Raw genomic sequence first — 72089 nt, 5'->3', positions numbered from 1 at the left:
CCAGGCTACTGGCGCTATCAAGGTTCTGACTGAAGATTCTGAAGTCTCTGAATCCAGCTGTATATTTCTTCTTTTCATGTTTCATCAACTTTCATCAAAAGCCAATGAATTTGAAGATAAGATCAAAATGGATGCATGATCAAATGGTACATGATACAAATCAAACATTCCTTCCACTACCTAATATCGTGGGCAAATGATAGTATTATACATCACACATGTCACTGAAATTGTGGGCGAAGGATTGTACTATGCATCATTCATTTCACTAATCCAACAGTGGACAACCGTTCTACTTGGTATCCTCATTTTCCCCTCCAATGGTCTCTTTCTTATGCTATATAAATAAGACTTAGAGACTTGAAGAAAAATGTAAGCTCTACAATAATTTGACAAGTTTTTTTCTTAGTGAAAAGATATCAACTTTGTGCATATTTTTCTTTAAGTGTTTGTATTTCATTTGTTTAAAATCCGCTTGTGTATAAGAAACTTGTAACACACAAAATATTATTCAAACTATTTGTTTGTATTTCCTTGAGGAGACTAGGATTTAGTCGGATCCTTGAGAAGACAAAGAAAGTTATTCTTTATGATTTTTCTTAAGGAGACTTGGGTATAGTCGGATCCTTAAGAGGACAAAGAAGGTTATTCTTTGTGACTTTTGTAATCAGTTGATTATAGTGGATTAAGTCCTTGTGTATATGGCAAAATCACCTTGGCGGGTGGACTGGTGTAGCTTTGAGTTTCAAGCGAACCAGGATAAAAACACTTGTGTTTTATCTCTTTGTCCTTAGTATTGTGTGGTATTTTTGAGTTGGTAAAAAGATTTTGTTTTTTAAAACCCAATTCACACCTTCAATTAGTTCCCTCATGGTAACTTATAATGCATCCCACATAGCCTTAATGGTTTCACAATGGGAAACACGATGATACTCATCAACCCCGAGTGCAGATATGAGAATATTTTGTGTCTTCCAATCATTTGGCCATAATTTCTTATCATTATCATTCCATTTATCTTCTGGTTTTGGTACGACGTTGCCTTCACCATTGGTCATTGTAATTTGATTAGGACGATTGATGATGACGTCCCATACACCTTTATTAACCGAGTTGATATGGATACACATACAAGCTTTCTAATAACCATAATTTTCACAAGTGAAAATTGGTGCTCTATTGTATGTCCCTTTAGGTTCGATAGCTATTTTATAATAAGAAAATATTAAGCACGTAATTAACTAGAGCTTGTGATACCACTTGTTAGACTATAAGCTTCAATCTAGAGGGGGGGGGGGGGGTGAATAGATCACTAGTTTAAAAAATGTAACACAACAACATTTTGAAAGGTTTATGGCAAGCGGAAGCAACCTAGATCGAATCGTCTAACCGAACTCGCTATCAAAAAGCTCAGAGCAGTATGATAATGAAACACAAATTGACCAAAAATAATTAATCACAACCAATTGGATTCAAAGCAACAAGGATATACTATTTCAATGATCAAACACACACAAAAAAACTATTGAGACAAATTGTCGAACACCTAGCGTGCAATCAATATTGTTTGGAAATTCATGTGGTATTTTTAATCTTAAAAATAAATCATAATCTAAAGGATTGTGATCAATTTAAAAACACCTCTTTCAAAATATAGTAAAAAATATTATCCAAATAAATTGATTGAACGATCGATGAATTTAACAATTTGAAAATCTAAAATAAAAGAGATAGAGATGAAGAGAGAGTACACAAGGATTTGTTTAGGTAGTTCGCCAATCGACCTTTCTATGGGTACGTCTTCCCTCAACTCAAACTATATTTGAGATAATGAAATTAACCTTATGTTGCAAAAGTATGTACAAAAGAGAGATGTAGCAATCCAACCCTGCAAACCCTAAGTTTGATGTTGTTTCTGACACCTATTCTTCCCTTGATTAAAGCTTGATCAAGTAACCCAAAAATACCGATTTAATTCACCGTCTCGTGCTACTTATTTGTAATAAACCCATTGTTCTTCAAATCTTTCACTCGATCGAATCCAAAACACGCAATTGTTGTAACCCAATATTTACCAATACGATCCATCATCCCACGCTACTCCTTTGCAAGAACCTCTTGTTCTTCAAAGCCTTCACTCGATCGGATCTAAATTGTGTAATCTCATCCAAAGCCTTCAAATCCCTAAGCGATCTTGAAGGAAAACCCCTTATCGGTTTTCTTATTTGAAACATTCAAAGATCTCAACCCAATTTATAGTATAATCAACCTAAATTGGACTTTATCAACCCCAATTCTAGATGGCACCCAAACAAAGAATGATTATGCATAGTTAGTTTGTGTGTGTGCACAAAATGAGGTTGAAGATGATGAGAATGCTTTGAAATCCCGATTTCGTATAAGTTTTCTCTAGAAATTTACTCTAGAACCTTGGTTGAAATTGATGATTGTATCAGTATATATATATATATATATATATATATATATATATATATATATATATATATATATATATATATATATATATATATATATATATACACACACACACACACATGTAAGCAAGTATGAAGCATAAGGAATAGAAAATAATGGAAATTCTCAAGATTTTTAATGTATGTGTCGACCTATGTAAGTCACGTGCCGACACATACGATTCATGTGCCGACCTATATACCTGTAGAGATGGCACATCTAACAGAGCCTACATGATTTAAAAATGTAGTACATGAGCCTATCTATAAAAAGTATGTGTCGACCTGTAATGCGCATGTGTTGACACAAAGCTGTTTTTCACATAAAAATGAGTTTTTGGTGCATAAAACCTTTTCTCGATGCATGAATCTTTTCTAAACCCGTTAGGTCTTATATGTAGTGGTTGGCTGGATTTTGGAAAAACAAGTATTATTGTCAGATGTTGAACAAGATGTCCTGACATGTTGGTTCAACATTGGAGTGTGACCTATTTTAGTATCTTGTGAGATTTGTTTCCTATTATGGTTTATCTGAAGATACTCTGAAGATTTAGTTCACGAATCATGTTAAGCCTTTTCTAAAATGAAAAAGACTATTTTGCCTTGACTTGTTTACAAAGTAAAGATGTCAAAAAATATTAGGAAACATCTGATCTGATTGAAATCAAATTTGTAGAAGATTGTGTAGAGTCCTTGGATCTGATATGAATCAAGCCCAAATCCCATGTCTTTCCACTGCTATTTATAGATCATTTCTAAACCCAAGAAGATATCAAAGCAACACTGAATATTGTTTGAGTTAGGGTTTAGTGTTTTTGTTATTTGTGAGCCACTCTTATATCTCATTGATATTAGAGTTGGACTGTGTTTTGAGTTGTAATTGTTAATCACTCATAAGCTTTTAAGCAAGAGTGGATTATATGTTTCGGAAGAGTGTCTTCTATTATTTGATTAAAGTCATTATGACTGTGTGTGATTGAAGGAAAGTGAGAGGGGTATCATATCTAGAAGAGTCTTAGATACAAACATCCACAGGTAGAGGTTAGGTGAGAAGTTTGTAAAACCTGAGGTTGTTTAGAACTTCGAATGAATTATGTGATAGTGGATTTTCTTCCTAGCTTGGTAGCCCTCATATGTAGGTGACGTTGCACCAAACTGGGTTAACAACTACTTATGTTATTTTCTTTCGTGCTTTTATTTAAATCCTAACATTATTTGTGGTGTAACAATGTGTTGACCCTGGTGTCGTGACATTGTGTACGACATCTAGGATCTGCTTATCAGAATTTCAATTGGTATCAGAGCAGGCATCCTGCTCTGTTTCTGGGTGAGATCTGAGGAAGATACTTTCTGGTACCATGGACAAGGAATGAGGAATTATTAACAGACCCCCCATCTTAGATGGATCAAACTATGACTATTGGAAGGCAAGAATGGTGGTACTCCTAAAATCTATGGATAGCAAGACCTAGAAAGCTGTCATCAAGGAATAAGAACATCTTGTCGTGAATGACAAAGATGGGAAGGCTATTGCTGATCTGAAGCTTGAAGAGGATTGGTCTAAGGAAGAACATGAACTGGCTATTGGAAACTCCAAAGCTTTGAATGCTCTATTCAATGGTGTTGACAAAAACGTATTCAGGTTGATAAACACATGTAATGTAGCTAAAGATGCATGAGAGATTTTCAAAACTACTCATGAAGGCACATCTAAAGTGAAGATGTCTTGACTTCAGCTCCTCACTACCAGATTTGAGAATCTAAAGATGAAAGATTATGAGAATATTCATGAGTTTCACATTAGTATTCTTGAAATAACTAATTCATCCAGTTCCTTGGGAGAAAAGATGTTAGAAGAAAAACTGGTTAGAAAAATTCTCAGGTTCCTACCTAAGAAATTTGATATGAAGGTCACAATCATTGAAGAAGCTCAAGACATCAGCACCACGAGAGTAGATGAACTTATTGGGTCTCTCCAAACTTTTGAATTGGGTATTAGTGACAGGTATGAAAATAAAAACAAGAGCATAACTTTTGTATCCAACAATGAGGATGAAGAAAACCAATGTGACTTGGATATTGATGAAGGAATTGTTGGTGTAAGCCCTAGAGGCCAATACTTTTTGGTACTTGTATCGAATTATTTATTAATAATAAAAGGCATTTTCTTTATTATGGTTGATTAATAAAGTCCCTGGAATAAATAGTCCGTTTAATGTATTAAGTGTGACTTAATCATGAGAACACATTAAACATAAGGACACTATTCTTAAAGTATCCGTAGTCGAGCTTTATTGTGAAGTGGGATAACATTAAAGCATTAAGACTATTATGTTTGTAGACTGATGATCACATCTCATGGATCATGGATAAAGAGTTATCAAGTCTTAAACATAGGTATGAATATTAGGAGTAATATTTATACCGGATTGACCCGCTATAAGAATACTATATAGAAAGTTATGCAAAGTATCATAAGTTATTCTCATGGTGATAATGTTGTATACCACTCTTCGACCTGAAGCCACTATGGACCCTAGATGTAGAGTCGAGTGCTTTATTGCTGATCCAACGTTGTCCGTAACTGGATAACCATAAAGACAGTTGATGGGTACTCCACGAAGCATGCTGAGGGACATGAGTGACCTAGATGGAATTTGCCCATCCTGCATAACAGGATAAATGTCTATGGGCCCAATATTGAACTCGACAAGGATGACACGGTCTATGCCTTGTGTTCAATATAGACATAAGGGAAAAAGGGTAATTATACACATAAGTATTATCACAGAAGGTTTTGTCAGATCACATGACATTTTCGTGTCTTGGGTAGCAGTGATGTGTTGCTAGATACCGCTCACTGTTTATTATGTTAAATGCGTGATTTAATATAATTGCCAACGTCACGAAAACCTACAGGGTCACACACAAAGGACGGATTGATGAGAGATAGAGTAACTAAGGAATACCATAAGGTACGGTGCCCTTAAGTGAATTATAGAACATCGTAAGGTACGGTGTACTTGAGTAGAATACGAAATATGGTAAGGTACCATGGGCTTAAGTGATTTTGGGCATATTATAAGATATGGGCCAAAATACACTTAAGTGGGCTTTTAGCTTGAAGCCCACACAAGTGGTTCTATAAATAGAACCCTTGTGCAGAAGCATTCGTCGCGTTTGCATTATTTCGTTTTCTCTCTCTATCTCTCTCACTCAAAGCCTTCATTCGTACCAGCTAGCACTGAGATTGAAGGAATCCGTTCGTGTGGACTGAGTAGAGACGTTGTCATCGTTCAACGTTCGTGATCGCTCCGTGGATTTGCATCAAAGGTTTTGATTGTCACAAGAGATCTGCACCAAAAGGTTTCAATCGTCACAAGAGGTAAATATTCTATCACTGATCATGATCATTCGTAAGGATCTCTAAAGGAGAAAATTTTATTTCCGCTGCATTTTGGACTGCAAATTCTCCTTCAGGAATGACTAATGCTATTGTACTACTTGGAAGACAATTCAATAAGGTGCTAAAGAAATTTGATAGGAAGTCAAGACCAAATGTTAAGAACATTCCATCTGATATCAAGAGTAGCAATGACTTTTAGAAAAGAACAAGAACTAAAGAGAGATTCAATTAAGGTAAAGGCATTTAGTGTCATGGGTGTGAAGGATTTGGACAAAGGGTTGTCTGTCTCTTGGTTTGATGATGATAACTTTAAAAGTGAACATGAGGATGAAGCTGCTAAACATGTAACCGCTTTAACTAGAAGATATGAATATGATGAAGATTCATGTGGTGAAGAAGTATCCTATAAGGAACTGGCTGCCTCCTACAAAGAACTGTGCATCTGAAGTGAAGAAGTGTGTCAGCTGGGAGAAAGACATAAGAAAATTATATCTCAGTTGCAGAATGAAAAAGAAAGATATCAATCTACCATCTCTGATATTCAAGATGAGGTGATACTATTGAGTTCCAAACTTGATAACATGGCAAAGACTGTAAGAATGTTGAGCAAGGGATCTAATAAGTTAGATGAAGTTTTGAAAGTTGGAAAAGTAGCTGGAGATATGGGGGGATTGGCTTTAATTATGAATATCTGGAAAAACAAGGAAAAAGCTCTATGACCAACTTTGTTCTTCCTAAAAGGGAGCCTGGGCCTGTAATGTCTAAACATTTGACTCAACATCGTGCCAGACATCAGAATACTCATACTGGAGGCAATTTATTACGCTGGAGATGTCATTTTGTGGAAAAATATGGTCATATAAAGCCTCTCTGCTTCAAACTTTATGGCTATCCCAGATATCCATCACAACCCATGGGCTAATCAAATGGTAACTAACACGAGAAAGGAATGGATACCCGAGCCTGTCAACATTACTCTCATAGTTCACACCTCTCTTAGAGCTTCAGCTCGAGAAGATTGGTATTTTGATAGTCTATGTTTTAGACACATGACATGTGTCAAGAAGTTCTTGGAGAACATCAAGTCCTACTCAACCGGTTATGTCACTTTTGGAGATGGGGCTAAAGGTGAAATTAAAGGAGTTAGAAGACTAGCATGTTCAAGACTTCTGAGTCTTGATAATGTCCTGTTGGTAAAAGGTCTGACTTCAAATTTGATTAGTATCAGTCAGGTATGTGATGAGGGTCTTAATGTTAATTTCACAAAATCCGAGTGTTTGGTCACTGATGAGAAAAATGAAGTTCTGATGAGGGGATTCAGGTCTAAGGACAACTGTTACTTGTGGGAATCTCAAGAAATAAACTTCTCTTCCACGTGCTTGATATCCAAAGAAAATGAAGTCAACCTATGGCACCAAAAACTTGGACATCTACATCTGAAAGGCATGAAAAAGATTATTTCAAAAGAAGCCATCAGAGGTATTCCTAAGCTCAATATTAGAGAGGGTAAAGTTTGTGGTGAGTGTTAAATTGGAAAGCAAACCAAGATGTCACATCGTAAGTTACAACATCATACCACTTCAAAAGTTTCAGAACTTCTTCATATGGACCTAATGGGGCCTATGTAGGTCAAGAGCCTCAGTGGGAAAAGGTATGCCTATGTAGTTATTAATGATTTTTCAAGACAGAATGAATCAATTAATTAAACGAGTAATTAAATTTGGCATCATGAGTGTACGAGTTGGATGATTGATGTTGACTATGCTTCGGAACCGACATTAGTATGGTGAAGCAGCGATACATCGATCGTCCATAGGTTACGCAATTGAGACCGATCAACTTATATATGATATAAGTAATCCTAATGCAAAGTACGATATATGTGATATACTATTTCTGTTTCGTTCATTCAAACACTAAATGGTTGTTTTCCTTTGAGCGATCAATGGTCATTTGCTTCGGAATCCGACATTAGTATGGTGAAGCAATGACCTGTTGATCAATCATACTGAATCAACAATCGAGGTGTGTTTGACGGTCTGAATTTGGTGCATTAGGGTTGATGACGGCGCAAGGGTTGTGTAACACCCCGATAAAATATGATAATTATTTAATTTAAGTTAATAATATATTTATTAATTTAATTAAATAATTGGATTATTATTGGAATATTATTTGGAATTATTATTATTGGAATAATAAGTTGTAATATATATAAAGAGTTCCATTTGGTAAAAAGGGTTTTTCACGTGAAAACCCGAGAAGCGACAGAAGTGAGAAAAAGGCAAAGAGGAAGAGCAAGAGAACAAGGGTTGAAGAAGGGAAAAGCTTGAAGCTAAAGGATTTGCCGGATTAACTCAGGTAAGGGGGGTTTATCGTCGTTTAATGGGTATTATGGGTTAACATGTAATGGGTAGTAATAAGCCGTTGAATTGACCCTAATTGGGATGATGAGTGCTGAAAAATTGTGATGAATAAGTTATGTTAAAGCTGTAATTGAATCTATATTTGGATGAGTTGTGATTTTCTGGACGTGTAGCCATTTACGGAATCGAAATCGGAGGTCCGGAAGTCCTCCGACGGCGGAAAATGCGGGTAATTCTGCATTCTGTTCGTGTTAGCGCAGGAACAGCTTTCTGTCTTGCGTTAACCGGTTAACCCAGGGTGTTAACCGGTTAACACTGTTATGATAATTAAGAGAATTAATTTCTGTTCTGCGTTAACCGGTTAACCCAGGGTGTTAACCGGTTAACACTGTTATGAATTATGAGAAATTGGTGTCTGTCTTGCGTTAACCGGTTAACCCAGGGTGTTAACCGGTTAACACTGTTGAAATGTGCCAGGAAGCGTGTTCTGTGTTGCGTTAACCGGTTAACCCAGGGCGTTAACCGGTTAACACTGTTTGAAAAGTGGAAAAACTGATATTTTAAATATTGTAAACAATTGAAGATTGACCTATATTGGTGTATGATATAGGAGGGATCAATTTCCCGTTTTTTTAAGCAGTGTAGGTATTAGTAGAGTGTGCTAATACTGTGATTGATTATGTGGCATGACATGATATGATTATGTGATAAATATGTTGATGATGTATGTTGGTATGCATAATGCTGTGAATATATCTATTATGTATGCAATTGTGAATGGACTGTTTATGGCTTAGAGTGTGAGCATATGTCCATTTTGGATTGTTGATGGTTGCATGCTAGGTGATTCAGCATGCATAATATGGCCTTTATGGTGGTAGCTAATTCCCATGGTGAGGAATTAGTGATGAGTTATTGTGGATTGTTGTTGATGTTTGCATGCTAGGTGATTTAGCGTGCATAGCATAGCCCTTGGGGTGGTAGCTAATTCCCATGGTGAGGAATTAGTGATGTGAGTCACTAGGTCTCAAATGAGTGGGACTAGTGAGCTTGGTAGCCGTATCTGGATTTGATCGGTGAGGTTGAACTATATGTTCACGGATAGTCGGTACCGCATGCATGGAGTCTCATTGCATAATGTGTGTATGGCGTATAATATGAATGGATGTATTCCAATATTATACGTGTGTTTTGTGGTTGTGTTGAGTATGAGTATGAGTATGTATATGAGTTGATGTTGCCGTTGCTGAATGTGTGTTATGATTAGGGTGATGAAATGTGTTGATTTACTTAACATTACATGATATTTTATAATGCTTATTATATCGATTGAGAAACTCACCCTTACAACTATGTTTTCAGGTAACGAGCAGTGATTGAGTAGAAGCTAGTGCTTGGAGTCTAGTGTAGTTCCTTAGTGGGTCATGCTCTGGTAGATGTAACATCGGGACAGGATGTTTTACCTTGTTTTATTGTGGTTGTTGAACAGTTTTACCTGTAATGTGATTACATGGTTTGCATGATTGATTTGACCTCTATCCGCTGCGTATTGTGCAATGTTTTATTTTGATAAATAAATGAGTATGACCAGTTATTTGGAAAATGGTGTGAAGTGTCAAGTGTGACACCCTTAAATTGCATATCTACTCTGATTTATGTTTTGATGTTTTAATTTAAATTTGGGGTATTTTACAAGGGTGTTACAGGTTGTGCCGTCAAGGAGTTGTGAATTTAGGGCTTTTTGGAAGAGGTCTGTAGACTGTTTCAAAGTTGTTATTTTGGCCGCGTGAAGCTCGTGACGAGCGTAACAAGCTGAATGCGTGACGGTCGTAACAAGCCCGTGACGATCGTAACAAGCCTGTGACGGTCGTCACATGCTTTGTGACGGTCGTCACACTCACAGATCCAAAATTGCCTATGACAGTCGTCACACGCCTGTGACGGTCGTCACACTCACAGAGTCAAAATTTTGGGGTTTATGTTTTGTGACTACGCAAGGGTTGTGTTGATGCAAAACAATGTCCATTTCAAATGAATTGTTCATTAAAATTTTGGACAGGGGCGCTGCCCCTCCAACCCCGCAAGGGGCAGCGCCCCCTTGACCCCCGTCCGCTGATCGGTCAGCGGAACCACCGTCCGTTGACCGGGCAGCGGAACCCCCGGCTAACTCTGCGTAGTGTGATCGGTCGCCGAAATTTAATTTGGTTTTAATTAATTAAAGGAATTAAAATTAATAATAATAATAATGTGTTTGTTATTATTGCCTTGTGGTGATCAGTTATGGCCTTAGTTGTCCTTTATTTTGTTTTGGGTTTTAAATACGACCTGCGTGTCGTGCCTCTCCTTTTAATCTCTTAATGTAACTTCTTTTCTCATCTCAATCCCTCGTATGTAAAACGAGTTTCTTCTGTAATGTAATGAAGAAAGAAAAGAAGACAATGTTATGAAGAAAGAGAGGAATTCAATATCAAAGGAGGACAACCTTGAAGATCTTGCTTGGAGAAGCTTAGAGAAGAATTCAATATCAAAGGAGGACAACCTTGAAGATCTTGCTTGGAGAAGCTTAGATTATTATTAGGTTAGCTTAGGTTCTCTCATTGGCTTGGGAGAACAATTGCGCTAGGGGCCATAACTGTTTCATTATGTATGTTGATGCATGTGTATGTATGTTGATGCATGTGAATATATGTTGATGCATGTGAGAGACGATTTATATGATAAATAAGCCGGTGAGATCAGAACAATTGCAATTCCCTCAAACTAAATATTAAGTTTATGCTTTCCAAGTTTTAGCACTCATCAAGACTAGTATCAGATAATGTAGGTTTCGCCTACGCGAGGTGCATGATCTATATATTAGTAAGGTGCGATGGGATAATTGTAATATCCAACTGTTAAAACAATGGGTCAAACTTAACTAAACAAATTATGAGAATATTATAAATGTTTGCTTTCCAAGTTTTAGCACTCATCAAGACTGGTATCGAATAATGTAGGTTTCGCCTACGCGAGGTGCATGTTTTGTATTAGTTAAGATGCGATGGGATAATTGTAATATCCAACTGCTAAAACGATGAGTCAAACTTAATTATAATTTTCTTATATATGTTTAGAAGCAAGAGTTTGGAATGATCCATATGATGGATTGGAATAAGGAGTTATTCACCCAACTGAAATTTTCGAGAGTTGTATGAGATACAATTGGAAGGAGTTCCTACCTAAATAACCTAGTTTTGTGTAATCCGCCTACGCGGACTTAGAACGAAGTGAAATATGGATCTCGACCCACTAGAAAATCTTCCAACGGGATTTTCCAAATCAAATGATGAGGGTCATTTGTTTTGAGTAAAATAGTGGGAGCATATTTGATTAAAGGCCTAATTAAATATGTCAATGATACTTATATTTTCTTAATCCTTATGTAGATAACCATGACAACAAACACCTCTAACAACATCTTGCGATAATCCTTGACAAGAAAAAATTGTCTGGGACAAATTTTCTGGATTGGCACCGAAACCTGAGGATTATCCTCAAACATGATAAAAAACTGTATGTCTTGGAGACACCTGTTCCTGAAGAGGAACCTCCTAGTTCTGCACCTAAGGCAGAAAGAGATGCTTATAAGAAGCATGTCGATGATGCCAATGAAACTGCTTGTCTCATGCTGGCTACCATGAACTCAGAATTGCAAAAGCAACATGAGAACATGTCAGCGTTCGATATGATCGAACACTTGAAGATGCTCTATCAAGAGCAAGCAAGGCATGAGAGGTTTGAAGTTTCAAAAGCCCTTTTTCAAAGCAAGTTAGCTGAGGGAGCCCCTGTAGGTCCCCATGTACTCAAGATGATTGTGTATGTGGAAAACCTTGAGAGATTAGGTTTTCCCCTCGAAAAGGAACTTGCGACTGATTTGATCTTGCAATCGTTGCCAGATAGTTTCAGTCAATTCGTCCTAAATTTCAATATGATTGATATGGACAAATCTCTTCCTAAACTGCTCGCCATGTTAAGAACTGCCGAGCAGAATCTGAAGTCAAAAGGGAAGTCCATTCTGATGATCGGAAATGGAAAGAGGCAGAACAAAAGGCCCACTAAGCAGGGTGATAAAGGGAAAGGCAAGGAAGTTGCCAAACCCAAACCCACTGTTGCTGCTTTAAAGCCTAGTGGAGGCATAGCAAAAGAAGGCACTTGCTTCCATTGCGGTAAGACCGGACACTGGAAGAGGAACTGCCCAAAGTACCTGGAAGATAAGAAGAATGGAGTAGAGACTTCAACTTCAGGTATTTTTGTTATTAACTTATCTACTTCTGCATCATGGGTATTAGATACTGGATGCGGTTCTCACATTTGTACAAATGTGCAGGGGCTGAAAGGGAGTAGAGATTTGGCAAAAGGTGAAGTTGACCTACGAGTTGGTAATGGAGCAAAGGTTGCTACTTTAGCCGTAGGATCTTATGTATTGACTTTACCAAGTGGTTTTATAATTCAGTTAGAGAACTGTTGTTATGTACCTGCAATTAGCAGGAATATTATTTCCATTTCTTGTCTGGACAAGTTTGGTTTTTCATTTATAATAAAGAACAATTGTTGCTCAATTTATTTGAATAATATATTCTATGCTACTGCACAAATGAGCAATGGACTATATGTCCTTGATCTCGAAATGCCTATTAATAACATTAATACTAAAAGGGTGTATTTGAGAGAAGAAATCGAACCCTGTTAGACATGGTCCGATCCATGATGAGTCACGCCGATCTTCCAAACTCCTTTTGGGGACATTGACAGCAGCTTACACACTTTAACCATGTTCCATCCAAAAAGGTTGAGAAGACACCATATGAGATATGGAGTGGTAAGAAACCACATATGTCTTACATGAAGATTTGGGGTTGCGAAGTTTATGTGAAACGACAAGTTTTAACTAAGCTTGAGCCCAAATCTGAAAAATGCTTATTTGTGGGGTATCCTAAAGAAACAAGAGGGTATCACTTCTACAATCCTTCTGAGGGCAAAGTGTTTGTCGCTCGAACTGGAGTTTTCCTAGAAAAGGATTTTAATTCCAAAGGAACCAGTGGGAGGAAAGTAGAGCTTGAAGAAATTCAAGAATCACAAAGCATCGATACACCTATGGAGGAATTGGAGCAGGAAACACAAGTAGTTGTGTAAGAGCAACCTGCTCAAGTAGAACAAGACCAGCGTAGGTCAGGCAGGATACGTCACCTACCTGAGATATATGGATCAAGGTGATGCATTACTCATGGATCAAGATGAGCCTGTGACCTACTCATGGAATCTTCGTTTGATGAAACAGTAAAACAATATGGATTCATCAAGAACAAAGATGAGCCTTGTGTCTACAAGAAGGTTAGTGGGAGCATGATCGTATTCCTGGTATTATATGTAGATGACACATTACTTATTGGAAACGATATCTCTACCCTGCAACAAGTAAAGTCTTGGGTGGGGAAATATTGTTCTACGAAGGACCTAGGTGAAGCAACCTATATATTAGGAATCAGAATCTATAGAGATAGATCATAAAATGCTTGGCCTAAGACAGAGTACATAGACAAGGTGCTGAGACGCTTTAATATGAATGATTCCAATGGTTATGTGTTTTGCTGAAATGGTGGCGCTGTGAGCTTGAAAAGTTCAAAGCAAGATACAGTTGCTGATTCTACAACCGAGGTCGAGTATATTGCTGCCTCAAGTGCAGCAAAGGAAGCTGTTTGGATCAAAAAGTTCATTAGTGAACTTGGCATAGTCCCTAGCATTGTGGATCCCATTGGTCTCTATTATGATAACAATGGTGCTATCGCACAAGCTAAGGAGCCTAGATCTCACCGACGATCCAAACACATACTCAGGCGTTATCATCTCATTCGAGAGATAATAGATAGAGGAGATGTGAAAATATGTAAAGTACCTACACTTGACAATATAGTTGACCCACTGACAAAGCCTCTTGCGCAGCAGAAGCATGATGGCCATACTAGATCAATGGGCATACGGGGTATGCCTGATTGGCTCTAGTGCTAGTGAAAGATTTTTGGTGTAAGCCCTAGAGGCCAATACTTTTTGGTACTTATATCGAATTATTTATTAATAATAAAAGGCATTTTCTTTATTATGGTTGATTAATAAAGTCCCTGGAATAGATAGTCTGTTTAATGTATTAAGTGTGACTTAATCATGAGAACACATTAAACATAAGGACACTATTCTTAAAGTATCCGCAGTCGAGCTTTATTGTGAAGTGGGATAACATTAAAGCATTAAGACTATTATGTTTGTAGACTGATGATCACATCTCATGGATCATGGATAAAGATTTATCAAGTCTTAAACATAGGTATGAATATTAGGAGTAATATTTATACCGGATTGACCCGCTATGAGAATACTATATAGAAAGTTATGCAAAGTGTCATAAGTTATTCTCATGGTGATAATGTTATATACCACTCTTCGACCTGAAACCACTATGGACCCTAGATGTAGAGTCGAGTGCTTTATTGCTGATCCAACGTTGTCCGTAACTGGATAACCATAAAGACAGTTGATGGGTACTCCACGAAGCATGCTGAGGGACATGAGTGACCTAGATGGAATTTGCCCATCCTGCATAACAGGATAAATGTCTATGGGCCCAATATTGAACTCGCCAAGGATGACACGGTCTATGCCTTGTGTTCAATATAGACATAAGGGCAAAAGGGTAATTATACACATAAGTATTATCACAGAAGGTTTTGTCAGATCACATGACATTTTCATGTCTTTGGTAGCAGTGATGTGTTGCTAGATACCGCTCACTGTTTATTATGTTAAATGCGTGATTTAATATAATTGCCAACGTCACGAAAACCTACAGGGTCACACACAAAGGACGGATTGATGAGAGATAGAGTAACTAAGGAATACCGTAAGGTACAGTGCCCTTAAGTGAATTATAGAACATCGTAAGGTACGGTGTACTTGAGTAGAATACGAAATATGGTAAGGTACCATGGGCTTAAGTGATTTTGGGCATATTATAAGATATGGGCCAAAATACACTTAAGTGGGCTTTTAGCTTGAAGCCCACACAAGTGGTTCTATAAATAGAACCCTTATGCAGAAGCATTCATCGCGTTTGCATTATTTCGTTTTCTCTCTCTATCTCTCTCACTCAAAGCCTTCATTCGTACCAGCTAGCACTGAGATTGAAGGAATCCGTTCGTGTGGACTGAGTAAAGACGTTGTCATCGTTCAACGTTCGTGATCGCTCCGTGGATCTGCATCAAAGGTTTTGATTGTCACAAGAGATCTGCACCAAAGGTTTCAATCGTCACAAGAGGTAAATATTCTATCACTGATCATGACCATTTGTAAGGATCTCTAAAGGAGAAAAATTTATTTCCGTTGCGTTTTGGACCGCAAATTCTCCTTCAGGAATGACTAATGCTATTGTACTACTTGGAAGACAATTCAATAAGGTGCTAAAGAAATTTGATAGGAAGTCAAGACCAAATGTTAAGAACATTCCATCTGATATCAAGAGTAGCAATGACTTTTAGAAAAGAACAAGAACTAAAGAGAGATTCAATTAAGGTAAAGGCATTTAGTGTCATGGGTGTGAAGGATTTGGACAAAGGGTTGTCTGTCTCTTGGTTTGATGATGATAACTTTAAAAGTGAACATGAGGATGAAGCTGCTAAACATGTAACCGCTTTAACTAGAAGATATGAATATGATGAAGATTCATGTGGTGAAGAAGTATCCTATAAGGAACTGGCTGCCTCCTACAAAGAACTGTGCATCTGAAGTGAAGAAGTGTGTCAGCTGGGAGAAAGACATAAGAAAATTATATCTCAGTTGCAGAATGAAAAAGAAAGATATCAATCTACCATCTCTGATATTCAAGATGAGGTGATACTATTGAGTTCCAAACTTGATAACATGGCAAAGACTGTAAGAATGTTGAGCAAGGGATCTAATAAGTTAGATGAAGTTTTGCAAGTTGGAAAAGTGGCTGGAGATATGGGGGGATTGGCTTTAATTATCAATATCTGGAAAAACAAGGAAAAAGCTCTATGACCAACTTTGTTCTTCCTAAAAGGGAGCCTGGGCCTGTAATGTCTAAACATTTGACTCAACATCGTGCCAGACATCAGAATACTCATACTGGAGGCAATTTATTACGCTGGAGATGTCATTTTGTGGAAAAATATGGTCATATAAAGCCTCTCTGCTTCAAACTTTATGGCTATCCCAGATATCCATCACAACCCATGGGCTAATCAAATGGTAACTAACACGAGAAAGGAATGGATACCCGAGCCTGTCAACATTACTCTCATAGTTCACACCTCTCTTAGAGCTTCAGCTCGAGAAGATTGGTATTTTGATAGTCTATGTTTTAGACACATGACATGTGTCAAGAAGTTCTTGGAGAACATCAAGTCCTACTCAACCGGTTATGTCACTTTTGGAGATGGGGCTAAAGGTGAAATTAAAGGAGTTAGAAGACTAGCATGTACAAGACTTTTGAGTCTTGATAATGTCCTGTTGGTAAAAGGTCTGACTTCAAATTTGATTAGTATCAGTCAGGTATGTGATGAGGGTCTTAAAGTTAATTTCATAAAACCCGAGTGTTTGGTCACTGATGAGAAAAATGAAGTTCTGATGAGGGGATTCAGGTCTAAGGACAACTGTTACTTGTGGGAATCTCAAGAAATAAACTTCTCTTCCACGTGCTTGATATCCAAAGAAAATGAAGTCAACCTATGGCACCAAAAACTTGGACATCTACATCTGAAAGGCATGAAAAAGATTATTTCAAAAGAAGCCATCAGAGGTATTCCTAAGCTCAATATTAGAGAGGGTAAAGTTTGTGGTGAGTGTTAAATTGGAAAGCAAACCAAGATGTCACATCGTAAGTTACAACATCATACCACTTCAAAAGTTTCGGAACTTCTTCATATGGACTTAATGGGGCCTATGTAGGTCAAGAGCCTCAGTGGGAAAAGGTATGCCTATGTAGTTATTAATGATTTTTCAAGATTCACTTGGGTGAACTTCATCAAGGAAAAATCAGATGTCTTTGAGGTTTTCAAAGATTTATGTCAAAAGGTTCAAAGAGAGAAGGAACATGGAATTTTCAGGATTAGAAGTAACCATGGGAAGGAATTTGAAAATAGTAAATTTGTTGAATTTTACTCCTCAGAAGGTATTAGTCATGAGTTCTCTTCTCCCATCACCTTTTAGCAAAATAGAGTTATTGAGCGCAAGAACATGACTCTACAAGAATCAACTAGAGTCATGTTTCATGCCAAGCAACTTCCCTACCTTTTTTAAGCTGAAGCAATGAATATTGTTTGCTATATTCATGATTGAGTCACTCTAAGAACTTGTACTTCGGCTACTCTTTATGAACTATGGAAAGGAAGGAAGCCTACTATCAAACACTTTCATATATTTGGAAGCAAATGTTACATTTTGGCTGACCGTGAACAAAGAAGAAAGATGGATCCTAAGAGTGACGGAGGAATAATTTTTGGATACTCTATAAAAAGAAGAGCCTATAGAGTTTTTAATTCCAGAACCAAAGTCATGATGGAATCCATCAATATTATAGTTGATGATACACAGAAAAAGGGACTGATGTTGATGAAGATGTTGGCACATCATCTCAGCAGATTGACACTTCTGAAAATAAGGAAGTTATTGAGTCAGACAGTGAACCAGGAGGCACTGAACCAGACAACCATCAAGTCAACAAAGGTCCCTCTATCAGAATTCAGAAAGACCATCCAACAGAACTCATTATTGGAAATCTCGATGAAGGAGTCACCACTAGATCTAGAGATATGATTTCAAATGCTTATTTTGTCTCTAAGTTTGAAACTAAAAATGTGAAGGAAGCCTAGACTTAAGAATTAGGACGGTTTATAAGAAATGAAGTACGGGACTTAGTCCCTAGGCCTAAAGGAATGCATGTTGTTGGGACAAAATGGATCTACAAGAACAATCTCATGAAAATGGAATTATGACCGGAAACAAAACTAGACTTGTTGCTCAAGGATACACTCAAATTGAAGAAGTTGATTTTGATGAGACTTTTGCCCCTGTTGCTCGTCTTGAGTCAATAAGACTACTGTTAGGAGTGTTTTGTTTGCTTAAATTTAAGTTATTTCAAATGTATATGAAAAGTGCCTTCTTAAATGGGTACTTGAACGAAGAAGTCTATGTTGAACAACCCAAGGGGTTCATAGATCCTAACTTTCCATATCATGTTTACAAAATAAGGAAAGCTCTCTATGGATTGAAGCAAGCACCTAGGGCCTGGTATGAAAGGCTCACTGAGTTCCTTGTCAATAATGGATACAGGAATGAAGGAATAGACAAGAAATTGTTTGTTAAAGAAGATAATGGTAAACTCATGATAGCTCAAATATATGTTGATGGCATTGTGTGTTAGAGGGATGTCTAACCAGATGATCCAACATTTTGTCAGACAAATTCAATATGAATTTAAAATGAGTCTTGTTGGTGAATTGACTTACTTTCTTGGGCTCCAAGTCAAACAAATGGATGACACTATCTTTATCTCTCAAAGAAAGTATGCTAAGAGTATAGTAAAGAAGTTTGGCATGAAAAATGCTAGTCATAAAAGAACACATGCACCAACCCACTTGAAATTGACTAAAGATGAAAAAGGTGTAAATATGGATCAAAGTCTATACAAGAGTATGATTGGTACCTTGTTGTATCTTACAGCTAACAGACTTGACATTACATTTACTGTAGGAATATGTGCAAGGTATCAGTATGAACCCAAAATGAGTCATATCACTCAAGTAAAAAGGATCCTGAAGTATATCAATGGAACTAGTGACTATGGAATGTTGTACTTTCATAATGCAAATCCCTTTCTTATAGGATACTATGATGCATATTAGGCAGGCAGTGTTGATGACAAAAAGAACACTTCTTGAGGATGTTTCTTCTTGGTAAATAATCTTATATCGTGGTTCAACAAAAAGCAAAATAGTGTGTCTTTATCAACGACCGAGGCTGAATATATTGCAGCAGGAAGCAGTTTTTGTCAATTAATTTGGATGAAACAAATGTTAGAAGAATACAATGTCCAACAATATGTCATGACATTGTATTGTGACAACCTAAGTGCTATTAACATTTCCAAGAATCCTATTCAGCACAGCAGAACTAAACATATTGATATTCGTCATCATTTTATTAGGGATCTTGTTGAAGACAAAATTGTCACTCTGGAGCATGTAACCACTAAGAAACAACTGGTAGATATTTTTAATAAATCCTTATATGCAAATCAGTTTGAAAAATTAAGGGGCGAATTGGGTATTTTCATGCTTGAAGAATTATATAAATTACTGATATGGAGATATGGAAATAAATTTTTCTCTTCCTCCACTTAATGGTGCATAAAACTCAAGGAATTTCATTACAACTTTTCCTTATTGTCTCAACGCGTCATCCTAGCTATTTTATAAACATCATTCATGCCACCTTCTCTATTTTCTCTCTCAAACATATTATCAGCCACTCTCATCTCTCTGTCTTCTATTTGCAGTCCATACCTTACATCTCCAAATTTTCTCAACCTTTTGTCTCAACTCCTAGCAATCACACCAAGGAACAGTTGAACTCTAAAAATGTTGATACTGAGATAGATCTCTCTGATGTCATTACTGATGTCATTCCCCTTTCGGTAGTTCCTATCCATGTAACCCTTATAAGGAGGGCTAGAACATCTGCTTCGAAAGGAAAACCCTCTAAAGTAAGTACATCTTCCTCTCCATCCATGACTGCTAAAAATGTAAAAACTCTTGAACCCTATACAACTGCTAAGAAACCTTAGTCTATGACTAGTCTATATTTTGATCCCATTACTGTTGAACCTAATGTTAGTGTTTCTAAATATTTTCCTGTTATGCCAAATGTTATGGAAGATGTTGAATCCTCTGAAACCAATAAAAGATCTAGGTCTGTTACTACCTTAAGTAAATCAAGCATGATCGTTGCAAACAAAGGCGACATAGACAAGAATATTTGTGTGTTGATCTCTCAAGTGATAGGTATTGAATCCAAGACTAATGTTGTGCCAGATGTCTCCACATCCTTGGCCCAACCTGATAACACTACTGAAACCCCATGGATAAATCTGATGTGAATGTATCTACTCTGTCTCCTGAAAAATTGAAAGACAAAGAGGGGTTGGAAGGGATGACTGGTGATCTGGCTGACAAAGATGAAAACTCTGTTGAAAAAGGATCAATCCACTTACATAGTAAATATAGAGGATTTGGACTCTGATTATGTACCCATCGGCCAAAGACTTGCTCCAGGAATAGCTAAAAGATTGAAGAACAGAAAAGGTAAAGCTATTGAATCCTCCAACACACCCTCTAAATCTCTCAGAAAAAGAGCAAGTGTTGTCCCTACAAAAAGATGAAGCAAGGTTTTTATCCCTGTCTCTAAGAAGAAATCCCTTAAGAGGAAGGAAGTTCCTTCTGAGCCTAGTGATTTTGACCATGATGTCGAGCATAATGTTCAGGATATCGTTTCTACTTCCAGAAAGCAAGCATCTGGGAAGAAGATCCCAGCAAATATTCCTGAAGTTCCAATTGACAACATTTCCTTTCACCCTGTAGAGAATGTTAAAAAATGGAATTTTGTTTATCAAAGAATATTAGCACTGGAAAGGGAACTGGGCAAAGATGCCTTTGAATGCAAAGAGGTGATAAGTCTGGTTCAATAGGTTGGATTAATGAAAATTGTAACTGGATTTGGCAAGTGTTATGAAATGCTTCTTAAAGAATTTATTGTGAACATATCTAAGGAATGTGATAACAAGCGGAGCGAGGAATTTAGAAAAGTATATTTCAGAGGAAGATGTGTGGATTTTTCTCCTTAAATAATAAATAGTTTTTTAGGCAGAAATGAAGAATAATAAGTTGAAGTAGAAGTCTCTGACAATGTTATATGCAGAGAAATTACTGCTAAATAAGGAAAGCGAAGTTGTTCGTAAGTGCCTTGAGTGTGAAGTATGTTGTACTTCACAGAATTGGGGTTGCTAATTGGGTTCCAACCAATCACACTTCCGACATTGCTACATGACTAGGTAAGTTTATTTATATTGTAGGGACCTAGTCAAGTTTTGATTTTGGATCCTATGTATTTGATCAAACTATGAATCATGTTGCCTCTTATGTTGTGAAGATGCTAATAACTTTTCCCTCATTGATCTGTGGTGTTATTCTGAGTCAACACCCAAGTATCTTAATCATTTCTAACAACATCTGTAAAAGGGACCCTCCTCTCTCATTACATTATAGGCTATTCACTGGGAAACATGTTCCAAACATTGTCTTGACATCTGGACAAACATCTTCCAGGCCTACTACTAGAACAAGTATCCTTGCTGAGCTAAAAGATGCCTGTAAGACCTTGGATGAAACTATCAAAAGTTGTACTGAGAGGAAAAGCAAGATTGAAATGTTGATAAAAGTCTTGTCTGAAGAAGAAGGAAATTTGAAAGGTGGTGGGACAGGTAAAGAAGAGGCAAATGAAGAAGGTTATGATGCAAGTAATGATGAAGACACTACCAGCAGTGATGAGGACTGAAAGTAAAACAAGAATTAATCAAATATTAGTCAAAGTTTAGTCAAGTGTTAGTGGTGATTTTTTTGATTTATTATGTCATTATTTGGAGAACACTCAACCATTCATTCACAAGTATGAATCCTTAAACCAAGACATCTCCCGTGAAAGGAAAAAAGGTCAAGTCTCAACATAATACCATGAAGAATGGGAGACTTACAATCTCACTTACTAGAATGCTATGCCATTAAGGTCAAATTTAGCTCTATGTTAAGCAATTCTAATTGGACTTATGTAGAAGTCACAACTATCTGAGGCCGGACAATAAAATTTTTGGTGTTAATGCATGTTAGAGATTTGGTATGAAGAACCAAACTCCTAAAACATACCACACACTAAAAGAAAAGATCAAGATGGAGGGACCTATCTCAGTCATACTTGTATTGGTTCATTTGACATAAGGTCATTGATGAACCAATTAGCCTTAAGACATTAGAGATTCCATCGTTCAAATGAGGGAATGATAAAGAATAGGGATAAAGATGAAGAGGGAGGGGAAGGGGAGGATAGAAATGCAAATTGAACAAGGGAGGATTTTCATCAAATCAAAATCATCCATTCATTTTGGGAGATAAAATGTATATTTCATCAATCCCCTAAATCCAATGGTTTTGATCCAACAAAAGTCAAATCAACCTTGACCAAGGCCCAAACAGAAAGTCAAACATCACAAGACCATAAAAATGGCTCAACAATATTTTCGAACATTTAATCAATTAAAAATGAATTAAAATACATTTTAATTTGGTCAAAACCTAAAATCCCTTCAAAACACCAAATAAATGGCCAAGGGATTTATCCTAGGTCAAACAAAGTCAAAGGACCTTAGACAAAAAAATTCACTATTTTTGAAAAGTCAGAAGTATTTTTAAACAATTAAAAATATGCACAAAAACATTTAATTCATGAAAAATATCAAAATTAATCCAAAAAATAATTTTAATTCTGAATATGGAAGAGAAAAATATTTAAAGATTTTTGGTGAAAGTCCCATATCGTTTGGATTAAAAATGAAATTAATATGAATTAAACAAAATAAAAGGATTAAATGAAAAATCAGAAAATAAAAAGAAATTAGAAAAAACAAGGGTCATCAGATCTCCCTCATTAATTAAGGTTGCAGATCTGATGGCCACACGCGTGGTTTCCATGGTGGACACGAGTCAAAGTGATGTACGCGTGGTAATCCAAACTAAAGGCTAGAATTAGAACATTTCAAATTGATCAGATGGCCAGGAGGTGTGCCAACACACCACCAGAGCTAGGGCTCCGATCATCTTCTCCGGTGACCTCCACCGGACTGGTCCAACTTCATCTCAATGGAAAATGAAAAACAAGGACACTATTTCAAAGAGAAAATGCTCAGGATCTCGAATCTGGCCTCAATTTTCTCCAATTCCAAGTATATAAAAAGATACAGGGATTTGAATTTTGAGGATCATGAACTGAGTTGCTTCGATTTGACCTCAAAGCAACTCAACCTAGTTGCCTACATTGGTAGGACTTCAGTCAAACAAAAATCAAAGAGAATGGTGAAGAATTAAGAGAGAATCGGAGAGATGAAGTTTCTGAAAAATTCACCTTTGAGGGAGCTTGAATCTTGCTTGATCTTGCTTCCAATTGGCCTTGGCTTGACTTCAGAAGCTTGCAGAAGTTGAATTGGATCGAGGAAAGGCTTGGATTCTTGGAGTTTCAACTTCAAAACTAAAGTGAAATTGAAACTCGATTTATAATTGAAAACCTTAAAGTTTGTCCTCTGATGGTGAGGGTTAGGATTGCAGGTTCAAAGCTTGGGCAAGGTGTCCATAATTCTGAGCATGAGGGGTCTTATTTATAGGTTATGCATTTTCTTTCCACACACTCCATTAAATGCCAAAAATAGAAATTCACTCTTGCATGGGCGTGTGATAGGCCCATGAAATGATGTAATCAGGTCCAAATTTCATCATGTGCAATGCTGAAAGTGTGGCATGTAATCATGCAACGGAAATTGGAATGTGATCATGAGATTCATCCAATTGGAGTCTTGAAGAAGCCATGCGCAAGTAATCCATTTCTTGGCCAAATGAAGTGATCTTGGACTTTTTCGAAAGGTGAGATCAAGGGAAACAACTTTCATGTTGAACATGTTTCCATTTGAATCTTGTATCATGATGCAATTTAAGGTGGAATCTTGGAAAATCAAACATAAATTAAAATTTTCTAAGTACCAAGCCAAATGTTCACTTCTTCCACCTTGAATAACGTTTGCTATGAGCTTCAAATGGAAAACATTCCTTCACAAAAGTTGTATCTCTTTCAAACCTATTCAATTTGGTTAAACATTTAACCTCATTTGGATTTGGCATGAAGGAGTTATTAATTTTAGAAGTTAAGGAAAATCTCTTGTTCAATGGTAATCGCCCAAAGTGACCTATAATATTTCCTCTTGGCACATGCATTTGCAAGTTGAATTTGAATTTATTCAAAGAATAAAAGTTGGATAAGACATCTTGAATTTGATCAGGAAACTTGAATGGATTTCATCTCATAAAAATTGAGCAAGTTATGGTCCTTGGAAGTTGACCTCCTAACTAGGGTTCAGACAAAATCACCTATAATCTTTCACCATAAAAATTGACTTTAAAGAAAAACTAGATCTTGACCTCAACATGAAAGTTATTTTTAATTCTATAAGGAATAAATTTTCTCTTGGAATCATTTTCATATGACAAAAAATGTAGGAGATAGGGTCTAGTGAACCCCACTTTTGACCAGTTGACTTTCTCTGGTCAACCACCATAAACCATCTTTCAAACTTGAAGCTCTCTTGATCTATTGGGCTCATGGAGGATCATATATGTATAAGATGATGTAATATGAAGTATACCATAAAGTATTTGACCAAATGATGAAGAAACTTGTTGAGGAAGTCACACAAGATACCCAGATGAATTAGGGTTTCCAAGGCAAACAAACTTCAAACTCTTGATGATTTCTTAATCAAAATGATAAATGAAGATAATGGGAATCCATATATGATGTCTAGAGTCAATATGAACCATCTCTTGATTAGTCTCCTTGCCCTGAGGGTCTTAAACCCTAGATATGAGCTGGATGAGGCCTTGGTGAACACACACACACTACCTACAAAAGAAGTAAACTATACATTGACATATTTTTGGTATTTTGGTTAGTAAATAATGAAAAACAAAGTATGATACAATCAAATGTGCTGCTTGGTGACCTCTCCCAATGCAAACCCAATGAATAAGGGGTAAGGATGCCAAGGTGCGATCCCAAAGCCAATGCACATGATGAGATAGCATGAGGGATCTTAGGGTCAAAATTGGGGTCTTGCACATACCTGCATGTGTGATCGAGTAATTGTTATGATTGTTTATTTTTGTGAATAAGCATGTGATTGATGATTGTGACAAATATGTTACCCGTACTATGTTTTACATAATTGATATATTTTAGTGTACTCTCACCCCTGGTTTTTTGTTTGTTGTGGTGTCTTTGCTCCTCTGGAGTACAAACAATTAGGTAGACGAGTAGCTTCTTGAGCTAGAGGATTTGTTGTTACATTTCTTATTCATTTTGGAGTTGTTAAACCACTTTGTAATTCATTTGTTATTGAGACGTTATATGTCAAACTTTATTGTTTTCGTAGCTTACTTCACAAGATTATATTTTGTTGACTTTTATGTTTGGTGAAACATGTCTGACATTCTAATTGTTGAGTTAAAATTGAATAATTTTACTAAATGTTGAGTCGGGGAATTAGAATGTTACACTCTGATTCTACGAGAGTTTCTTAACCCTCGATAGTTCCAGCATAAAATCATCATTACTATCAGATGGCTCATAGAGAGAAGCTTTCCGTTGGTGATGTAGGATGGCTCGAGTTTTTGGTATTTTCCATTAAGCAAACTTCTTTTCTCTCTTGTTTATTGGGGCTTAGTTTATCTTTGAGGTAGATAATAGAAGTAGTTTGTTGATTTTCTGGATTTTTCTGAGTCTTATTTTTAGCAATCTGTAGATGTCCTATATTTTTTAGCATGGCTTTAGGAATAGTACTATAAGGCATGTAGCTTGGTGAAAACATTATATTGCTACTATAGTTTTCACACATTTATCCATGATTTTTGCCATATTTTGTGGATCTGATCCAAGGGCCAAAAGGCTATTTGCCAGTATGCTTGAAGCATACCATTTTGGATAGAAATGGTACAAAACTCTCCCGAGTGCCTGATAATACCACAGTTAAAACACTCATAGGTATATTCTCATGTCTAAAATCCATCCAAGATGTGCCATATTTAACACTGCCAATGTGCATTCCCGGTTTAAGAGGTCTCTGAGCATCAAATAGAATGTTAGTTTTGACAATGGTAACCTTTTTAGGATTGTTATATAATTACAATTCCATAACCTTTCCAAATTTTAAGGCTATCTTAAATCCCATATGTTTTGTTCTGGTCTTAAGGGGAATTCCCCAAATCTCAACTCTAATGGGAACAATGTTAAAATTCAGCTCCGTAGAGTTATCATCAGGATTCCATTGTTTGATAGCTAACCATGTGCTTATAAAAATCCATGGGGTGCCCTTGATAATATGTTTAACATACGGAGAACTGTCCATGGAAATATGGTCTAATCCTGGTTCGTTTTCCATTATTTTAAGGCATGTTGGGTCACACCAAATCCCAACAAGGCCATCATTAAGAGATAACTTGTGGATCAGTTTTTGAGACAAGATTTTTTTGAGAACAACATTTTAGTTATCTTTATATAGATCTTGAATATCATCATCATCCCATATGCAAAAGTCTGGATCTTCAGCTTGATCTTGATTATTTTACTTTCACTACTATTTTGATTCTAATTATCTTGTTTTTTATCTTTGTATTTACTTATATCAACCATAATGTTGTTTGATGGTAACTACAGGTCTGGTGGGAAAGCATCACAACCTAGATCCAACTAGGTACTAACATTTTCCCCTTGTCCAACATCCTTCTTATTTTCCTATGACTTAAATAAAAAAGAGCGAATGGAATAAGCAAACAGATACATAGCCGGGTAAAGATAACAGGAATACAACGAGCAAGAAACATGCATAGTGATCAAGAAACTAGCATAAGTAGAGTTTACAAGTAGCTTGTCAATTGACTTCTTGCAGAGAGAGAGCAAGAAACTTGCAGTGACCAAAAACAAAAGGCCAAAAACTCAAACGAAAAGGAGACTTGCAATGAGAAAAACCAAAGGGCAGAAATCTCAGACGAAAAGACGCTGGAAAAAATGCATGTCTGGATTGCAAAATGAGATGAACACATAAACACTCACTATGAACAAGGATGAACATATGAGGATATTAAGATTAAAGTCAGAAGAGAGTTGAAAGAATCAATCAAATTTTGAGAATGTAGGAATCTTGGTCATGAAATATTGTGTTTGTGAGATATTTGATCAAACTATAGTATGGTCGAAGGGTAGCTTCTTGGTTCAACAATTCGATAGAATCATTAGCATGTCCTTGAAGTATGTTCACATGTTGTAGTCGGAGTATGCTAGGATAGTTAGCATGTAGAATTGAGCCGGTTTGTTATTCCCAATTGTTTAAGTTAGCTTGTTCTCTAAGTTAGCTTGTGTAATGGGCTTGTGTGTAAAAGCCTATTAGTTTAGTGTGATAGTTTTCTTATAAATAACATACTAGTCTCTCATTATCGCATAACGTAAATCCTAATTAGAGCGAGAAAGGTTATTTTTTATTTTTTAACACTTGTAATCTTGTTTCAAAGAGAAAGTAAATAATAACAGTTTATAACTAACTTGTTGTGTTCTTCTTGCTTCCCTTTTTTCTACCCTTGTGGGTTTCTTATCGATCAAGAAATTAATTATAATTTATTATCCCGGTATCATTTTCACAACAAATTGGTGCAGTGAGCATGGAGAATATGTCATTAACAAAGTATTAGATTGAAATGTTCACCGGAGTGAACGATTTCGATCTGTAGCGCTTGAAGATGAATGTCCTACTGGTTCAGTATGGTTGTTTAGAAGCATTAAAGGGAGTTGAAGCCAATGACGGTGTGTTAACAGATAAAGAAAAAATGACTATGGTAGAGGAATCCCATAATGTTATATTATTGAGCCTGGTGATATGGTTCTTTGACAGGTTTCAAAGAAGACGACGATGTCGAGGTTCTGGGTGAAACTTGAAAGTTTGTAGATGACCAAATTGCTGGCCAATCGCCTCTACCTGAAACAACCTTTGGATTTATTCAAGATGAGTGAAAACAAAGCTCTGGATGAGCAATTGGATATGTTCAACAAGATGATTCTTGATCTTGAAAATATCGATGTCAAGATTGAGGATAAAGATCAAGCACTATTATTGTTGTGTGCTTTTACCAGATCACATGCTCACTTCAAAGAAACTCGCTTGTATGGAAGAGATTCTCTGACCTTTGAATAAGTTTAATCAGCCTTGTATTCTAAGGATTTGAACGAACAAACGAGCACAAGCCATCTTTAAATGGTGAAGGCCTGTCGGTTAAGGTGCAATTCACAAAGAGCGATGGCAAGTTCGACAAGAAGAAAGGTAAAAGTCAACATAAGTCTTATAGTGGTGATGCATCTAGTATTTGATGTTATCGTTGTAAGAAGGATGATCATATAAGAAAAGTATGCTCTGAACGTCTGAAAGATCATTGAGGAAAGGATAATGATAACACAACCATTGTTTAAGATGATTTCGACTCGTCTAATGTTCTTATGGTTTCAAGCGGCGACTCAAGTAAATAGTGGATTATGGATTCAAGTTACACTTGGGACATGACTCGAAACAAAGACCTGTTTGAGGAACTATGTGATTAAGATGGTGGATCTCTATTGCTTGGAAACAATAAAGCTTGCAAGATTGCAGGTGTTGAATCTGTGAGATTCAAGCTCCATGATGAATCAATAAGGTTGCTGGCTGAAGTCAGCTATGTACCTGATTTGAAGATAAATTTGATTTATCTCAGTGAATTCGACAAGAAAGTATATGTTTTCCAAGGAGAGAAAAGTATTCTAAAAGTCATGAAAGGGTCGAAGGAAGTCTTACGAGCCGTGAAGAAACAAGGCTTGTATACCGTTGAGGCTGAAGTTGTCAGTGGTTCTGCAGATGATGCATCCATGAAACCTTTGTCGAAGACAGAAATTTGGCACATGAGATTGTGCCATGTCAGTGACCGAATGACTGAAGGCCATGGATGATGAGATGAAGTCTCTTCATGATAACCACACTTGGGAACTAATCAAGAAATCTGTTGGAGCCAGGTTAGTCAGATTTAAGTGGATTCTAAGGTACATAAATGGGTCTCTGAATATAGTCCTGATATATGGTGGAACATGTGATGAAAATAGTAAAGCAGAAATCGAAGGGTATATTGACTTTGATTATGCAGGTTGTATGGATTCTAGAAAATCTATTTCTGGATATGTGTTCACTATGTTTGGCATAACAATCAGTTAGAAAGTAACACTTCAGAAGGTTGTTACCTTATCAACCACTGAAGCGTAATATATCGCCCTCACTGTAGCTATGAAAGAAGCATTGTGGCTTGAAGGTTTTGCAAAGGAGATGGAACTTCAAGGTCGAGTTATCACTGTTAAATATGATAGCCAAAGTGTTATACACCTGTCGAAGAACTCATCATATCATGAGCGAATCAAGCACATTGATGTGAGGTTGCATTTTGTCAGAGGGGTAATCGAGCATGGAGAAGTCCAAGTGCTGAAGGTTTCGAGAGATCACAATGCTATTAAAAAACGAGGTGAGGTTCCAGGTAACTCTCGGTTTCCGTTAAAAACCGATAGAAGTAAGTTTTTTTAATTACATTGTTTACATAGAATATTAAAATATATTGTTTAAACAAATCTAGATTTTGACAATGGATTATTGGAGAATAACAAATTTTTTCAAGTTATTCATGGATAACAATTTTTTTTTGTTATCCAGATTTTGTTGTGTTGTATACCTTTTGTGCACATTCTTTTAAAGTTCAATGGATTGCATGCATCCAATTACTGATAAGTTATCAGTTTCAACCATGAGATTTTTTTCCTGCAGTTGCAATCCATCCCAGCGATCCGTTTAAAGATTTTATTTTCTCGATAAAATATTTTCATGGCAAATACTTTTACAAGAAAGAGAACAAGATATATAGTGGTGGATGTAGAGAGTTTCTTGTGAATTGATGTGTTGTCATATCTTGAGCGTTGTTAAATTAAGGATTTTCCCCTCGATTTTATAAAAAAAAATTCCCTTCGGTTTTATTAAAAAAACTGAGGTAATATATTACTTGCAAAAAATGATGAATGATAAAAAATTGAAAGTAACATGTCTTGTTTCCTTTTCAATTTTTTATTATTCACCATTTTTTTGTACTGCAATTGCTTACAATTTACAGCATGTTTAAGAATAAATTTTTCAATATTTTCAACCGAAAAAAATAATAAGTTATTGAGTGTTTTCTTTAATTGATAATATAAGAAGGTTATTCCAAAAATACAATAACAAATTCAACACTGTTATGTGAGATAGATTGTAAGAGCACAAAAATATTTCGTTTAAGATAAAAGAATATTGAAGATTTTTTTTTGTCTTACAATTCATCCCAAAGAATGATGCATACATGTTTGGAGCAGTTACATATAAGTTAGATTTAGAGTAAAATCTGATTAACGAATACTTTAATAATAAATTATGATTATCTAAACTCCAATTATCAAAAAACCAAAAAAATATATCATTCATTAAAAAAAAATAAACAATTTTTAAAGAGTAAAAATATAAACGGTGAGATTCGAAGCATATCTTAAATTAATTTTTTTTTAATTATATTTAAAAATCAATAATATATATGATATTTATTTTTTAAAAATAAAATACGGTGCATCTTATTTATTCAATCAATCATTAAACTTCGTGACAAAAAATTTTTTAATTGAGTGTGTATGTTTTAATTATTGTGGCGAACATTTTTTTAGAAAAAAATTATTAAATGAGACAAATAATTCATTTAAAAAATCATATATTTTGAGGTGGATATATATAGTACTATCTTCTTTCAATGTGTCAGAAATTAGCATGAGATGGGATACAAATCACTGCTATACGCAAGTGCAGGTTCTTGTATTCTTCAAATTTCGGTTATCCTGTGCTCTGTAGTTTTTGGAATTATTGAAGCTTCCAATGAAATGAGAAGATCTCACATGCCATGGCTCTGTAATCAAAACATGCCATTTTATTGGTCCCACACATGTATCTTAAAGTTTTGTTTCTATTTTGAGAACATGATCTAATGTTAAACCATGATATTATTGTTAATTTAAGAACTAACATTGGTCTATATTCAATTGACCCCTAAGATCCATTTGACACGGAACAAACACTTGCACCCTGAGAGAGCATGTGCATGATTAAAAAGTGTTAAAATTTAAATTGATATAAAATTCATTTTTTTAAATGTAAAATTGAATAAACTTATTTTTGATTAGGTTATTTTTTTAATAAACGTATGTTTGATTTTTCTAATGATACAAATTAATTTTGTAAGGTTGAACAAATATTTGAAATATCATTTTTATCAGTGTTGTTAAATGTGTTTGCCGATAACTATGTATATTTAAATAAATAAGATGATAATTCTCTAACACTATAAATTTTGCAGTGATTTTATAAAAGTTCATTTTTGTCATTTTTGAAAAGAAAGCTCGAGACACACAATGTGATTTTCTTATTTTAATTGCGGACAAAATCACTGCAAAATCACATGTAAATCCGCATATAAATATGCAGGTACATGTTGGAACAAGCTTCTCCTAAGAACAAGATTAAGTTTCACTTGATTGATACAACCACATGCGCAAACACTCCTCACTCAAGTAATACACACGCAAAAGGTTTTTGTTCGGGTTTGTTTTTATATTCTACACCTGACACATTTAAAAATTAGAAGAAACATAAAGATTAAAAAAAGAGATGATATATTGCATTAACCAATTTTACAAAGTTAGTTTTCTTTAGGCTAGCTAACATCCTAAGACAAATCCGATTGTATAACAAGTTTTTTATAACTAACTAGTTGTTACTTGTCCATTAGGTAACATTTAATACTACGAATTATACATTTTACATACTACCTGATTCATTATGTTTAGATTTTTTACACTCATTATACTTCTAAACCTTTTGAATAACTCAACTTGCACAACTTTGGTCATGATGTCACCTATTTGATCTTCACTTTTACAATGCTACAAGCATAGCCTTCCATTGCTTACTTGCTCTTGAAGATAGTGAAATTTCATCTAAATATGCTTACTTCCATGTGCAACACAATTCTTGGCAAATTGATGGTTGATATGTTGTCAATCTTCAGAGTCACTGCTCCACGATTCTTGCCTTCAATTTCATCAATTAGGTTAACTAACCATACAACTTGACATGCACATAGTGAAGCTGCAATATACTCCGCTTTACATGATGATAAGGTCACCAGAAATTCATTTCTTTAATCTTTTAAATAAAATAATAATATTTATAAAAAGTAATTTTTTTAAAAATATTTTTTAAATATAAATATAAAGTTTGTTATTAACCAATTTTATTATTACATTAACACCCCACAATCCCCCTATATATATATATATATATATATATATATATATATATATATATATATATATATATATATATATATATATATATTAACCACTTATTTTACTTATAAATTATTAACCAAATTTATTAATTTATTGACAACTAAATTACACAACATTAACCAAATTTTGACATTAGATAATATCAAATATAATAATTTATTTATATTTTATAATTTAATATCAGAATTTGGTTAATATTGTGTATTTCATTGATTAATAAATTAATAAATTTAGTTAATAAATTATAAGTAAAATAAGTGATTAATAACATATATTTTTATGATTAATGCAATAATAAAATTGGTTAATAATAAATTTTAAATTTATATTAAAAAAATAATTTTAAAAACAATTTTTTTATAAATATTATATTTTATTTATAAAAAAAACATTATTTACTATATAAATACGTTGAAAATTGCAGTGCATAATGTATAAATGATTTTAAAAGTGATGTAAACATTACTATTTTTTTGAGTGGGAAAAAAGAACATGGAAAATTTTATTTTTCCCATTTTCTTAAAAAGGTAGTAGGTGCTATTTTTGCCCTAAAAAAGATCTTCTAGTATACTAGCACCTGACTTTGTAGGCCCGTTAGCACGTGCTATTGTCTCTTCTCCCACACTCCTCTACTCTACCCACTACAACTACTATGTATAATGTACCTATAATTCAAAAATAAATTATCTTCAAAATGTACCTATAAATTTACCATTACCAGCACAGTTAAGGCTGTGTGAGCTACTACTAATTAACATTTTCTTTTAATAAACCAAAAGAACTATATGTTATAAATTATAATGAATCATCAAGTCATGCAAATAACACATGTCTATGTTTGGTTTCAATATAAAATTCACATAAAATTGATTTTTTTATATATTTCATTTCAAGTTAAAATTTATAACCTTTAAATTTAGACTAATTTTTATATTAAAAATTATTTTTCAACTCAAGTACATATAAATATAAAGAATTTTGTATTTAATTTACTTTTTTATTTTATATAATCATGTCATAAATTTTAGTTCTTATCACGGCAGAACCAAAATACACATGATAAAATTATAAAGCTTAAAATAAATAAAAGATTAAAACTACATTTTTACCAAACTTTAAACAAAAAAATTAAGCACACATGCTATCTCTAACTCTATAAGGGTCATATTGATATTAATAGCTTTTCCTGTAACGTAGAAGTAAAGGGTGAATACATTTCACATGATGAAGTAGAGGAATGTGATTTTAAAGAACGATATCAAATGATATGCTTTTGAATCGATATTAACATGTAAACTTTGAAGATAGTAAATACAAACAATTATTGAAATCAATTAGTTTATATTTATATGTAAGAATTAGTCACAACTTAATTTACAATTTATATAACTCTCACAAACTATTTTTGTTATGTGGTGGAACCAAAAATATGTAATGAAGTCATGATGCGGTTAATCATATTAGAAATCCAATCTATCTAATTTACCTTTTTTATTATATAGTTGTTAGTTTATTTTTTGTCTTGGGTAGTTAGAATCTTTGCCTAATCTTTTAGGCTCACTGATTGTATAAATAAGTTATTAGTTTATATACTTTTTTTTAATAATAATTTATATTTCTCTTTCAACAAAACTTTCAGAATGCAGTAGACCTTTTTACGTGCTATATAATATAGTATTTGATGAGATTTTTTTTTTCCATACTGAACTTAGTGTTAAACGATAAGTCTAGATTTAAAGGGGATGAATAGATCTCAAGTTAAACATATCCGAAAATTTAACTTAGAAAAATTTATGACGCGGAAGCAAGTTTCAAATATTTCTCAGATAAAAAATTGGCTAACAGAACCTACTATTGAATAACCAAAATATGCGTAAGAGTGTTGATGATATGATAATAATACACAAGTTGATTAACAACACTTTAAATAACAAATTGAATACTCTACTATAGTAAAGGTTTATCTTCAATGATAACAACACACAAAAACTAGTTGAAACAATTTGTCGAACACTTTGCATGTGATTAACAAAGTTTGAATATTTGTATAGTGTTTGTAGTTCTTAGAAATCCAATCACTATCAAATGGTATGTGATTACTACAACAACACAAATTTCATAATGATTTAAAAATTATTATCCTTCATGTTCCTGATTCGTCCCTTGTACCTGTGATTTAGCCAAAGTTGTGAGGAATTACAAGCACATCGAGTATATTTCATGTTTCCTCAAGGGTTTGAATGATAACTATCAGAATATTCGCACCCAAATAATTCTTCTTAGTCCAATTCCAAATCTCATTCGTGTATACTCCATGGTTGCTCAACCAGAACTTATCCCACCTTCTCTATCCGATGTAACACCAATAATCCTTTACGCCAACAACTCTACTCCAATTGGTCATGGAAGAGGAAGAGGTTCTACGAAAGGTTCCATGATATGCATCAACAACCATAAAACAAGTCACACGGTGGACAATTGTTACTTCAAACACGAGTTTTCACCGGGATATCGCATGAAGAACAACAAACCTCCTTCAGATTCCAAGTCCAATGCTCATGCAGATAAAGATAGTGTTATCTCAAAGGAAGATTATCAACATCCCCTCTTCCTTTTACAATAATCAAATATAGAGGCTCAACATTCCAACATTTACAAAGGTCTCACCTCACACACAATCTCAGGTTAGCTACTGATTTCACCGTTTTCTCTATGTGGATTCCTGATTCAGGGGAATCTGGTCATGTATGCCCCTACATCAAACGCTTCTCTATCATTAAGTTCATTGATCCCATCCACATTCAACTTCTCAATGAGAACCACATCAATGCAAATTTCCCAGGCATTATAATTCTTGCACGCTCATTAATCTTACATAATGTTTTCTTTATCCCTGAATTTAGGTTTAGCCCTATTTCTATTTCAAAATTATGTCAAGATTTCAATTAACACATCTCATACTCTTCATTTTGCAGACACTTCCTACTCTTCAACTTGTTTACAACAACACACATTTTACTCACAAAGTTACTTGTAACTCTGATAATGTGATTACTTACGTGCTTTCTAGTAATGTTGATTTATATCATCATAGGTTAGGCCATCCCTCTCATGAGGTTCTTCATCATATGTCTCGGTTCTTTCCTTTTATCAAATATAATAAAAAAATATATTTTCCTTGCTTGTCATTTTAGCTAAAGAATGTAAACAACCTTTCCCCATTTGCAATTCCCTTGCATCTAAATGTTTTGAATTAGTCCACATGGACATATGGGGGGCCATCATTGTCCCTTCTCTTGATGGTTTTCAATACTTTCTCACCATTGTGGATGATTTTAGTAGATATACTTGGAATTTTCTCATGCATAATAAATCTGAAAGTAGGACTCATATTTATAATTTCATTGCCTATTGTGAAAATCAATTTTCTGCTCGAATTAAAACCATTAGGAGTGACATTGGTAGTTGATGATACTCTGTCATTGTATGTTTTCTGTCGAATAAACAAAGAAAAACAAGTCGAAGATGATCAAATTTGATGATGAATGGCCAAAGAGCGGAGCAAAATTGACCAAGTATAAAGAGTTAGGGACTTAGAGAAATTTGACTGAAAAAAGAGCAAAAGCGAGAAAGCTACTGAAATAATCACGCGCTGCATCACGCACACCATAGAAAAGTGGGAAAATGGCATCATGCACGGGGAAGAGCTGCCAACGCAGCATCGCATGCGCGATGCAATCTATTCCCTGCGTAATTGACCCTTTTTTTGGGAAACTTCTGACACATTCTAGTATGATTTAATGGCTATAAAAAGGCAGACTTTAAACTTTTTTAGGGGTTCTATGATTGGAGATAAAAGGGTACGATTTATAACACCGGAAGTGAGTTTTAGAGCCCATTCGAAGTCATTGGAGGCCAGATCTTCAAGGAATTCTTATGTAATATTATTCTTATCAATTGGTATCATAACTTTATCATTATGAGTAGCTAAATAGTTTTAGATTAGGTTTTGTTTGATGAACCTGTTTCAAACCTGTTGGGAAATATGTTTAATTTGATGTTGCATGAATTATCTTAGTTATATTTATATTTAATTGCTTCTTGTACATAAAGCGCATTATTTGAGATACTTTGTTAATTTGATTGTATACGTATATGAAATACTGACCATTAGCCGATGCGTCCGATCTAGGCCAATTATCATACTTACGTTGATTGAATATGGATAGGAGACCTCGAGTAGTGACTTTAGAGTTAACGTATTGTACCATCACCTGATTTCACTTAGGCCGGTTGAATGGGGATATAAGACCTCTAGTAGTAATAAATGAACTATACACAAAAGGATTGAGTATACTAGTCTTGTTAACTCGCCGTGAAAATATAATGACGCTTGATTTATGTAATGCATTAGACATCAACAGGGGAGAAATAGGGGATTATGGGTAAAACCTGACCATTTTCTCTAAATTATCATAACACTTCTTTTATTTTCAACTATAAACTTGACCCCCCCCCCCCCCCCCCCCAATTGTTACTTTTTACACTTGCATAACTATTGCTTTGTTAAATAGTAGTCTATGTGGATTCGATACTCTTTTTATTACTGCGACATTATCAGTACACTTGCCAAGAAGTCATCAAGTTTTTGGCGCCACTGCAAGGGACTGTTGATAATTTCAACAAGTCAACGCTTCTGCAACATTTTAAAATTCAGTTTTTATTTTTGTTTTCTCAGAAATTGTTTAATTATAGTGCTACTGAGGTATTTCTTGTTTGTGTATGCACAACTCAGGATCAGAATTGACACCGCCTAATCCCTAAATTGAAAGGAATACACGTGCCATTAGGAGATAGGTTAGAGAATTGACTATAACTCAAGGGACGTTAGTAGAAGAAAGTTCACTTATTTCTTCAGACTCTTAAGAGGAAATCATCATGGCATCCGTACCACCACCACCCACTGTGGGGGACTACTGCAAGAGGACTGATGAAGGACAGGTTTCTAGAGGGTTTATGTTGGTAAAACCTGCTAACTTTGACATAAAAATTCAGTGCTTTCCGGTTTGAGAGACAATCCGTTCGACAGGAACGCAATTTGAGACCCGTGGGAGCACCTTGTCCGCTTCTATGAAACATCCTGAATGTGCAGAAAAACTGATGTCACTGAAGACCAAGTCAAGCTGAGGCTGTTTAGTTTCCCGCTAATTGGAAGAGCTAAAGATTGATTGCTTTTCATTCCAAATAGAACTATACGAACATGGAAAGAGCTGAAGGACAGATTCTTGGAGAGATTTTTTTACTATCACTCAGTTTGCTGAACATAAGAGCTAAAATCACAAACTTTGAGCAACAAGAAACTGGATCGTTGTATGACTCATGGGAAAGGTTTAAAATTTTATTACGCAGATGCCCAAATCATGACATGAATAACATGAAGCAAATGCATAATTTTATTAAAGGTCTTAAGGGTCAAACGCACATGCTTCTAGATGCTTTCACGGGAGGCACAGTCAGAACTATGATAGAACCACATGTTAAAAACTTGATTGAAAATATGTGCTTAAATGAATATCATTCACAGAGCGAAAGATTGGTGAAAACTGAAATTGCAGGCACTTTAAAAGGTATGTTAGCTATTGACACTCATACTGCACTTTTAGCTCAAATTGAATTGTTGAATAAAAAGCTAGCTGAAAGTAGCTTGAGTCAAACAACATGAGTCAGGTACAAACACTGAAATGTGATTTCTGTGGAGAGGGACATGCAAATGGAATGTGCTCTTTGGAAGGGTCGAGTCAAGAAGCTCAATTTGCAAATTTTCAGAAAAATAATTTGTATTCTAACACCTACAATCCAGGATGGAAGGATCACCCAAACTTCAGATGGAGAAATAATCAAAATACAAGTGCTAATCAGGGTTTTCAGCAAAATCAACAGGCTCCAACCCAAAGGACACATTCACCCCTTAAGGAAACCCTCCATAAATTCATTCAGGCCACTCATATCAGTTTTGAATAGGTAAATAAACAACATGAAATATTGAGTAAGAACCATGATGCATCTATACAAAGTTTGAAGATGCAAATTGGTCAACTATCTTGGCAAATAGCCTCTTTACCTAGTTCTTGTGGAGGGTTTACAAGTAACACTGTGGATAATCCTAAAAATGAGACCTGTAAGGTTTTGGAAGCATATTTTGAGGTTATCACCAACATAGATGATGATGAAAAAGTGGAAGGGGTCTTGATTGAAGAGGATAAATTAGGGTTTGAGAAAGAGGAGAGTGAAAACCAGAGTGACCAAGCTGAGAAGGGGGTCACAATTGAGTAATTGATAGATAGAAACTCACCTTAGAGAAGGACTAAGAAGCAAATTCTTAATGACCCTAACTCAGAGCTACCCGATTACATGAAACCGCCTTATCCATTCATTAAGAAGAAACCATTACAGAAAGATGAGGCATGATTGTTTACCAGGTTTAAAGAGATGTTAACCAAACTTCAAGTAAGTATTTCTTTTCATGAAGTTTTAAATCTAATGCCAAAATTTTCTAAATTTATGAAGGCGTTATTAACTGGTACAAAGCAGAAGCTGGATAAAGAGCAGGTAAATATGACTGAGAAATGTGATACGACATTGCTCAAAACAATGCCAATAAAAACTGAAGGATCTAGGCAAGTTTACCATCTCTTGCACTATTGGAAGGGTAGAAATCCCACATGCTCTATGTGATTTAGGGTCGAGTATCAATTTAATTCCTCTTAATAAGGAGAAATAATTAAATTTGGGAGAGATCATCCCTAGTAATGTAACTCTCATCTTAGCTAGTTTATCTGTTACTCGTTCTCATGGTGTTTTACAAGACGTGTTAGTACATGTCGATGGTCTAGTTATTCCTGTAGATTTTGTGGTAGTAGACATGAATGGAAACACAGATGGTTCCGTTATTCTCAGACGCCCATTATTTGCGACCGAAGCGTTAATAGTTTTGGAAACAAGAGAACTTAGCTTAAAGTTCAATAATGAAAAGGTAGTGTTTAATGCTTATGAATGGACACCATATGAAGATGATCTAGAAACATGATACCATCAAAGGTATCAAGGATGAAAAAGGAAGGAATAAATGACAATTATCCGGCGTGAGGGTATCCCTTGCGCCTGACGTGCCTTAGGCATGAAACATCAAGCTAATGACGGTAAAGAAGTGCTAGGTGACAGGCAACCCATCAGTAAGTGTGTTTTAAAAATTTGGATTGTATTTTATTTAATTAAAACATGACAATGTTTATATGTTATATGCCCAAAAAAGAACGTAAGTGAAAAGTAAAGTAGAGAAGAGACAGGTGAAAGGAAAAGAAGAAAGAAAGAAAAAAAAGGAAAAAAGGAATGCCTCTGAAATAATCACGCAGCCTATCGCACGCATGATAGGGCTATATCGCGTGCGCTGTGGCTTCATAGCACGCGCGATAGAGACGTTGGAGAATATGGGATCCATTAGTATCGCGATAGAGACATTGGAAGAACTGTTAGCAATGCACGTGCAATGAACACATGATGCGCGCGATGAGAACACAATTTTGTCTATAAATAGATATTTTCAAATCTCTTTTCATCACAACCCTTTTATTTAATCTCTCTTAACCTCAAATATCTTCTAATCACCATCTTCTACTTAATATTTTCTCTGTGCAATTATTATTTTTTGTGTTGTTGCAAGTATAATGACTTCAAAAAGAGGCAAAATTTCAAGAGGTTTATCATCACACGCTACTCCCGCACCAAATGCTCCAACTTTTCCAAATCCAAAATTTCTTTATGAAGCAAATGCGGAAAAGTATTTAAAGTTGGTTGACTACCATATCGTGAGAGAAAGAGCATTTGCATGCGATGACCTGAGAGGTTTCGAAAAAAGTGGTGGAAATGTTGCAACAATGACAATGGGAAAATTTTAATAATTTAATTCAAAACACCAACAAAACTACTGGCCTCGAGTTTTATGTAAAAGTTGCTTTTAGTGATGTGCGAGGTAAGTGCATCGACTACTCTGCTAGTGCTATTAATCATATTTTGAATCTTCAACCTCCTCCCTTCCGTGCTTTTAGGAATTATAGAAATGGGCATCGTGTTATAAACGAAACGATGGCCCAAACAAATGCTTGATACTTTTTGTAGACATGGGGTTGAATGGGTGATTGAGTGTGACTTAGCGCTACGACTTAGAACCACTGACTTTTGCCAAATCCCTAGGGCATGAGCCTCATTCTTTGTGCAAACTCTAGAAGTTGCTTCTAATCAATAACGATTTATTGTGAAGCGGTGATTATGACTTTTGGCTCTTTAAGGGGTGAGCCTATTAATGTATGATATTTAATTTATGAAAATATTAAAAATATGGCTAACGTTGCACAACGATCTCGTGGATATTTTTGTGTTATTAATGAATTATGCAGGAGAGTCAGAGTACCCACATACCCAGATGATGCGATGATAGGTCCAAAAGCACCTATAAATGCTTCGACAATTAGGAGGCTTCAACATAATCACCCAGCAGGAGCAGCTAAACAAGATCAAGAGGATAATCGAGCAGGAAACAAAGAAGAATTCTACCAACCTCAGGTGCAGCAACATGCTGCGCACGTTCAAGAAAATCAACCGGCATCCGAATTTCAGAGAAGGATGGAAGCTCATGCAGTGGGAGTAACAAGGTGGATAACATAAGTTTCACTCACCTTATATGCTGAACCCCCAAGATTCACACAAGTATTCAAAGATTTCTACAACCAACAAGAAGACCACATACATGCCCAAGGTTTAAGAGCACGCGTTGCAAGCGTCATAAATGAACGGGTCGGTTCATATCGGTTTTAACAATGAAATTGCAGGTTGGATGACGATCCAACCCATTGAAATTTGAACGGATTGGGTAACGAGTTAAGTCAAACTCAATCCAACCTAATCTATATACACCTTAAAAACAAACGGTAAAAGGGGATCAAAATTGTGAATAATTTTTTAAATTTAATAAAATATATAGATTTAATTTACTTAATAATATTTTTCAACTTAATAATTATATTATTTTGATTCACCATTTACAAAGAATTATTAAAAAGTGTAAGTGTGATAAGTTTCACACATAATTTTACATAAAATCAATAGTGCAATGAGTTTGAGTGTGAGACACATGTAACACTTCAAATTCATCCCGAACTTAAAGTTCGGAGAAACCCACACCTACGCCCAATTTTAACACAGTTTTTCTCTTAAACTCAGCTAAATTTAGAGTATACATTAAAGAAAAAAACGTAATTTCTATAGAGCATTAAAGAAAAAATAAAATAAAACCACCGACATTATTAAATCAATAAACAAATAAGAGTTGGTGTGAAACACACATTATGAAATATTACTGTGTGTTTGGTTGAAAGACTGATTTTAAATATTAACGTGTTTTTTCTTTTTAGTTTATAAAAATGTGAGTTCAATTTCTATTTAAAGATACAAATATATTTTTTTTAATAAATAATCTATAATTATTGAAATAAACTATGATAATTCAACTCACATAAACTTTCTTTAATAAAAAAATATTTAATATTAAAACCCACAGCATGAATTATGGAGAAAACCCCGGTTGAAAAAATTCACCAAAACATTGAACTTTAGACACAACACATGTGCGTCCAAAATAGCTTTTTCCACAATTTTTAATTCAAAAAGAGCTTTTTCTACGTGATTTTTGGTGAGTGCTATCCATCATAATTTCCTACACTCTTTTCTCTCTCCAATATAAAAACAAACCCAACCTCTCTTTCTACTTCACTTCCACTTCCATACTTAGCTCTACTTTCAAGCTCAAATGGCGGTGCCTCTTTCTATAGTTTGCCTAGCTTTTCTCTTTGTTGCTTCAGCTTTTGCTTCTCTTCAGCCTAGAATACCAGAAGGTATAATAACGTTCGCATTTTCTTTGTTTTCATGTTTTCATATTTTGGATTGGATAAGTTTTAATCACTGATATTTTACATACATTTTGCTCATGTGTTTTGTTATGTATATTGATTTTTCTCACTTTACTTTCATGTGTTTGTTGTAGTCAAGTTTATAGGATTGTTTTTTATATAAATGTTTGTAGTTAGCTTTAAGATCTGTTGTTATTTATGATGAACTTTGAGTAAGTTAGCAATGATAGATACTGTGTTTGGATCTGATTATTTATTAAGTTGATAGCAATTAATTTGTTTCTACCTCAAATGTTGTACTGATTTTTTTTTAGTTATTTTCTGTTTTGGATTGTAGTCAAGTCAGATCAGTTGATAGCTGTGTAGAGATATGCGATCGTAAATTTGTGGATTTGAATCCTCGACATTCTCCAATCCGACATGATGGAGTTATGTTGGTAATTTCACCATTAGAATTTGCTGGACAAGTGGATAAAATTGGTTTTAATGGTGGGATCGTCAACGTAAACGTAACTCTCTCGTGATGGATTCTAATCGAAAAGGATCCAAATCTCTGTCTCGTTGAATTGAGGAGAGTGGAGGATTAGAGACTATTGTTACCCTCAATATGAGACTATAGACTATACAGCAGTGTGGTCAAGACCGAGTGCATGATCGTAAGATCAAAAACGTGTTGGGACTTTTTTTGGGCCTGAATTATAATTTTCATGTTTTTGTGTACGTGTATGTATAAGTATATATATGTAAATTGAATTTACCATTTTCCGGTCGGTATGATCTTACGTGTCGTCGTTCTAACGATCATAGTTTTATGATTTTTCACAAGCTGAACGATCCTACGATCGATCCTACTTAAGATCTGCTTGACTACATTGCTTTAGAGTGTACTAGAATAGAATCTAATGTTTGTTTCTGTGTAACTTTTTTACTCTGTTGCAGTTTATCTTCAAAATGGAAACTTTGAGGAGAAGCCAAACCCTAAAGATCTGTTAAAAACAAAACTCATCGGAAAAAATTCGCTACCAAAATGGGAAATCAACGGTTTGGTCGAGTATGTATCTGGAGGTCCACAACCAGGAGGAATGTTTTTCCCAGTGACTCATGGAACACATGCTGTGAGACTAGGTAACGAAGCTTCAATTTCTCAAACAATTAAGGTCAAAGCCGGTCAACGTTACGCTTTAATTCTCGGTGCATCGAGGACTTGTGCACAAGAGGAGGTTTTGAGAATCTCTGTGCTTCCGCAAACGGGTGATGTTCCTCTGCAAACATTGTATAGTCTCAATGGTGATGTTATTGCTTGGGGATTTAAGGCTACTTCTAATGTTGCTAAAGTGACTTTTCATAATCCTGGTGTTCAAGAAGATCCTGCTTGTGGTCCTCTTCTTGATGCTATTGCTATCAGAGAGTTTTATCCTCCAATGCCAACCAGAGGTAATGAATGTTTGCAACTAGAAACCAAATACACTTTAAAACTTGTACTTTTTTTGACCAAAAAAGTTGAAATTTTAAATGAATACTTTCCATTTTTGACTCCTTATTTAATGCTCTTGAAGTGTTTGTTAGCATTTGTCTTTATGGTGAATTACATTTATAGAGTAGAAGAAAATTGGATCCCTACCTATAAACTACTGACACAGACATAGATACCAGACACCATGTATCTTATGTGACGGTGTTGTGTTGAATACTGACCACGCCTTCAATTTGAAGTGTTAGTACCATATCGATTTCCAAGCCACATAGATAGAGTTTGGTAGTGTATTAGATACATAACATTATCGTTCTGAGATTGCGCTCCTCTCAAGATTTCAGGTTCGAATCCTGCTAGATGTTAACAATTTCTGTGTTCAGTGAGTCCATACAGAGCTTTGCTTTGGCTTTAAATAAGCCTCTGCTAGTGGACGGTGTGATTGATCCCCTTGTATTAGTCGGTCGCAAGCCGAATACAAGTTAAAAAAAATGATACATAACATTATCCATCTAATTTTACTTGCTATTTTTTTGGTGTTTAGTGTATCAAACTCTCATTTTTTGATCTAACCATTGCATAATCTATGGTCCATTGCAGCTAATTTGGTTAAAAATCCAAGCTTTGAGGAGGGTCCATTCCCAATTTTCAACTCAACCAACGGCGTCCTCCTCCCACCACAACAACAGGATCTCTTCTCACCGCTCCCCGGCTGGATCGTCGAGTCTCTCAAAGCCGTGAAATTCATCGACGCAAACCACTTCAACGTCCCATTCGGACTAGGAGCGGTCGAGCTTGTCGCAGGCAGAGAAAGCGCGATTGCACAAATCATCCGAACAGTTACCAACAAAGTCTACAAGATCACATTCTCGGTCGGAGACGCGAAAAACGGTTGTCATGGATCAATGATGGTTGAGGCATTTGCTGCAAAAGATACCTTTAAAGTTCCTTTTAAATCTGAAGGGAAGGGTAAATTCATAACTGCGAGTTTCAAGTTCAAAGCTGTTGCACCAAGGACTAGACTCACATTCTATAGCTCTTTCTATCATACTAGAATTGATGATTTTGGTTCTCTTTGTGGTCCTGTTCTTGATCAGGTTATTGTGTCCCCTTTGGCCTAAATATGTAATTGATTGAGTTATAGACATTTACTTTAAGATGTGGCAATTGAGATTTTTTAGCAAGTCACATGAGTTCTGTCTTTTGTATAATTGCATGAAGATTAAAGATAATATTCTCAACTATTATTTAGTTTTCCTTTTAGATTTCTCTTTTACTTGTTATTTTTGTGTGCCTGTTTATCTTGTTTGAAGAGTGGTGTGACACTAAATGAACTCTCACTTGCAAGTTTATTGAATTCAGTGAGTCCAATCTAGTAAATTTGGCTTTACTTTTGAGTACCTACTATTCTTAGATATTGTTTTAAGGTTCATTTATTTTCTGTCCGGGAGGTTTGTCTTCTTTGTAACAAGATGTGTTTGGATATATTTGGGAAAGAAATTTGTAGGTTTCAAATATTGACACGTCTTGGTTAGAGACATCATATTTGATACATGAATCAAAATCATATTTGATACATGGATCAAAATATATGTGAATAAAGAGGTGAAAAACCTTATTTGTATATTTCAAATTTGAAACATCCTTAGGTGTAATATAATCCTCAGCACTCTCCTTTGTAAAAGCCATGTTCTCTTCCTACAATTGCAACAATATTAATCTTGTAAAATCACAAATTAAGATTATAATTATAAGATTAAAATTTATTAATACCCTTAGTTTTTTTTTTAACACATTTGGATACTTTGCAAGAAGGTAAATAGCCCACATGGATACAAGAGAAGTAGTTACATAACCACCGATCACTAAAGAGATAATGTTATCTACAATTTCATTGTCATTCAATTTTCCATAATCATCTTCAATTTGCATCAATCCATCCATAAGATCAATTGTTTCCACCTTATTTTTATTCTTTGATTTTCTCTTATCTAGTTCCATGTAGAAAATGTCCTCAAGCTTTCTTCTACATTGAAGAGCATGATGGTATGCAAAACCAGGAATGTTAATCGGATATGCTCTCACTCCTTGAAGCAAGCCTTCACATAGTTTATCCAATGAATATGGAAAAGGGCCCGGGTCCTTGCTCATGAATAATTTTCCAAAGAAATTAAATGTCATCTGCATTTAATATTTAATAATATTGGTTAGGTTTATTATATTAAAATCCCCATTAGTGTTTAATGAAAAATTTCACATAATTATCAAAGAAAACGAAAATAGTTTTACATCAACATCTTGTTAAATGTGTAGCGTTAAACATGTTTGTAAGGTTCAGGATTCGACACAGTCGAAGTCGAACATAATTGTTAGAGTAGTAGTTGAACATAATTTCTACTATTTGAATTTGCATGTATTAGACAAATGGTCGAATACAATTAATAGTAGACGAAGGTACATGTATTCGACAGAGAATCGAATACAACTAGTCGTAGTCGAAGCAGCATGTATTTAATAGAGTTGAATAACAACTTGTTGAAGTTAGTTAATCAGTTTGAGATTGCGTGATGTGCAAATAATCTCTTTATAAATAGGGAGGTACCATACATTTGTAATTAACACAATATAGACAAAGAGAAATTTAATATTTGATAGATTGATCAATAAAACTTTCCTCTTCTCACTTTAATAACTCATACTCTATCTCAATTCTATCTTCTCCCTCATTACTTTCAAATTATCTTTCTTCTCAAATCATTGTGCGAGAGAATCGTCTTGCAACAAAGGTGTGGTTGAATCCACTCGAGTGAAGAGCGAAGAACGAGAATCTTAGATCAATCAAGGAAGTGATTGATTCTTGTTCTAACAAGATCGATTCCAACATCCGGTGTCTAGAGCACTGGCTGCGATTCTTGAGAAGCATATAATAACGACTTCTCATCAAAACGGGCATATTTTTAGCAAATCTTTCCATCTTGAATGACAAGAATTATGATAATTAATGTAAGAAGATGAAGGTTGTCTTCTATTATCAAGACTTTTGAGATCTTGCGAAGAATGAAGTAATACCAATTGACGACAATGCTACGGATGAACAAAAAGCCGCACATAAAGATTTGAAGAAGAAAGATTATAAAATTCTCTTTATAATCTATCAATGTGTTGATCAACGCAACTTTGAGAAAGTTGGTGATGTAGATTTATCGAAGGAAGCATGAGACGTCATGGAGAAATATTTTGGAGGTGTTGAGAAGGTGAAAGAAGTGAGGTAATTAAAATTCTGGTATGCAGATATCAGATGTCGTATGCGATGTCATGACACTAATATCAGGACTTCACACAACAATAATAGTAAGCAGATAATAAATGTCGTATACGATGTCACGACACCAGGTTCAGGACATGTCACACGAGAAATAATTATAGTGTAAAAAGCACAAAGTAAATAACACAGGTCAATTGCTAACCCAGTTCGGTGCAACGTTACCTACATCTGGGGACATCCAATTCAGGAAGGAAATCCACTATAATAGTATTAGTTTGAAGTTCTAAACAACTTCTGGTTTTATAAACTTCTCACCTAATCACTACCCATAAAATTTCTATCTAAGACTCTCCTAGATATGAGACCCTTCTCACCCCCCCCTTCAATCACACAACAATGATAGCAACTGAAAACAATCAAAGAACATAAAACACATTTCCAATGAAGCAGAATACGCTCTTGCTTAAAAGCTCATGAGTGATTCACAATTACAACTCAATAAACTCAGTCCAATTCAAGTATGAAAGAGATACTAGAATGACTCACAAATAGCAACAACTAAACCTTAACAATAACAATTTCCAGCATAACTTCTTTCTTTTCTTAGGTTTAGAATCACCCTTTAAATAGCCCCTAGCATAGGCTTCAGGTTAAAAAATCAGCAGATCCAAAACAAATCAAATCAAATTAGATTAAATCAAATTGGATGCCTCCTTAAATATTTTGACATATGCTTAGCATAATATTTGATCAAATCATATTTGATGTTTCCTTAAATGTTTTGACATCCATTATGCATAATCAAATCTGATGTCTCCTTAAATATTTTGACATCCATTCTGCAAAATCAAATTTGATGTCTCCTTAAATATTTTGACATCCATTATGCAGAATCAAATCTGATGTCTCCTTAAATGTTTTGACATCCATTTTGCAGAATCAAATCTGATGTCTCCTTAAATATTTCAACATTCAGTTTGCACAATCTTCTGCAGAATCAAATCAAATGTTTTGACATCCAGTCTGCACAATCTTCTACATAATCAAATCAAATGTTTCCTTAAAATGTTTCGACATCCAGTCTACACAATTTTCTGCAGAATCAAATCAAATATGATCTAATGTTTCCTTAAAATGTCTCGTCATCCCTTTTTATGAAACAAGTGCACAACTGGAAACAAAACAAGAGTTCCCAAAATAAACCTTCTTGGACAGTCAGATATGATAGTTGAATATTCAGAGAATCTTCAGATATCTCATAATAAAATAAGTCTTCCAAGAAGTAAAACAAAACCTGCAAAGATGTTTGATCAACATGTCATAATATCTTGCTCAACATCTTGCTATGATACATATTTTAACGAAATTGCTGCCAATCATAAAAGCACATACCTAACAATCTCCCTATTTGACAAATTTTGGCTAAAACAACCTTTGCATCATATAGCTGGAGAAAAGATAAAACAACAACAATAATCACAAGCACAAAACCAAACAACCAATCACTTGGTATAACACCAAGATATATCATAGGCACACACATCAGAAATAAGTAGTAGAAACCCAACCTCATAGAAAAGACATAGAGAGAAATAAAATCTCACACTCCAAGCCTCCTTCAAAAACAAAATGTCAAGACATTCTGTCTGACATCACAACAAGCACACAACCGCCTAAGCACAAACAAAATTCTCTGAAACAAAATATCAAGACATTATGTCTGAGATCACAACAAGTACACAACAACCTAAGCACAAACAAAATTCTCTGAAATAAAATGTAAAGACATTTTGTCTGACATCACAACAAGTACGCAATAGCCTAAGCACAAACAAATCAAACTCCCCTTGAATGTCATGATCATCAACATAGAAATAACTCCCCCTGTTATACATGAAACAATCTCCCCCTTAAAGAAACAACCTTCACATAGAAAACATACTCCCCCCTCAAATACAAAAGGCGATGTCGCTCTGCAGGCACAATTAGTAAAAGAAAAGAAAGGCAAAGGAAGATGGAACGACAACAAAGGTAGAGGAGGTTACAATAATTCAAATGGTAGGAGTTGTCATACGGTGAACTGACTTTATGTGTTTTTGCTTTGGAAAGCAAATGTCGCGGTTAGCAAGAGTCGCCACCGACTTTTCTTTCATCCAATAAGGAAAGGCGGAAAAGAACAGGAAAGACCTTAATTTAGATTTTGGGTTCGGGAGGTACATTATACAAAGGGAAGGTGTTAGCACCCTTTGTATCCATGGTTATCCATGGGCTCTTAATTGCTTGATCACTTATGTTTTTCTTGTCTGAAAAAGTGTGTGAGAGCTGTTTAGAAAATGTTTTTGAAAAGAGAGTTTAACTTTGTAATGATTCTGGTACGAATGTATACAAAGTATTTATCTCGTTTAATTTTGAAAGCTGTTTAGGAAAATATAACTTGACAATGATTCTAGTACGAATGTATGCCAAGTGGTGATTTTCTAATGGAGGTTTTTGAAAAGTGTGAGGTGTGAAAAGTTGTTTTAGTTGTGAGCAAGCATTTAGGAGTTATACCTACCCAAGGTCTTTATGGGCATTTCCTATCCTTATGAGGGTAAAACTGTCCTTACTATTGAGAAGTAAGTAGTTTTATCCTTTGGATGTAAAAGGGTCATCGTAGGGTCATCGATTGGTCATTGAAGGCAACATTCGTAAGGATACCTTAGCATTCGAAGGGACGATCATCATTTAACCGTAGGCTATACCGAAGGGTCATCGAGGGACAAAGGCAACATTCGAGGGACTATGATGATTTAACCGAAGGGTCTTTGCCAAGTGCATCCCCACATTCGCGGGACATGACCGTAATACCGTAATATCGTAGGGTAACAAAGAGAGGTCCAAGATCGCATATTTAAAGGCAAAGTTTTACAATTAATTAGATAGCCGTAATCGATTAAGTAATTAGGTCCACATTAAAATCGATGAAATCAATACATTAAAATCAACTAGGTAATTTAGGATGAATCTCCACATTAAAATTAAGTAATTCAGAATCCATCTCCATAAGGGTATCCCACATATAAAGTGGAATACCTAGCCGGCCGTTTCCTCGGGAATATGTAAGCCTTTACACAATTCAGCACACGGGTTAGAACATCGAGATAAAGTACAATTGAAAATTGCACCACAAAATAAACACGACAGTCATAAAGTCATGCCAAATAATGCAGAATTATAATAAATCTTGATTAGATAAACATAAGGCAGAACAGAAAAGAAACAAAACAGCCACTGTCCCGTTCGCTCCTGCTTCGCCTAGCGAAGGCTTAGCGAGTGCTCGCTTAGCGATGTGCTAGCGAGCGGCTACGGGTTTGGAGTTTGATAGCAGCCTGATCTCCGGAAACCTGAACTTTATGGCATTTAATTACAGGAATAGCATGGACAAACATTCAGGATATTCAGGCATACTTAAATTCACATGTGAAATCAAATTACATATCCGAAAGTTTAATCATGATGCCTTATGTATGTAGAGATTACCGATTAAAAGCATAAAACAGTAGTGATGCGCAAACCTGTTTGCAACCGAGCTGCGATGTTGAAGGGACTGAACACTCTTGGTATCAGATGGAGTTGGGCGGCGGTAACTTCGGTGCGGATGAGCGGCCTTCAGGGTTTCTTTACTCGGAATTCTTTGAGTTAGTCTCCAGGGTTTCTATGCCAGGGTTTCGGCCCGTCTTCCTCTGTTTTTCGTTCCCCTTTTCTGAATGAAGCTTGGCTATTTATAATGCTCTTGTTGTGACCTAATGGGCTCAGAATGAAGCCCAGAATTTTCTGATATTCGCAAGCTTCGCTAGGCGAGTGGCATAGCGAAGGGTTCGCTAGGCGAAGGATTTGCTCGCCTAGCAAGCATGACAGTTTGGGCCATTTCCTCGGTTTGGCCACCTGTGAACTGGGTCCTTGCTCTTTTAAGGTCAATGTCTTGAACAATAAGTTGGGGTGCCTTGAAAAATGTCTCGTAATATTAGCGGGCAAATTTTGGGGTATGACAGCTGCCCCTGTTCATCATTCTTGAACCGAGAGAGTTAGAATGGTATGTACGTCATTCGTGGTCTGGAGGTGGAAGATTATTGAACACTAGAATGCCCCAAAAATTTGCACTTGTTAATCAACAGTTAGTCTTGGTGGAGATGGGCTTAAAGATGCCATCCAGGAAGTTTGATGATGAGAGCTTCAGATTGCGTCGCACATCAGACCAATTTGCAGACATGGGTGCCACACCGGGTCATACGCTAGACCGTATAATGAGTCATCCATTATACTGTCGACTTTGCTGGGGAGTCAGAGTGTGTTATACGTTGCTGGGGATAAGGGATCAGAATGGATCATACGCTAGACCGTATCTGAATAGCAAAGTGAGTTGTTCATTAGGCGGATGACTTCGCCGGGGAGGAAAGATCAGAATGGATCATACACTAGATCGTATCTGAGTAGCAGAATGAGTTGTCCATTAGGCTGCATCCGGAGAAATAAAGGTCAGACCGGATCGTACGCTAGATCGTATCTGAGTAGCAGAAAGGGTCGTCCGTTAGGCTGAATCTGATGATGAAAGGGGTAGTCGTACGCTAGACTATACTTCAGAAATGTACCGTACACTAGGTAGCATCTGAGGAGATGAAGGTCTAACTGGGTCGTACATTAGACCGTATTTGAGCAGAATGAGCCGTCCGTTAGGCTGAATCTGATGATGAAAGGGGTAGTCGTACGCTAGACTACACTTCAGAAATGTACCGTACACTAGGTAGCATCTGAGGACTTGAAGGTCTAACTGGGTCGTACATTAGACCGTCTCTGAGCAGAATGAGTCGTCCGCTAGGCTGAATCTGATGACGAAAGGGGTAGTCGTACGCTAGACTACACTTCAGAAATGTACCGTACACTAGGTAGCATCTGAGGAGATGAAGGTCTAACTGGGTCGTACATTAGACCGTATTTGAGCAGAATGAGCCGTCCGTTAGGCTGAATCTGATGACGAAAGGGGTAGTCGTACGCTAGACTACACTTCAGAAATGTACCGTACACTAGGTAGCATCTGAGGAGATGAAGGTCTAACTGGGTCGTACATTAGACCGTATTTGAGCAGAATGAGCCGTCCGTTAGGCTGAATCTGATGATGAAAGGGGTAGTCGTACGCTAGACTACACTTCAGAAATGTATCGTACGCTAGGTAGCATTTGAGGACTTGAAGGTCTAACTGGGTCGTACATTAGACCGTCTTTGAGCAGAATGAGCCGTCCGTTAGGCTGAATCTGATGATGAAAGGGGTAGTCGTACGCTAGACTATACTTCAGAAATGTACCGTACACTAGGTAGCATCTGAGGACTTGAAGGTCTAACTGGGTCGTACATTAGACCGTATTTGAGCAGAATGAGCCGTCCGTTAGGCTATATCCGATGATATTTGTATATGTTGTATTTGCAATAAATGTCTGGGATGGGCTTATAGATGCCATCGTTAGGAGGATGTCAGAATGAATGTTGACATGAAGTATATCTGAAAGATGTAGTTGAATCCTGAATGTAATTGATAAAGATGTCTGTCTGGATGGACCTTTGTTTTGACTGTATCAGGAGGGTAATTAACCTGAAAAATAAAGTTAGCTTCATGCCATGTCATGATGCATGAGATGTTTTATGCTTCTGAAACTAAATGCGAACAATGTATGCATGTGTATGTTATTAATGATGTAATGAATGAATTATGCGTCTGAAATAAATGCGAACATTGTATGCATGTATGTGATGTGAAATGATGTAATGAATGCACTATGCGTCTGAAACGTTCTTCCAGGGGACTCTACTGGGGAAATAAATCTCAGTCTTCTGGTCGGAGATATTTGTATTGATGATTCTTTCTTAGCTGGGGGATACTTGATTTCTGTCTGACGATGGAAACACTCAACAGAGCCTGGCTGGGGATGGAAGAGATGACCAGTCTGTCTGGTGATGCCAACCTCTTCTGGGAAATAACTGGTTTTTGTTGGGGAATAGAACTAGCAATGGGATTCATCGGAAAGCATGGTTAGACCTTATCCACGATCCTGAAGTCTTTTAGTAACTGCCATTGCTATTTTATGCATGTATTTTGATAAACATTGATCATATTCAAATGCATATATCAATTCAAGTTAAATCAATGGACGTTTACGCAAACAAGACAGAGAAAGTAAAACAAAAGCATCTTTTTGGAAATGAAATTGTATTGATTTTGAAAGAGGGCCTATAAACAGGCAATTTGTGTACAGGGAGACATAAATCCTAGTAAGAGGAGATTGTCAAGAAAACGAAGAAAAAGCTATGAAGAAAAAGTCCTATTGATTTTAATTCCACTACTGTCATTATGTCTTCAAGCCTCTCATCTCCTGCTGTCGGATAAAAGTGATTGGCTTGTTCAGTCCCTTTGACTTGGGTGAAGCTGACCGAGAACGGGACATAGTCATACGCTTTAATCCCTAATTTTTGCCTGGACCGCCTTTTCAGGTTTTCAGTCCACCAGGATACCCTTTTTTGCCCAAGCCGCCTTTTCAGGTTTTCGACTTGCCGGGTGTACATGCGTAGTATTTTTTTAACTATGTCCGTGTTCACGGGATGCGGGGATTCTTCGTCATCCATTGTAGCAAGTATCATGGCTCCACCAGAGAATACCTTCTTAACTACAAATGGCCCTTCGTATGTGGGAGTCCATTTGCCTCTAGAATCACCTTGTGGTAGAATGATACGCTTTATTACCAAGCCGCCACTTCGGAATTATGGTGTTTTATTTTGAACTGCGTGCAGAGTTCAGTAATCATCTTGTTGTTCAGATTAGCACCATTATCAGTGATAGCTCTTTCAGGAGACAACAGGTTTCTCAAATAGTTATTTGATAGAATCCATCTTAAAATGAAGCGGTATGATTCAACATATACTGTCTTAGTCGGCGAGCAGCCTAAGCCAAAGCATAGCAAGCTTTCTCGAGCTGTGAGTATCTTGTTTCACAATCGGTACCTTTTGCTAAGGTAGTATATTGCATGCTCTTTTCGACCAGACTCGTCATGTTGCCCCAACACGCACCCCGTTGAATTTTCTAACACGGTCAAATACATGATTAGAGGTCTTCCTTCAACTGGTATTATCAGAATTGGAGGTTCTTGGGGATACTTCTTGATTTTGTCTCAGTAATTTGAAGATGGATTTGCCGGTAGTGGTCAAATGGGAGCTAAATCGGGCGACGTGGTCCAGATTCACAATTTCGATCGATGCCCCATGCGGCTGAATAGTCTTTTCTTCTTGCAGTAGTCTGGCAAGTTCTCCAGGTACTTACAATCTTCCTCACTTCCATCCTTGGCTTGGTAGATCGGATTTTCAAAGTCATAATGAACAGTAGCAGAATTACTATCAACAGGATCCAGAGTGGATATGGATCTGCGATTTGTTACGTGAGTGTGTGCAAGAAAACATAGCTTATTTGAAAGATGACAGGAAAGATAAAGAGCGCAATATTTGAATGCAAAAGGTCCATTGATTCATTGAATGTGAATATGCTTATGAAAATGACAAAACCCTTGAAAAATTAGCTATTGTGCCCCGGGCTTAGACACAATGCTTTGAAACACTAAAATAGCAATAACAATTACTCTTGACTAAAGGAAATCGGGATAGTGTCTTCAGCCTTCCAATTGTCGAGTCCGTCACCAATTGTTGGGAAAATCCAGCTATCCAAGTCATAATCATTATCAGTATCTTCCACAGCATTGACAGTCTTGTCATGATTTGGCAGAGGAGCAGTGATGACATTAGGAGTCTCCGGATGATCAAATTCAAATTCTCCAGCGTCGATCATATCCTAAATCTTATTTTTCAACAACCAACAATCGTTTGTATCATGCCCGGGGCTATCGGAGTGATATGCACACCTGGCGTTGGGATTATAACTAGGGGAGGTAGTGTTGGGTTTTGCAGGAGGATCTCTGAGGGTAATTAAATTTGCTTTTAGCATACCCTGCAGTGCTTGTGCTAAAGTCATATTGATCTTCGTAAACTGCCTTCTTCCCGGGTTAATGTGACTCACAGATTTCTTGTCCTTTTTCTTCTCGAGCAAGAGAGCCTTCAGTTCCTCCTGCCCCTTGGATAAGTTCAAGATCATCTCCTGGAGTTGAGCATTCTGAGCATGGAGATCTTTGACAGTTTGTTCGAGGTCCATTTTTCTGTTTGGAGGAAAACCGTGAGAACACTGATCCCTTAGAATACCTGTTATGCAATGTTATGCTATGCAATGTATGAAATGTTTTCAATGTTTAAAGTCCTTGAAATGGTTAGTACAATGCCATGATGTCATGATGTTATGATGTTATGATGTTAAGTAAATAACAAGCACAGGCAAGTCACACAATCATCATTCTTAAGTTTTAAGGCTTGCATGAGTTCCATAGGTAAGTACCCTCCCCACTGAAGTTTGGTTGGTTCGACCTGTCCTAGAATAGTAACCGGGTTCTAGAAGGATCTCCAATCATCGACCTTTCCTTAAGTCCACTTCAGTGCAACCCCAAGTGGTTGACCAAAATTTCCTTAAAGTCCAATCTCAAAGAGTGTAGTATCGAGTCTCAACCAACCTCAGTCGGAACCGAAGCCAGTTATCTCACTACTTTCTAATGGCTAGGATGAGTCAATTAGGGTTCTAAAGGTCTGATTAATGTTTTGATGACACCACGCGAATGCCAAATTTTTCCTCAAGTAAACATGAGGAACATCAGGACATCCAAAGTGTCACATTAATCGTAGCCATCATTTTAACCATTCCAGTATACTTCGGATAGTCGCGATGATCTATTGCTACTTACCTAAGGTACACTAGATCCGGGTGTAGGATCTTTCGCTCGACAATACCCTTAAAAGAAGGAACAATTGAAAACATAAATGATCTTTTTTTTTTTTTTTTTTTTAAGGTGACCTCTCTTTGTAGTTCCCCAGCAGAGTCGCCAGTTCTGTCATACGGTGAACTGACTTTATGTGTTTTTGCTTTGGAAAGCAAATGTCGCGGTTAGCAAGAGTCGCCACCGACTTTTCTTTCATCCAATAAGGAAAGGCGGAAAAGAACAGGAAAGACCTTAATTTAGATTTTGGGTTCGGGAGGTACATTATACAAAGGGAAGGTGTTAGCACCCTTTGTATCCATGGTTATCCATGGGCTCTTAATTGCTTGATCACTTATGTTTTTCTTGTCTGAAAAAGTGTGTGAGAGCTGTTTAGAAAATGTTTTTGAAAAGAGAGTTTAACTTTGTAATGATTCTGGTACGAATGTATACAAAGTATTTATCTCGTTTAATTTTGAAAGCTGTTTAGGAAAATATAACTTGACAATGATTCTAGTACGAATGTATGCCAAGTGGTGATTTTCTAATGGAGGTTTTTGAAAAGTGTGAGGTGTGAAAAGTTGTTTTAGTTGTGAGCAAGCATTTAGGAGTTATACCTACCCAAGGTCTTTATGGGCATTTCCTATCCTTATGAGGGTAAAACTGTCCTTACTATTGAGAAGTAAGTAGTTTTATCCTTTGGATGTAAAAGGGTCATCGTAGGGTCATCGATTGGTCATTGAAGGCAACATTCGTAAGGATACCTTAGCATTCGAAGGGACGATCATCATTTAACCGTAGGCTATACCGAAGGGTCATCGAGGGACAAAGGCAACATTCGAGGGACTATGATGATTTAACCGAAGGGTCTTTGCCAAGTGCATCCCCACATTCGCGGGACATGACCGTAATACCGTAATATCGTAGGGTAACAAAGAGAGGTCCAAGATCGCATATTTAAAGGCAAAGTTTTACAATTAATTAGATAGCCGTAATCGATTAAGTAATTAGGTCCACATTAAAATCGATGAAATCAATACATTAAAATCAACTAGGTAATTTAGGATGAATCTCCACATTAAAATTAAGTAATTCAGAATCCATCTCCATAAGGGTATCCCACATATAAAGTGGAATACCTAGCCGGCCGTTTCCTCGGGAATATGTAAGCCTTTACACAATTCAGCACACGGGTTAGAACATCGAGATAAAGTACAATTGAAAATTGCACCACAAAATAAACACGACAGTCATAAAGTCATGCCAAATAATGCAGAATTATAATAAATCTTGATTAGATAAACATAAGGCAGAACAGAAAAGAAACAAAACAGCCACTGTCCCGTTCGCTCCTGCTTCGCCTAGCGAAGGCTTAGCGAGTGCTCGCTTAGCGATGTGCTAGCGAGCGGCTACGGGTTTGGAGTTTGATAGCAGCCTGATCTCCGGAAACCTGAACTTTATGGCATTTAATTACAGGAATAGCATGGACAAACATTCAGGATATTCAGGCATACTTAAATTCACATGTGAAATCAAATTACATATCCGAAAGTTTAATCATGATGCCTTATGTATGTAGAGATTACCGATTAAAAGCATAAAACAGTAGTGATGCGCAAACCTGTTTGCAACCGAGCTGCGATGTTGAAGGGACTGAACACTCTTGGTATCGGATGGAGTTGGGTGGCGGTAACTTCGGTGCGGATGAGCGGCCTTCAGGGTTTCTTTACTCGGAATTCTTTGAGTTAGTCTCCAGGGTTTCTATGCCAGGGTTTCGGCCCGTCTTCCTCTGTTTTTCGTTCCCCTTTTCTGAATGAAGCTTGGCTATTTATAATGCTCTTGTTGTGACCTAATGGGCTCAGAATGAAGCCCAGAATTTTCTGATATTCGCAAGCTTCGCTAGGCGAGTGACATAGCGAAGGGTTCGCTAGGCGAAGGATTTGCTCGCCTAGCGAGCATGACAGTTTGGGCCATTTCCTCGGTTTGGCCACCTGTGAACTGGGTCCTTGCTCTTTTAAGGTCAATGTCTTGAACAATAAGTTGGGGTGCCTTGAAAAATGTCTCGTAATATTAGCGGGCAAATTTTGGGGTATGACAGGAGTCATCAACAATAATGAAATCCATCGAATCAGAGACAATCCACAAACCAAAGCAATCACATAGGTGGTATTGCATGTAGAGGAAAAAGGTGGTGGAAGGAAACCTGATAAAAGTCATATTAAGTGCTTTAATTGTTAAAAACATGGTCACTATGCTAGTGATTGTCCTGAAAACAAAATAAGTAATCGAGAAAGTGATGCAAGACTTGCAAAACACGAAAAAAGAAGTGTTGTTGATGGTCACAACAAAAGAAGAAGAAAGATTTATGAATCAATGATACTTAAACTCGGGCATATCAACACACATGACTGGAAGGAGAGATTGATTTGGCAACATCAGTCCCTCTATGAAGAACAAGATTAAATTTGCAAATGACAATACCCTAGTTGCTAAAGGCATATGGGATGTTCTAATCACAAGGAAAGATGGAACACGATAAGTAATTTCCAATGTAATGTACATACCAGGCATGAAAAATAACTTGCTCGGTATAAGACAACTAATTGAGAAGAATTACAAAGTGTTGGTAGAAGATAAGATGATGAGAGTACTTGACTCAAGTGACAAGTTAATATTGAAGGCATCAATGTCTCAAAATAGAACCTTCATGATTGAACTCAATGTGATGGAACACAAGTGAATAGAAACTGCAACTTGCAGGGAAGAATGGCTATAGAACTACAAACTTTCCCATTTCAACTTCAAAGACATCAACAACATGAAGAGAAGAAACATGGTTTCAGGTCTACGAGAAATCTAGATTTCCAATGAAGTGTGAGAAGAATGTGTTCAGGAAAAGCAACACAAAAATAACTTCAGCAAAGATGCAAAAAGTAATTCGAAAGCCACTCTTGAGATCATATACTAAGATGTGTATGGTCCTCTTTAAGTAGATTCAATTGGAGGTAACAAGTACTTTCTTATGTTCATATATGGTTTCTGTCCGAAATTGTGGATATAACTATTCAAGAAGAAAAGTGATGTGCTTGATGTGTTCACAAAGTTTAAATATATGGTCGAGAGACAAATTAGCCAAAATATCAAGACCTTGAGGAAAGATGATGGTAGAGAATATGTTTCAATAGACTTTGATGCATTATGTGAAAGATAAGGGATTGTGTATGAAATGGTGCCACCATACAGTCCTTTACAAAATGGTACTTCTGATGAACATGGTAAGGAGTATGTTAAAACGAAAGCATCTACCAAATGAATTATGGGATGAAGCTGCGTCGACTGCAACATACATCTTGAATAAATATCCAACCAAGAAGCTAGAAGGAATCACACCAGAAGAATGTTGATATGACTTCAAGCCTAGTTTAAGTCATCTGAAGGTGTTTAGATCCATAACACATAGGCATGTGCCTGATCAGTCGAGAAGGAAACTTGATGACAAGTCAAGTTAAGTGATTCTGATAAGATATCACTCGATTGGCAGACACAAACTATTTGATCCCTTGAACAAGCAAGTTGTGATCAACAGAGATGTGATCATAGATGAGATAAAGGAGTGAGATTGGAATGATAATTTCAAGAAGGATTAAGTGAGAATCCTATGTGATGAACCAACTAGTGAAGCTACCGGTGGAATTCGACCAGAATGAGGTTGAATTCAAGCAGGCACAAACAGACCTCAAAGGACAAGAAACATGCTTGCAACGCTACAAGAATGTGGGATCACAACATATGATGTGGTAAATGATGGAGGTGAGCTGATACAATATGATTTATATGCAAATACTGAGCCAATTGATGCAACAGAGGCATTGAAGGACTCAAAATGGATGCAAGCCAAAATGGGGGAATTGAAGCCCGTAGAAGTCAACAAAACTTGGTCACTAGTTGAATTGCCATAATGTAAGAAGGAAGTTTTTGTGAAGTGGGTGTACAAATTGAAAATGAATCCAAAAGGATAAGTAACCAAACACCAAGCAAGACTTGTGGCAAAATATTTCTTCAGAGAGAAGGAATCGACTTTGACGAAATTTTTGCACCAGTTGCTAGGATCGAAACAATAAAGTTGGTTGTTGGCCTAGCGAACATGAACAATTGGTATATGTGTCAGATGGATGTGAAATGTGCATTTCTAAATGGCCCCTTAGATGAAGAAATTTTTGTAGCACAACCACTCGGTTTTGTGAAGTAAGGCCAAGAAAGCAAGGTATACAAGTGGCATAAAGCCCTTTATGGACTCAAAAAAGCTCCAAGAGATTGGAACAAGAAGATATATGGATTTCTAAGGGAGGAGGAGTTTGTAAAGTGCACAACTGAGCATGATGTATATGTTACAAGAAGCAGGATGTCCTGTTGATAATAGGTAGCTGCAAGAAGCAGATCAAAGACTTCAAAAGTGACCTGAGCAAGGAATTCTAAATGTCTGACTTGGTATCGAATTCTACAAGAGTAGTATAAGCTTGATGCTGAACCAAAGAAGAGATATAAGTGAGATAATAATAATATTTGAGATGGAGGATTATAATGCAACTTCGACACCAGCGAAACCAAGATTGAAATTGACAAAGGATCTAGATGAAGATGAAGTTGATCCAACTCAGTATAGAAGACTCATTGGATCATTAAGATAACTTTGTCACACAAAGCATGATCTAGCATACAATGTAGGTATGGTGAGTATGTTCATGCAAATGTCAAAGGTGTCATATATTACAACCACCAAAAGGATATTAAGGTATCTCAAAGGAACGCTAGATTATGACATTTTGTTTCCTGCAGCAGATGACAGAGAGGAATGCAAACTAATTAGTGGGATACACTGACTCAAGTTAGTGCAGTGATGTTGAGGATAGAAAATCCACAACTGATTATGTGTTTATGCTACATGGTTCACCAACAGCTTAAAGCTCAAGAAAACAATCGATCGTAGCTATATCATCATGTGAGGTTGAGTACATAACTACATCTCTTTGTGCATGTCAAGCACCATGGATGGTGAACATGACATAAGAGATTGCAACTGAAAATCATGGAGCAATGGTCATGAAGATTGATAACATGTATTCTATCAATTTGGCCAAGAATCCAATAACACATGGAAGAAGCAAACACATTGATATGAGATTCCATTATCTTAGAGAATAAGTATCAAATGGGAAATTGAACTTGGAACACTACAAAATTGAGAATCAGATTGCAAATATCATGACAAAGGTTGTGCAGGTGGAATTATTCAAGAGATTGAGAACTATGATGAATGTAGATATCTTGGACACAATGAACTAGGTGGTGTGTTAAATATGTAATTCTTTGTGTTAAACATGTTTGTAAGATACATGATTTGACAGAGTCGAAGTCAAACATACTCATTAGAGTAGTAGTCAAACATAGTATGTAATAGTCGAATTTGCATGTATTTGACAGAAGGTCGAATACAACTTATAGTAGACTAAGGTACATGTATTTGACAGAGAGTCAAATACAACTAGTCGTAGTCGAAGCAACATGTATTCGTCAGAGTTAAATAACAACTTCTTGAAGTTAGTTAGTCAGTTTGAGATTGTATAATGTGCAAGAAGTCTCATTATAAATAGGGAGAGAGAGAGAGAGAGAGAGAGAGAGAGATTTAATATTGATAGATTAATCGATAAAACTTTCCTCTTTTCACTTCAATAACTTATATTCTTTCCCAATTCTATCTACTTCCCTAATTACTTCAAAATTATCTTTCTTCTTAAATCATTGTGCGAGGGAGTCGTCTTGCAATCAAGGTGTGGTTGAATCACTCGAGTGTAGAGTGAATAATGAGAATCTTAGATCAATCAAGAAAGTTATTGAATTTTGTTCTAACAAGATCGATTCCAACACATCTAGTCTAATAATGATCCTATATTCCATAAAATTAAAGAGAATTTTTAAACAAGTTGTATGAAATGGGACTAGGAGTGAAAAAACGGATTTGGCCCGTCAAAATTGTCATTTCTGCTTGCACTTTTTCGAATAGAGGATCAAGGTTTTAGGCCTACACGTTCTACTATGTCCACCCTATTCCGCCTCGTTTCTTTATGGGCGTTTGTGAGCATGGACAATAACATGAATTTTTCAATTTTTAGGCTTTAGGAATGCAGGATCCGTCAAGGCTACCCTGCTCCCACCCTCATTTATTTAGACGGGTCAAGGATTTTTGTCTGCACTCTCTATTATGCTCGCCCTCTCCCATTCTGTTTTTTGCAAATTTTTATGGGGGAAATTTTAATGGGACGAGCATGCTAGTTTGTCACCTCTATATGCAACAAACCTAAACATAACAAGTGATTCCCACTAAAATATGATGAACCATGTCATACAATTGTTTTTAAAATATTTTTGAATCCAAAATATTATTTGATGTAAATGTTAAGGTATAAATACCTTTTCGGTTTCATACTTTGCTTTGACTTTATCCATTTTTGTCCAAGATTGTAGAGCAGTGACTATGTGAGGCTGAACAAGAGCAGCAATATGATTTAGGGCCTCAGGCCGATTGATGGTATTGGTAACAATGTTACAAAGGCGTGTATGGGCTTTTCCATGGACTGTCGACAATGAAGTTCAACCCGTAAGTTCAAAAGTAGGTCATTCTGCTATAAACTTATCCTCTGAGAATAACACAAATTTGTTAATAGGTGGAGTATATACTATGATGGATGGTGCTCCAAATAGGTGTGTTCTAAACATGCCTGCTCGATTGCCATATCTGTTTCATTGTTTATCAACAATCATGTGTCACCATGATAATGGATATAAGCAATATGAATTTCGATCTAATTGTAATAACATTATGTTGGAAATGTTATGGATAAAATTTATACTAGAATGATAATGTTAGTGATGCATTTTTAGTAAGGATTCCGAGTTTTATTAAAATTTTACAATTCAATTTGTAATTTTATAATATTTCATGTGATTAGTGTGCAAATTTGATCTCAATTGACCAAAAAACTGATATTAGTAGGTTGAACATCATCACTAGAATTTGAATTGTGTATGAGAATTTATAATGATTATTACCACTTCATTTACATAAAAAAAATATTACATGTGAATAATTGATTCAAACAGTTTTACAATTTCAATAATCAATTTAGATATTTATTCTAATTATGACATTAAAATCCTTCAAAATTCTATATTTTCTCAATGAATCTCAATTCACTTTTTAAAAAAAAATTATTTTTAAAAATTACAATTGATTATTAATCACAACTAAATTACTATTAAATATATATCTCCCTCTCTCCATCTCTCTCTTAATTAATTTGATTATGTATTTTTTTCACTTTTTTTATTGTTATATTGAATACAAAATACATCGATCTATTATAACGACTTTACATATTAGACCAAACCATTTTTTTATTCATGATTGGGATAACAATGGGCATGGCACCATAGTACCTGTCACCATACACGCGTTTTGAAAAAATATCTCGTACCTAAACATGTTTTGAAAAAATATCTCGTATCTAAACCATATACACGTGAGCATCAATGTTTATATATGTATCTGTACATTATGGATATATAAGTACTCATATTCGTAACCCTTAGTCTCATTTTAGTGGAAATAAATCGATCATTTATAAAATATCATATCACTTTTAGTTTTTAACAACATAAAAAAAATGATTGATTTTATTTTAAAATTATGAAAACATGTAATAATTAATAGTAATATTTTAAAAAAATTATAAAAATATATTTTTATATATCAATAAAATTATTATATATAAATATATATTGTGTGGGTATGGGGCAGAGTGGGCATTACGATACTCCTACTCATACTCGTATCCGTATCCATACCCGCTTATTTTAGTGGGTAATAAACCGTGTCCATGCTCGTATTTAATTTGCTGATTTTTATCATGTTCGCTGTGAGTATTTTTTATAGGTGTCAACTGATTATGAGTCAAATTGTCATCCCTAATTGATAACCCACCATCCAACAGCTGATCGTGTAAAATATCATTATTTGTTTTAAAATTTTTAAAAGTTAAAATTAATTTAAAATATAAAACTAAAAATGAATATTCATCAGAAATATAGGTTAATCTAAAATTTTTATATTGTTAGATTTTTAAAATAATTAAAGATTAAAAGATATTAAATGTATTCATTGAGTAGTAACGGTTAAGAGTCCCACATCGAATAATATATGATCTGAACATGACTTTATAAGTGGAGGCAGCCCTCACTCTACCAACCCGTTTTGTAGGGTTGAGTTAGGCCGAATCACATTTCTTAAAACTAACTTCGTTGATAGTGGTGGTCATAAGATTTTTCAAGATTCTCAAGAAAAACATTGTTCATATTCATCAACTCCGGCAGCTCTATGGCTCTCCACCGACAGGGGGTTCCAGTTTTTCTCAATGGATGGTTTTGAAATTCCAATTTCAAATTTATGACTATGTGGATGATTCTTGTTTGGAGATCATTAGAAATAGTTGGAGCAATACAGTTGTGAGGTGCCCTATGTATGTCCTTTCTGAAAAGTTAAGGATCCTTAAAAGGAATCTCAAGGCTCGGAACTCCAATTTGTTTGGCAATGTTCACACTAAGGTCAAGGAGGCCTAGTCTCATCTTGATGTGGTTCAAAGTGACATCTAGGTGGGAGGTTATATTGAGGCCCTCAGAAACCAAGAGAAAGCATGCATGATTTCCCTAAAGGATACCATGCACAAGGAACACCTTTTTTGGAAAGAGAAGGCTAAGGTTAGTTGACTGTTAGATGGTTATCCCAACACCAAGTATTTTCAAATAATGGGCAGGATAAAGTAGGACACTAGGCCTATTTATTCTCTTAGAATTGGTGGTAACATCATTATTGACCAGAACACCCTTGAGGACCATGTTGTTTGCTATTTCAATAAGCTTTTCTCCAAGTCTACTACTCTAAGTCAGGACTTACCTTTGATTGAGGGTTGCATTCCTCATTTGCTCAATGATGATATCAATATTATGCTCACCATATGTCCTAGAATCTTGGAGATCATGGCATTTGTTTTTATCCTTAATAAGGATGGTGCTTTTGGCTTTGATAGGTTTGAAGCCTTATTTCAACACTATTGGATGATCAGCCAACAAGATGTCATAGCTATTGTTCTTCAATTCTTTCAAACATTTTGGATCATGCCCAATTACAATGCTAATGCCATTATTCTTTTGCCCAAAGATAATATTGTTGATTCTATTGATATATTTAGACCTATTGCCCTTACAAATTTTAAATTCAAGATCTTGTCTAAAATTTTGGCTAACATATTGGCTTCTATCATGCCTCTTATCATTTCCAAGGAGTAAAGAGGGTTTGTGCAGGGAAGGTGCATTAGGGACTGCATTAGCCTCACCTCAAAGGCAGTTAACCTGTTACATAAGAAGTCTTATGGTGGAAATCTAGTCATGAAAGTAGATATCTCAAAAGCTTTTGACTCTTTGGACCGGTTGTTTTTTACTCAAGTGCTCAGAAATGTGGTTTTCATGAAATCTCCATCTTTTGGATTTGGGCCATTTTTAAATCAACCAAGGTCTCAATTTCTCTTAATGGAAAGATGCATGGATATTTTGACTGTGAGAGGGGTGTGAGATAGGGTGACTCTCTCTCACCTCTTCTCTTCTGCATAGCTGAAGAAGTGTTGAGTAGAAACATCTCTAATATTATGATTCATAAGAAGTTAATGTTTATTCCTGCTGGTAGAGGTCTTGAGGTCCCATCTCACTGCCTTTATGCTGATGATGTGATGATTTTTTTTGTAGAGGAAACCAAACATCCATTTCTGCCTTGATTTTTTGGTTTGACAGGTATGCTAAGGCCTCAGGGCAAGTTGTGAACTCTGCTAAATCTAATATTTTTGCAGGTTCTCTTTCTGATGCTAGGCTCCATCATATTGCTAATCTTTTAGGGTTCAAAATTGGTGTCCTCCCTTTCAAATACCTTGGTATCCCTATTTTCAAAGGCAAGCAAAATGACTTGTACTTCAAGCCTATTGTGGATAAAATTAAGACTAGGCTCAGCGCTTGGAAAGGTTCCCTGCTTTCTTTTGTAGGGTGGTTCAGCTTGTAAAGGCCACCATCCATGCCATGATAATGCATATTATCTTTGTTTACTCTTGGCCAGTTTCTGCGATTAAAGACTTGGAGAAATGCATCAAAAACTTCATATGGTCTGGTAAAATTCAGAAATCAAAGAGGTGATTATGGTTTGGAAGAAGGTGTGTAGACCTTTTTCTCAAGGTGGCCTAGGTCTCATGTCCTTGCTTGTGCTCAATTAGGCACCCGACCTGAAATTTTATTGGGATGTGTTGAACTCTCAAGAGGATTGGGCTTTGTTGCTTAAAGGTATAGTTGTTAGGAAGGACTCTCCTTCCAAATATCATCTCCACTATTCTATTTGGAGCAACATTAAGAATGAGTATTTCACTGTCATATCTAACTCTTCCTCTCCCATTGGCAATGACCTCAAAACCACGTTTTGGATGGACTCTTTGTATGGCTTTCCTCTAATTGAGACTATCCATCCTAATCTTGTTAATCAGGTAAAAATCGACTCTTATGTAATTGATTACCTCATTGATGGAGTTTGGCACTTTTTTAAGGATATCACAAGTTTGCTTCTTAACATTAATTTACTTGCTGATCAAGTCACTTTGCCTCTTGATTTTACTGATGATTGCATGGTCTGGAACCATAATGCTCATAAGGTTTCATAAACTGTATCCCTATCCTTCTTTCACTTGGTTCAAGAATTTATGGAACCCTGTTATTCCCTCATCTAAAGCTTTCACGGTTTAGAGGTTGTTTCACCACAAGATGCCTAGTGATGACAACCTCAGTCTGAGGGGTTGTCCTATGCCATACATGTGCACTCTGTGTCAACAACATCAGGAATTACGTTAACATTTCTTCTTTCATTGTACCTTTACATCCAAGCTTTGGAAACTTGTTTTTTAACTTGATAGGTGTCTCTCATATAGATTCCCTCCTTGGTATTCTGCAGCTTTGCGATATATCTTGGAGTCCTCAATATAATATGGTGATCCAAGCATCTATAGTCTCAATCAGTAACACAATTTAGCATACTAGGAATCAGGCTTGTTTCAATCATCTTAATGTTCATTAGAAAAGTGATTCAAACTTGGTTGCTGCTGATGTCTCCCTCATTGCAAATCACTCCAACAAAGTTTCGAACTCTTCATGACTGTAATTATTAAGAAGTTTAATGTTCTCATTCAACCTCCTCCTGCTCCTTAGATCATCAAGTTTATTTGGCATCCACCTTCAAGGGTCTAGATCAAGTGCAACTAGGATGTAACTTTGTCCTCTACTTTGGCTGCTTATGGTGGGCTGTTTCGTGAATCCAATGGGGATTTTCTACATGGATTTGCTGAAAATTTGTATTGCATCTCTTCCTTGCTTACGGGTTAAGAAGCAACGTTAGACATGCGAATAAGTGTTAAAGTTGTTTGAAGTTTGTCAGAAGTCTCATATTGCTTAGATTCTCGTGTTGTTGGATGTATAAATGTGTTTGAGCAATTTATTCTTAGAGCTAGCATTTGAGTGAGATTCAAATTCATTTAAATAATGGTAGTGGCAGAGATGGTTGAAATAACTAGAGTGGTGATCAATGATGTTCAGAATGATGATTGTAGTAGTGGTTCACGATCATTGACATTTAGGGTGGTAAAATGGGTCCGACCAGTTGGACATGTCCGTTTTAATTTCCCGCACTTTAGTGCGGGACGACCAAGGAATTAGGCCCACACCCTCTAATGTGTCTGTCCCACCTTGCTTTTTTGTGAGATTTTACGGCCATGGATATTAACATAATTTTATGTATTTTTAGACATAAAAGGTTCGGTGCTTGCCCCCTGCACTTTTGTGCGGAGCGGTTTAAGGTTTTAAGCCCATATTCTCAATTATGATTGTTCTGTCCCGTTTTTTGTGAACTTTTGTGGGGCAGACCTAAACGGGACATACATGCTTGTTTGTCATTCCTATTGACAGTGACGTCTTAATGATAAAAATAATAAAAAATTTAAAACATATGTATTTGGTTCTATATTTTAATAAAGATTATTTTAAAATTAAATAAATAAGTAATTCAATGCCATTTTAACTAAACAAAATTTAATTTAAAATTATTTTAAAAACAAAAACTCATAATCATGCAACCTTTAAATCTTGGTTTTAATTTATACTTTTTATTAATATTTTTTTAATAAAAACTTTGATTATAAATATTAATAATTTATTTATATCTATGCATAAATAAAAATAAAAATAAGTTATATTCATTTAATTCAATAAACATATATTAGCTCTTATTTATTTATTTATTATATTAATCTAATATATGTTTAACAACAATAAAGCAATCATGAAGTTCTTTTTTTAAATGATTCTTATTTTTCCTGTATAAAACATAATAATTATTTATAATTGAAGGGACTAAATTAGTAATACCCAGTAAATTAAAAAACCTAAAACATAAAAATAAAACTTACTTGCATCTCTTAGCATTAATAAAATCTTCTGGACGTCGAACAATTTTGAAATATTAAAAGAAAATTTATCATTTCTCCCATATGACATGATGACAATTTTGTTGAAGATTTTAAGCACTTGAATTTAAGAGGAAGAACATACCAATACTCATTCCACCACCATAGCACAAACCCAATAACTACACCAAACAACCCTAAATATTTTGCATCCATTCTTAACTTTCTCACTTTGTTGCTGAGTTTATTATATGTCATATGGTTATATTTATAATACTACTCCTTTCTTTTTAGGTATGGTTCTTTATGTTTATTCCTCCAACTTTTGTTTATACTAGCCAACAAATATTGAAAACCAACTTGAGCCATGTCACACAAAATAAATAGAATAAATACATATAATTATTGTATTTTTCCAGTACATAATACAACGATGCCTTTCATACTTTAGGCTATTTTTGAATATTTAAAATGAACCGACCTGAATGAAAAAGAGCATGGTTGAATAAAGTGGACAAGATGTTTCATTTTATTGTTTAAATATTTTAAGATGAAGCAAATGATTTTTTTTTTCATCCCGTTGAAATTAGAGAATAAAAAAAATTGTGGTATGTGATATAAGACACTTTTGTGTATTGGAGAATAAAAAATTGACTAGTTGATATCTAGATGATTGACACTTGTAAAGAAAATTGTTCCTACTAATGAATATTCAGTTAAATTCAAATCTTAATTCGAGGTGTGTTACTTCGTCGAACCTTATAAATCATCAATTTATATTGTGTTGCCTTCAAATCTTAAAACACCATTGATTTGTTTTGTGACCTCCTTCAAAACCTAAAAATCATCGATTTGTTGTACTCATCTCCTTCGGTCGGCTCTTCTTTTTTCAAGTATACACTTGTGCTAAACAGTTTGAGTAAATAATTTCTTCTAGCAAACATAATATGCTCACAGCTAATTTTTTAGTCTTTTAATTGTAGGTTGTTCTGTTTTATTTACAAAATATATATCATGCACCAAGCTAAAAGTATAAGTATGTTGAATCTCATAAGGTACTTTTTAATTTTACCTCTTTAAATGCAACAATATCCACCACACTCAATGTTGGGAAACATATCTCACTTCTTGTCATAGTTATTTGCTTTATGCACCTTAGTACTTTAGGCTCAAAGTATTTATGTACTATTTAGCAATTTAGTTAGTTTGCATTCTATTATTTTAATTATCATATACACATATAGGAATTCCAATAATTTAATTACTTTGCATTCTATTATTTTAACTGAATAAATCCTATTGACCCTATGGTAATAGAAGTAGGATTGACACTAATGCACACTACCATACGGATGTGAAAACATTCAAGTAGGATTGACACAGAAGGTTTATCTCTAACCAATTTAAAACTATCATTTTAATACACTTTCTCACGTCCAACACTCTATTATGCTTTATGAATGAATATAAGCGGTTGGTAACCCAAGTTTTAATTGATAATATTTGACACCATACTAGAATTAAAGTTCGTCCAAAATTTTATGGGGAGAGATACGATACAATACTATAATTTTAAGGTGAGAAATTTAATTCTATATAAATTTTTTTCAAACTTTGTATCTAACTAATGTGAACTTTGAGTTCTTCTTAATAGAGATCACTAATGAGTCCAATAGAGTAAACTTAATTTTATTTATAAGTTTATTAGAATTCAAGTTTACAAATCAAGTTAACTCAAAATTGACAGTGGAATAATACAGTTACATGAGTTAACTCTCCGTATAAATAACACTAAACCATTATAAACATGAATTATGAACCAATTAAGAAACTATCCATAGCAAATGTTGTGATAACGATGTCAGAAATAGAGTATGATCGGTTTAAGAAAATCACAAGGCAAAGGAAAAAAAAGAGAAGAGAAGAGACAAATAATTAAAAACAGTTAAAAACTGGAATCTTAATTCAATTACACATTAAGGTACAATATTTACAATTGAATCTCAACCACACCATTTTTTCCACTTGAATAGGATTATCAGGTATTGATGGAGAAGTGATGACTAGTATGTTATTTATAAGAAAATTAAACCCTAACTTTCAACTAACATACTAAATAATTGACTCAATAGGTTAACCCAATTCGACATGTTAACTTAAACAACAAGCTAACATATTTCGACAGCATGCTAAAATAAGTTTCGACTACAACACACATGTCTTTGACTCCTGCATGCTTGATCAGACTTCGACTACAACATGCTTAACTTCTACCAAAACATGAAGTTATCCATATCGATACTAGAGTTCGATCCAAAATACCTCAAATCTCTACCTTGGAACAAACTCTATTACATTAAGGGAACAAGCTAGCTTTTATCATGCAACTTTATTAACTGCATACAGTGGAAGAATTTGCTACTTGGAAGTGACTTGGTGATCATAACAACAACATTGTCATTAGTCAAAACCTCTAACACTTGGACTTCTCCATGCTCGATTATCTCTCTAACGAAATGCAGTCTCACATTGATGTGATTGGTTCACTCATGATAGGCTGAATTCTTCAATAAGTGTATTGCACTTTGACTATCACATTTAGCAGTGATGGCTCGATCTTAAAGTTCCAGCTCCTTAGAAAACCTTTAAGTCACAATGCTTCTTTCACTACTTCAGTGAGGGAAATTTACTCTACTTCAGTGGTTGATAAGGCAATAACTTTATGAAGTTCTTCTTTACAACTGATTGTTGTGCCAAACATAGTGAACACATATTCAAAAATAGATTTTAAAATCCTTCGAATTTGACTTTGCTATCATTGCCACAAGCTCCACCATAACTAAGGACTCTACTCAAAGACCTATTTATGTACCTTAGAATCCACTTCAATGTTTGTCAGTGTGCCTTCCCAGGATTGGCCATATACCTGCTTACAAGGCTCACTGCATATGATATGTTTAGCCTCTTACAGACCATAACTTACATTAAAGAATCTACTATACTAGCATATGGGATTCTATTCATATAGGATCTTTTAACTTCAGTACTAGGATTTGAGTCGTACTCAACTTGAACTGAGGATTAGTCAGTGTTACAACAGGCTTTGAAGACATACCAAACTTGTCAAGAATCTTCTTCATGTATGTCTCTTGAAATAAGAATAATCTCGTCTGCTTTTTATCTCTTTAGATGTCAATCCCAAGAATCCAGGAGGCATCTTCCAGATCCTTCATGTCTAACTACTTATCTAGTTTAGCCTTCACCTTCATAACATCTTCCACACTATTTC

General features: G+C 35.6%; 1 protein-coding gene and 1 pseudogene across 1 annotated transcript; one reads left to right on the top strand and one right to left on the bottom strand.

The window, feature by feature from the left end:
- The first annotated feature begins 42375 nt into the window (after positions 1-42375).
- LOC127085606 (uncharacterized) lies at positions 42376-45332 on the top strand. Its single transcript, XM_051026117.1, has 3 exons — positions 42376-42583; positions 43538-44032; positions 44670-45332. The coding sequence occupies exons 1-3, from the start codon at positions 42499-42501 to the stop codon at positions 45188-45190; spliced, it is 1101 nt and encodes a 366-aa protein (XP_050882074.1). The 5' UTR covers positions 42376-42498; the 3' UTR covers positions 45191-45332.
- Positions 45333-45491: 159 nt separating this feature from the next.
- Positions 45492-69016, bottom strand: LOC127081475 (ent-kaurenoic acid oxidase 2-like; annotated as a pseudogene).
- Between the last annotated feature and the right edge of the window lie 3073 nt (positions 69017-72089).

The sequence above is a fragment of the Lathyrus oleraceus genome, chromosome 5, assembly GCF_024323335.1.
Source record: "Lathyrus oleraceus cultivar Zhongwan6 chromosome 5, CAAS_Psat_ZW6_1.0, whole genome shotgun sequence".
Taxonomy (NCBI): Eukaryota; Viridiplantae; Streptophyta; class Magnoliopsida; order Fabales; family Fabaceae; genus Lathyrus; species Lathyrus oleraceus.
The sequence above is the reverse complement of the archived record's forward strand: the minus strand, read 5'-3'. Positions and strand labels throughout refer to the sequence as shown.

Bases quoted from the DNA above. Each gene is read 5' to 3' on its own strand.
- LOC127085606 (XM_051026117.1), top strand. From the start codon at position 42,499: ATGGCGGTGCCTCTTTCTATAGTTTGCCTAGCTTTTCTCTTTGTTGCT. The intron at 42,584-43,537 runs GTATAATAACGT...ACTCTGTTGCAG, and splicing joins TCAGCCTAGAATACCAGAAG to TTTATCTTCAAAATGGAAAC. The intron at 44,033-44,669 runs GTAATGAATGTT...GGTCCATTGCAG, and splicing joins TCCTCCAATGCCAACCAGAG to CTAATTTGGTTAAAAATCCA.